Here is a 71,774-nt window from a genome sequence, read left to right on the forward strand (position 1 = left end):
CTCTTGCCGGTCCAGAGATAAAGATCCTTTATTGCGGAGACAGGAGTGCAGCGACGGCGACGGCGGTGGAGGCAGGGGGTGACCTGAGCCAGACCCCGAGAGCCCAGCGCAGGCGAGACGACGAGAAGACCCTGGACGGCGACACAATAGCCACGGCAGTGACAGCAGGCGGTGACGCCCCACCCACACAGGGCTGCAGGGGTGCAGGGGTAAGCAGAGGCCACACCCCTGGCCATGCCCAGGCAGGGGCAAGAAGGATGGGCATGGGCATGGGCAGCAGCATTGTGCAGTGAATACAGCACGGACCTGGGTTCTAATCCCGCCTCCACCACTTGTCCGCCGTGTGACCTTGGACAAGTCGCTTTACTTCTCTAGGCCTCAGTTACCTCATCTGGAAAATGGGGAGTGAGGCTGTGAGCCCCACGTGGGACAGGGACTTTGGCCAACCCGATTTGCTTGTATCCACGCCAGTGCTTAGTGCAGTGCCCGGCACATAGTAAGTGCTTAACAAGTACCCTAATTATTATTATTATTATGGGCGGAGTGAGCAGAGGCCATGCCTCCACTCCATGCCTCTTTCTACTCCCCCCCAGGGGCTGGAGAATGGGCCTCCAGGCTCAACTGACCTCTGACCCTCCCAGAGAATGACCCTAGTGGTGGGCGGGAGGCTGAGGTTTGGAGAACAGGGAGGAAGGGGGGTGGGGGGCCGGGAATGCTCAGTGGACCCTGATGTGGATAGACCATTGTCAAGTGATGGCTGTGACCCCGTGGTGGGAGCCAGGACAGGATGGTGGTCAAAGCTTTACAGATTGGGGGGTGCAGAGTGGGTGTGGGGAGGGGAACACAGGTGTCTGAGGGGAGGGGTCGTGGGAGGAGGAGGGATGGAGCTAGCCGGGAATGGCTCAAGCCAACATCTGGGGGCAAAGGTCAAAGGGGACAACCCCCAGCCTGCTCAGGGCCTGGGCTGATTGTCCAGCTGGGCTGGCTAATGGGGCCGAGGGCAGAGGGCAAGAGAGGGTGAACACTGGGGAGCTCACAGCTCCATTTCTGCCTGTGTTGGGAGTTTCTGTGCCCACTGGACAGTGCCCACATAGGAATAGGCTTGGGGAGGGGCAAGGCTGCACCTAGGCAGGACAGAGCCCTAGCTCACAGGGGCAAGGGGAGGGAGGGGTCTCAGCCACAAATGGCCCTGGGCATGGCGGTCTGAAGATGGAGCCTTTCATTCATGGCAGATCAGTGACTGCTTCACGGTGGTTACCTCCTCTCTTAGGACCAGGGCCTGTAAGGGTCAACTCGCTGGCCCTGTGGGAGGAGGAGGGCAGGGGGCAAGAGGGAAGAGGAGGAGACAGGGAAAGGGGGAGGAGGAAGCAGGGCGGGGGGAAGGAAGAGAAGAAGGGGGGAAAGAGGAGGAAGTGGAGAGGGAAGAGATGACGAAAGAGGAGGACGATGACGAGGAGGAGCAGTAGGAGGAAGAGGAGGAGAAGAAAGAAGAAGTGGGGGAAGATGAGGAGGAAGTGGAGAAGGAGAAAGAGGATGAGGAGGTGGAGAAGGAGGAAGTAGAGGAGAAGGGAACAGGCAGAAGGGGAGGTGGAGGAGGAAGAAGAGGAAGTGGAGGAGGAAAAAGAGGAGGTGGAGGAGAAGAAGAGCAGGAGGAAGAGGTTGATGAAGAGGAGGTGGAAGAAGAGGAGGATGAGGGGCAGGGGCAGGGTGGGCTGCCCTTTTAGGATCGGGAACCACCCCACATGAGCCATTAGAGAAGCAGCGTGGCTCAGTGGAAAGAGCACGGGCTGTGGAGTCAGAGGTCATGGGTTCAAATCCCGGCTCCGCCCATTGTCAGCTGAGTGACTTTGGGCACTTCACTTCTCTGTGCCTCAGTTACCTCATCTGTAAAATGGGGATGAAGACTGTGAGCCCCCTGGGGGACAACCTGTTCACCTTGTAACCTCCCCAGTGCTTAGAACAGTGCTTTGCACATAGCAAGTGCTTAATAAATGCCATCATCATCATCATCATCATTCCCTCTTGGTCCCCTGGGTTGCCAGAATCTGCCCTCTAGACTGTAAGCTCATTGTGGGCAGAGAATGTATCTGTTTTATTGTCGCCCACATCTTGCCTCTGGCCTGGAATGCCCTTCTTCCTCAGATCCAACTGACAATGACTCTCCCCCGCTTCAAAGCCTTATTGAAGGCTCATCTCCTCCAAGAGGCCTTCCCAGACTAAGCCCCCCTTTCTTCTTCTTCCACTCCCTTCTGCGTCACTCTGCATTTCATTCATTCATTCAATCGTATTTATTGAGTGCTTATTGTGTGCACAACACTGTACTAAGCGCTTGGGAAGTACAAGTTGGCAACATACTGTGCCATACTGTACAGTTGGCAACTGTACAGTTGCACAACTGTACATACTGCACAGTTGCCAAGCAACTGTGTGCTTACTGCACACAGTAAGCACTCAATAAATATGATTGAAAGAATGAATGAATATAGAAGAAGGAGGAAATGGAGGAGGAGAACAAGGGGGAAGAAGCAGATGGGGATGAGGAGGGGCAGGAGGGGAAGAAAGGAGGAGGAGATAGATGAGGAGGAAGAGGAGGCCAGTGAAGAGGAGGATGAGGAGGTGGAGGAGGAGAATGAGGTGGAAGAAGTGGAGGGGGATTAGCAGATGAAGGAGGAGGAGGAAGAGGAGGCCAATGAAGAGGAGGATGAGGAGGTGGAGGAGGAGAATGAGGTGGAAGAAGTGGAGGGGAATTAGCAGATGAAGAAGGAGGAGGAAGAGGGGAAGGGGGAGGAGGAGGTGGAGAAGAAAGGAGGAGGAGACAGATGAAGAGGAAGAGGAGGCGGGTGATGAGGAGGATGAGGAGGTGGAGGAGGAGAATGAGGTGGAAGAAGTGGAAGGGGATTAGCAGATGAAGAAGAAGGAGGTAAAGGGGAAGGGGGAAGAGGAGGTGGCGGAGGATGCAGGGGGCGGCGGAGGCGGGGTAGGAGTGGAGCCAGCCGGTCGCGTGGGCTCTAGCTGAAGGCGTTGAGGGCCTGGGCCAGGCTGTGCAGCTCCTCTCGGAGGCCATCCAGGAAGCGGCGAATCTTCTGCGGGCTGTCAAGCACTTCCACGGCCTGTGTGTGGGGGTCATATTTCACGGAGAATGGCCGTCGGATCCCGGATGCGTAGTTCCTGTGCCAGAGGGAGAGAGGAGCCGCCCGCCCGGATAATAATAATTATGGAATTTGTTCAGAGTGCTTAGTATGTGTCAAGCACTGCACGAAGCGCTGGGGTGGATACAAGCAAATCGGGTTGGACGCAGTCCCTGACCTACGTGGGGCTTACAGTCTCAACCACCATTTTGCAGATGAGGGAACTAAAGCACGGAGAAGTGAAGTGACTTGCCCAAGGTCACACAGCAGAATTGTGGAGGAGCCGGCATTAGAACCCAGGTCCTTTGATTCCCGGGTCTTGGCTCTATCCACTACGCCATGCTGCTTCCCTATTGATATTCACCCCACCTTCTGCCCCTCATCACTTATTTAAATTGAATTGTTAAGTATTTATCATGTACTAGGCACTGTACTAAACACTGGGGTAGATAATAATAATAATGCTTAGAACAGTGTTTTGCACCCAGTAAGCGCTTAATAAACGCCATCATCATTATTATTACTATTATTAGAGGAGGAAACAGGCATTAATTATAAATAAATAAAAGACAGCTATGGACATAAATGGTGTGGGGCTGAGGTGGGGGATGAATAAAGGGATCAAGCCAGGGCGATGCAGATGGAAGTAGGAAAAGAGTAAAGGTGGGATTGGTCAGGGAAGGCCTCTTGGAGGAGATGGCCTTCAATAAGGCTTTGGAGAGAGGGAGAGTCATTTTCTGTCAGATTTGAGGAGACAGGGTGTTCCAGGCCAGAGGCAACCAATCAATCAATCAATCGTATTTATTGAGCGCTTACTGTGTGCAGAGCACTGTACTAAGCGCTTGGGAAGTCCAAGTTGGCAACATATAGAGACAGTCCCTACCCAACAGTGGGCTCACAGTGTGAAAGGGGGAGACGGAGAACAAAACCAAACATACTAACAAAATAAAATAAATAGAATAGATATGTACAAGTAAAATAAATAAATAGAGTAATAAATAAGAGGCAGGACGTGGGCGAGGGGTCTGCGGAGAGATAGACGAGATGGAGGTAGGCTGGCCTGTCAGTGAGACAGGCAGGGTGGGCTGCTTTTGTGAGGATCGGAAACCACCCAACACGGGCCATCCCCTCTTGGTCCCCTGGGTGGCCAGAATCTGCCCTCTAGACTGTAAGCTCATTGTGGGCAGGGACTATGTTCATTCATTCATTCATTCAATCATATTTATTGAGCGCTTACTGTGTGCAGAGCACTGTACTAAGCGCTTGGGAAGTACAAGTTGGCAACATATAGAGACGGTCCCTACCCAACAGTGGGCTCACAGTCTAGAAGAAAGTCACACAGGTGATAAGCAGCAGAGCCAGGATTAGAACCCATGACCTGTGATTCCCAAGTCCGTGCTCTTGCCACTGAGCCACGCTGCTATCATATAATTTATAGCTATGTACAAAGAGCTGTGATTGCAAAACAGAACGATTCAATCATATTTCTGCCATTTTCCAATCACCACCACAAAAAATAGATAAGTTTGCATTGGTGTTTGTCATAAAACTGTATGGGTTCTATTAAGATGATTATGTTGGGGTACATGATTGTCAAAGAATTGTCAGAGACAAAGCTGCAAGCAGGCACTCTTCTTCTATGTCTGTTTTATTGTCGCCCACATCCTGCAGGGAACACCCTCCTTCCTCAAATCCGACACATAGTGACTCTCCCCGGCTTCAAAGCCTTATTGAAGGCTCATCTCCTCCAAGAGGCCTTCCCAGATTAAGCCCCCCCCCTTCTTCTTCTTCCACTCCCGTCACCCTGTCTTGTTCCCTTTGCTCTTCCCCACTTCCAGTCTCAGAGCCACTTATGTCCCTATCTGTCATTCATTTATTTCTATGCATATCTGTCTCACCCCTTCTAATACTAATAATGATAATGGTACTTGTTAAGCACTTACTATGTGCCAAGCACTGTTCTAAGCACTGGGGGAATACAAGGTGATCAGGTTGTCCCACGGGGGGCTCACAACCTTGCTCCCCATTTTACAGATGAGGTAACTGAGGCACAGAGAAGTGAAGTGACTTAATGATAATAATAATAATAATGGCATTTATTAAGTGCTTACTATGTGCAAAGCACTGTTCTAAGCGCCGGGGAGGTTACAAGGTGATCAGGTTGTCCCACAGGGGGCTCACAGTCTTCATCCCCATTTTACAGATGAGGTCACTGAGGCACAGAGAAGTGAAGTGACTTATAATAATAATAATAATAATAATAATAATGGCATTTATTAAGCACTTACTATGTACAAAGCACTGTTCTAAGTGCTGGGGAGGTTACAAGGTGATCAGGTTGTCCCACGGGGGGCTCACAGTCTTCACCCCCATTTTACAGATGAGGTAACTGAGGCCCAGGGAAGTGATGTAACTTAATAATAATAATAATAATGGCATTTATTAAGTGCTTACTATGTGCAAAGCACTGTTCTAAGCACTGGGGAGGTTACAAGGTGATCAGCTTGTTCCACAGGGGGCTCACACTCTTCATCCCCATTTTACAGATGAGGGAACTGAGGCCCAGAGAAGTGAAGTGACTTGCCCAAAGTCACACAGCTAACAATTGACAGAGCCGGGATTTGAACCCATGACCTCTGACTCCAAAGCCTGTGCTCTTTCCATGGAGCCACACTGCTCCTAGACTGTAAACTCATTGTGGGGAGGGAAAGTACAGTGCTCTGCAAACAGTAAGCACTCAATAAATAAAATCGAATGAACGAATGAATGGCTCTGGCAAGGAGGGCTGTGACGGATCCAGGGGGAAGGGGCAGGGAGTCATCCAGTCCATCCCGCTGTCTCCAGGAAGACTCAAGCCCGCATTTCCAAGAGGCTCAAATCCCCACTTCCATCTCCAGGAAGCCTTCCCTGACTGAGTCCTCCTCTCCTCCCATTTCCTTCTGCGCCACTCGTACCTGCTCCTTCATCCAATCTCCTTCCCTTTCCCACAGCACATATGTATATATCCATAATTTATTTATTTATTTAGTTATCTATTTATTTATATTAATGTCTGTCTCCCCCTCTAGATTGTGAGCTTCTTGTGGGTAGGGATTGTGTCTGATGTTATATTGTATTCTCCCAAGTGCTTAGTACAGTGCTTTGCACACAGTGAGTGTTCAATAAATACAACTGATAATAATAATAATAATAATAACAATAATAATAATAGTAATAATAATAAATCCCATTGGCCTGATGGGAAGCAGCGTGGCTCAGTGGGAAGAGCACGGGCTTTGGAGTCAGAGGTCATGGGTTCGAATCCCAGCTCCGCCACTTGTCAGCTGTGGGACCTTGGGCAAGCCACTTAACTTCTCTATGCCTCAGTTACCTCATCTGTAAAATGGGATTAAGACTGTGAGCCCCACGTGGGACAACCTGATCACCTTGTATCCCCCCAGCACTTAGAACAGTGCTTTGCACATAGTAAGTGCTTAATAAATGCCATTATTATTATTATTATTATTATCGGCCTCCCCCAACGCCCCCAGGACATCCCCAGGGTCACAGTGGGGCATGAGAAGTGATAAGCAGCGTGGCTCAATGGAAAGAGCACGGGCTTGGGAGTCAAAGGTCATGGGTTCAAATCCCGGCTCTGCCACTAGTCAGCTGTGTGACTTTGGGCAAGTCACTTCACTGCTCTGTGCCTCACTTCCCTCATCTGGAAAATGGGGATTAAGACTGTGAGCCCCACATGGGACAACCTCACCTCATCACCTTGCATCCTTCCCAGCGCTTAGAACAGTGCTTTGCACATAGTAAGCGCTTAACAAATGCCATCATCATCATCATTATTATTATTATAAGCACTGAGAAGCTGCAAGAAGTGAGAAGAGAGCAGCACTCTCTCCACTCAGTAGTTGCCCAGTATAGTGTTCTGCATGCCGGTAGACGCCCGCAGTGCTCTGCACACAATAGGCACCCAATACAGTGCACCTCACACAGCAAGTGTCCATTACAGTGGTCCTCACATAGAAGGATCCCAGTAAAGGGCCCTGAAAACAGCAGCGTTCAGTAAATGAAGGGCAGGGTGAAGATGATGGCGATGAGGATGAGAATGAAAATGGTGAAGAGGAGGAGGAGGAAGAGGAAGAGGAGAATGAGGGGTAGGAGGAGGAGGAGGAGAAGGAGGGATAGGAAGAAGGGGAGGAGGAGGAGGGGTAAGATGAGAAGCAGCATGGCTCAGTGGAAAGAGCCCGGGCTTTGGAGACAGAGGTCATGGGTTCAAGTCCCAGCTCTGCCAATTGTCAGCTGTGTGACTTTGGGCAAGTCACTACACTTCTCTGGGCCTCAGTTCCCTCATCTGTAAAATGGGGATTAAGACTGTGAGCCCCTCCGTGGGACAACCTGATCACCCTGTAACCTCCCCAGCGCTTAGAACAGTACTTTGCATATACTAAGCGCTTAATAAATGCCATCATTATTATTATTATCATTCCGAGGAGGGAGGAGGAGACGGAAGGGTAGGAAGAGGAGGAGGAAGGGGAGGAAAAGAAAGAAAAGGAGGAGGAGAAAGAGAGGTAGGAAGAGGAGGATGGGGAGGAGGAGAGGAGAAGAAGGGGTAGAAGGAGGAGGGAGGAGGAGAAGGAAGGGTAGAAAGAGGAGGAGGAAGGGGAGGAAAAGGAAGAAAAGGAGGAGGAAGAGGAGAAGAAGAAGGGGCAGTGGGAGGAGAGAGGAGGAAAAAGGGGAAGGAAAGGAAGAAGAGGAGGAGGAGGAGAGGAGGAGGAGAAAAACAGTAATAATAATGGCATTTATTAAGCGCTTGCTATGTGCCAAGCACTGCTCTAAGCACTGGGGAGGTTACAAGGTGATCAGGTTGTCGTATGGGAGGCTCACATTAATCCCCATTTTACAGATGAAGGAACTGAGGCCCAGAGAAGTTAAGTGACTTGCCCAAAGTCACAAAGCTGACAATTGGCAGAGCCAGGATTTGAACCCATGACCTTTGACTCCAAAGTCCGTGCTCTTTCCACTGAGCCACGCTGCTTCTCTGAGTGTGGAGAAGAGAAGAGGGAGGATGAGGAGGAGAAGGAGAGGGAGGGGGAGGAGGAAGAGGGTGGTGATGACAATGAAGATGATTGGGTCAACCAGCCATGCCCCACCACCTAGCCCTAGTGGGGGGAGCCATGACTCCCACCGGGCGAGGGCCAGGCTGAACGGAGGAAGGCCGGGCAGGAGGCGGGCCGGTACTTAGCTGCAAGGCCGAATTATTGCGGGGAGGAGGCCCCAGGGCGAGTACCTGAGCTTGTCTTTGGCGTCGCTGAAGCTCTCAGACACGAAGTACACGGGCTGGTACGTCTGGTCCTGGTATGGCTGGACGGACACGGTCTCGGGGTCGAATTCCCTGATCTCCGGCTCGTCGGACAGAGCATGCTGGGCCACCGGCCCAGTGGGGAGAGAGTCAGTGTCCCCAGGGGCAGGGACGGGACAGCTGGGGAGTGGGATGGGGGGGAGGGGAACCTTGGGGAGCAGTTGTTTGCCCCTCACTGGCCCCAAGCCCACTTCGGGCTACAAGCCAGGAGGGTCCGTCCACCAGAGCTGCTGGACCCCACCTCCCCGCCTGCCACCTGTTCTCATCGGCTTTGTCTTTCGTACATTCATTCATTTGATCGCATTTATTGAGCGCTTACTGTGTGCAAAGCACTGTACTAAGCACTTGGGAGAGTACGACAGAACAACAAGCAGACACCTTCCCTGCCCACAGCAAGCTTAGAGTCTCTGGCATTGTTCCTCTGCCACTCGGGGGTACAGGTCTTGGGACAGGGTTCCCTCCGTCCTCTGTCCCACCCCAGTAGAGTGAGTGAGTGAGTGTGTGTGTGTGTGAGTGTGTGTGTGTGTGTTCTGTCTCCCCCTATCAGACTGGCAGCCCATGGAGGGCAAGGATCTTATCCCCTCCTGCCTCCATCCTTCTCCAGTTCACCAGTCTGCCTACAGTGGGGCTCAGCTAACAGTGTTTGATCAATAGGTGGATGGATGGCGGGAGGAATTGGAGGGACAGAGAGATGGTGGGAAGGATGGTGAGATGGTTGGTGCAACGGTGGGACAGATGTAGGGAGGGAGGGTCGAACGGATGGATGGATGGTGGGAAGGATGGAAAGATGGATGGCGAGAAGGATGGAGGGATGGATGGACAGATGGATGGTGGGAAGGATGAACTGGACTGTAAGCTTGTTGCAGGTAGGGAATGCATCTGTTATATTGTGTGCTGTACTTTCCCAAGTGCTTTGTACAGCGGTCTGAACACAGTGAGGACTCAATGAATTTGATTGATTGATGGAGGAATGGATGGACAGATGGAGGGAGGGCTAGTTGGAGGGCCGGATGGAGGGATGGGTGGACAGATGGATGGCGGGAAGGATGGAGGCTTGGATGGATGGATGGAGGGTTGACCGGAGGGTCGGGTGGATGGATGGATGGATGTTGGGAAGGATGCAGCGATAGATGAGTTGATGGATGGTGGGAAGGATGCAGCGATAGATGAGTTGATGGATGGTGGGAAGGAATCCTCAAAAATCTCCAGTGGCTGCCTGTTAACCTATGAATCAAGCAAAAATCCTCACTCTCAGCTTCAAGGCTCTTCATCACCTCACCCCCTCCTCCCTCACCTCCCTTCTCTCCTTCTACAGCCCGGCCCACACCCTCCGCTCCTCTGCCACTAACCTCCTCACTGTACCTCGTTCCCGCCCATCCCGCCGTCGACCCCCAGCCCACATACTTCCCCTGGCCTGGAATGCCCTCCCTCCACACATCCGCCAAGCTAGCTCTCTTCCTCCCTTCAAAGCCCTACTGAGAGCTCATCTCCTCCAGGAGGCCTTCCCAGATGGAGCCCCCTTTTTCCTCTCCCCCGACCCCCCGCGCTACCTCCTTCCCCTCCCAACAGCACTTGTATATATATATTTGTACAGATTTATTACTCTATTTATTTTACTTGTACATATTTACTATTCTATTTATTTTGTTAATTATCTGCATATAGCTTTAATTCTATTTGTTCTGACGATTTTGACACCTGTCTACATGTTTTGTTTTGTTGTGTGTCTCCCCGCTCTAGACTGTGAGTCCGTTGTTGGGCAGGGACCGTCTCTATATGTTGCCGACTTGGACTTCCCAAGCGCTTAGTACAGTGCTCTGCACACAGTAAGTGCTCAATAAATACGATTGAATGAATGAATGAATGAAGAAAGGATGGATGAATGTTGGGATGAATGGAGGGCCAGATGGACGGGTGGATGGAGTGTGTACAGTGCCTGGCATTCATTCATTCATTTATTCAATTATATTTATTGAGCTCTTACTGTGTGCAGAGCACTGTACTAAGCACTTAGGAGAGTGAAAATACAACAATAAACAGATACATTCCCTGCCCACAATGAGCTTACAGTCTAGAGGGGGAGACAGACATTAATATAAATAAATAAATTGCAGATAAGTACATAAGTGCTATGGGCCTGGCACATAATAAGTGCTTAACCGTGGCTCAAATGAAAGAGCCCAGCTTGGGAGTCAGAGGTCATGGGTTCAAATCTCGGCTCTGCCAATTGTCAGCTGTGTGACCTTGGGCAAGTCACTTCACTTCTCTGGGCCTCAGTTACTTCATCTCTAAAATGGGGATTAAGACTGTGAGCCCCATGTGGGACAACCTGATCACCTTGTATCTTCCCCAGCGCTTAGAACAGTGCTTTGAACATAGTAAGTGCTTAACAAATGCCATCATTATTTATTATTATTAACAAATACCATGGAGAAAATGGAGGACTGGTTGGTAGGCCAGTTGGACAGATGGATGATGAGAAGGTGAGAGGGCCGGATGAAATGCCCTCCCTCCTCAAATCCAACAGACAATTCCTCTCCCCACTCCAAGGCCTTATTGAAGACACGTCTCCTCCAAGAGGCCTTCCCAGACTAAGCCCCCCTTTCCTCTTCTCCCATTCCCTTCTGCATTGCCCTGACTTGCTCCCTTTATTCATCCCGGCTCCCAGCCCCATAGCACTTACGTCTAAATCTGACATTTATTTATTTGTATTGATCTCTGTCACCCCCCATCCCTAGACTGTACATTCGTTGTGGGCAGGGGATGCTTCTGTTTATTGTAGTATTGTACTCTGTCAAGTGCTTAGTACAGTGCTCTGCACAACATAAGCGCTCAATAAATATGATTGAATGACTGCAGATAGATGGTGGGAAGGATGGAGGGCTGAATCGAAGGAGAGATGGTGGGAAGGATGGAGGGCTGGGTGGACAGATGGATTGCTGTTGGGAAGGAGGGAGAGCTGATTGAAGGAATACTGGGAGAGATGGAGGGCTGGTTGGAGGTTGGTGGTTGGACGGATTGAGGAGGCAGCCCTGGGCCCAATCAGGTTCTCACTCACCAGAAGCTCTCCGTAGGATGACAGAAGCCCAGCCCCGTAGGCCTTGATGACGCCATTCTGTTTGCAGAGCCCAAATTCCACCGTGAACCAATAGAGCTGCAGAAAGGAGCCGAGGGAAGAGGGGTGCAGAAAGGAAGGGGACAGGGAAGAGGGTGGATGGAGCCGGAGGAAGAAGAATGGGAGGGGGGGGGCAAGAGAAGAGAGGTGGAGGGGCAGAGGGGAGGGATGATTAGATGGATCTCCATAATAATCATCATAAATTGTTCAGCTCTTACTATATGCCAGCACTGTACTAAGCACTGTCCCTTCTCTCCTTCTCCAGCCCAGCCCGCACCCTCCGCTCCTCTGCCGCTAATCTCCTCACCGTTAGGCCTCGTTCTCGCCTGTCCCACCGTCGACCTCCGGCCCATGTCATCCCCCGGGCCTGGAATGCCCTCCCTCCCCACATCCGCCAAGCTAGCTCTCTTCCTCCCTTCAAGGCCCTACTGAGAGCTCACTTCCTCCAGGAGGCCTTCCCAGACTGAGCCCCCTCCTTCCTCCCCCCGCTCCACCCCCCCGCCTTACCTCCTTCCCTTCCCCACAGCACCTGTATATATGTATATATGTTTGTACGTATTTATTACTCTATTTATTTATTTTACTTGTACATATCTAGTCATTTTATTTTGTTAATATGTTTTGTTTTGTTCTCTGTCTCCCCTTTCTAGACTGTGAGCCCACTGTTGGGTAGGGACCGTCTCTATATGTTGCCAGCTTGTACTTCCCAAGCTCTTAGTACAGTGCTCTGCACACAGTAAGCGCTCAATAAATACTATTGATTGATTGATCGATTGATTGATAAAAGCAGATCAGGTTGGACACGGTCCCTGTCCCACTGAGGGGGGCTCAACAGACTCAATCGCCATTTTTCTGATGAGGAAAGCGAGGCCCAGAGAATAATAATAATTGTGGTATTTGTTAAGTGCTTACTATGTGCCAAGCATTGTTCTAAGCCCTGGGGGGCGGGATACAAGGTAAACCAGGTTGTCCCCCGTGGGGCTCACAGTCTTAATCCCCATTTTACAGATGAGGGAACTGAGGCACAGAGAAGTGAAGTGAATTGTCCTAGGTCACACAGCAGACACGTGGCAGTGCCGGGATTAGAACCCATGACCTTTGTCCACTATGCCATGCTGCTTCTCCATCATCTGCCACTGTCACTTGCCTCCCTTCTCTCACCCCCTCATCCCTCTCTGTTCTGCACGGCCTTGGCCACGGTGTCCCCCAGCCAGGACCCTCTATCTCAGGCCAGCTCCTCCATGCTGGTCCAGCCCTGCCACCTCAGCCCAGTACAGATCTGGCAGATGGAGGGATTTATAGTCCTTGGGCCTCCCCCAGGACTCCTGGCCCCCTGCCTTCCTGATTTTCCCAGGAGCACGGCTGAGATCCCACCTTCCCGATTTGCCCAGGAGCACAGCTAACAGACATGTGAGTCCTGGGGAGGCCCCAGGGTGTAGTGAGGGGTGGGAAGCATCATAGCCTAGTCGATAAGAGCACAGGCCTGCCTGGGAGTCAGAGGTCTTGAGTTCTAATCCCAGCTCTGCCAATTGCTTGTTGTGTGGCCTTGGGCAAATCACTTAACTTCTCTGCCCCTCAGTTCCTCATCTGTAAAATGGGATTAAATACCTGTTCTCCCTCCTACTCAGACTCTGAGCCCCATGTAGGATAGGAACTGTTGCCAAACTAAATAACTTGTACCTACAATTGCAGCTGGAGAGTGGGGCATTCTGGAAGTGATGTGTCCATGGAATTGCTATGGGTTGGAAATGACTCTACAGCTTAAGCCAAGCCCAAAACCCCAGAGTTTAGAACAGTGTTTGACACATAGTAAGTGATTAACAAATTCCACTGAAAAATCCAGAGATTTGGCCAAATGAGGGTGTCCATATACTTTCTTCTCATCCTCCCTCCTCCCAGGATTAAACCCTTATTCTCTGAGGAAGCAGGAGAATCAATTAATCAATCAGTCAATCCTATTTATTGAGCACTTACTATGTGCAGACTACGGTACTAAGAGCTTGGGAGAGTACAGTACAATGGAATTGGTAGACATGCCCATGAGGGGCTCAGTCTGGCAGGGGTGAGGGGTGAGACATTAATATAAAAATAAATAAATTAGGGATATGAACATAAGTGCTGTGGGGCTGGGAGAGGAGGTTAGCCTGCAAAAAATGAGAGTGAAGGTAAGGCAGGGTGAACAAACCACCAATCAGGGACAAGGATGGGGAGGAGTGGGGGTGGAGAAATAACAATAAGGGTCAGGATGAAGAGGAGGAGAAGGATGAAGGAGAAAGAGGAGAATCAAGAGGAGGAAAGGAAGAGGATGAGGAAGAGGAGAGGAGAAGGAGGATGAAGGAGAAAGAGGAGGAGAACCAAGAGGAGAAAAGGAGGAGAAAGAGGAGGAGGAAGAAGAGAAGAAGGAAGAGGAGAAGAAGGATGAAGGAGAAAGAGGAGGAGAACAAAGAAGAGGAAAGGTGAAGAGGAGGAGGACAATGAAGAGGAGAGGAGGAGAAAGAAGAGAAGCCACTTAAATTCTCTGTACCTCAGTTCCCTCATCCGTAAAATGGAGATTGAGTCTGTGAGCCCCACGTGGGAAAACCTGATAACCTTGTATCTACCCCAGCGCTTAGAACAGTGCTTGGCACATAGTAAGTGCTTAACAAATACTGTCGTTTTTATTACTTATTAAGTGGAGGAAGAGGAGAAGGATGAAGGAGAAAGAGGAGGAAAGGAGGAGGACAGTGAAGAGGAGAGGAGGAGGGAGAAGAGAGGAAGAAGAGGAGGAGAAGCATGAAGAGGAGGAGAGGAGGAGGAGGAAAGGAGAAGAAGAGAACAAAAGTGCAGGAAGAAGAGGAGAAAGAAGAGAAAGGAGGAACAGGAGAAGGAGGAAGAGGAGAAGGAGGACGATGAAGAAGATGACAAAGAGAAGGAAGAAAATGAAAGGGAGGAGGAAAGGAGAAGGAGTGGGGGAGAGCTCAGACATGAGGATGAGGTTACGCTTCTTACCGTGGACAATTTCTCTATCTCTTCATCCGTGGCCCCAAGGGAAGCGAGTCCAATGTCCTGCCAAGAAGGGTGGGAAGGGGCTAAGAGGAGACCCCTGAGGTGTCTTGCAGTTCAGCTTAAGGGGGGTTGGGTCTCCCAGCCCCCGAGGAGTGGGATGGCCCAGCCCTGCTTGGCTCTTCCCGGGCTGCCCTCCCTCCTCCCTGGGAATCACCCCCAATTCCTCCCTCCCCCCAAGACCTCCCCCCAATTCCCAGCTCCCACCAGGCAGATCTCGAGCCCCACCACTCCCTCTTCTTCATAACCCCCAACCCACTGCCCCCTAAGCCCCCCACACACCCTATAAACAGCAATTCCCCTGTTCCTTGAGCCCTCTCTGTGCCAAGCCCTGTTCTGAACGCTGGGGAGATACAGAAGAATCAGGTTGGGCTCTTCCCCCGATTCCCAGCCCCACTGCACTTAGGAATATATCTGTAATTTTATCTATTTGTATTGATGTCTGTCTCCCCCTCCCTAGACTGTCAACTCATTTTAGGCAGGCAGTGTTACTTTCTATTGTTGTACTGTCCTTTCCCAAGCACTTAGTCCAGTACTCTGCACACAGCAAGTGCTTGATAGTAATAAAAATAATAATGATAATGGTATTCGTTAAGCAGTTAGTAGGTGCCGAGCACTGTTCTAAGCACTGGGATAAATACAAGGTAATCAGGTTGTCCCACAGTTTTAATCCCCATTCTACATATGAGGTAACTCAGGCCCAGAGAAATGAAGAGACTTGCCCAAGGTCACACAGTAGACAATTGGCGGAGCCGGAATTAGAACCTATGTCCTCTGACTCCCAAGCCCCTGCTCTTACAATTGAATTAATGAATAACGGTCCGAGAGGGAAAGAGAGCTGGGCCCTCTTCCCCATTATTCAGATATACAGATTCCCCATTATCTCTTCCTCCCTTCAAAGCCCTACTGAGAGCTCACCTCCTCCAGGAGGCCTTCCCAGACTGAGCCCCCTCCTTCTTTTCCCCCTCCTCCCCTTCCCCATCCCCCCCACCTCCTTCCCCTCCCCACAGCATCTGTATATATGTATATATGTTTGTGCATATTTATTACTCTATTTATTTTATTTGTACATATTTATTCTATTTATTTTATTTTGTTAATATGTTTTGTCTTGTTGTCTGTCTCCCACTTCTAGATTGTGAGCCCACTGTTGGGTAGGGACCGTCTCTATATGTTGCCAACTTGTATAATAATAATAATAATGGCCTTTATTAAGTGCTTACTATGTGCAAAGCACTGTTCTAAGTTCTGGGGAGGGTACAAGGTGATCAGGTTGTCCCATGGGGGACTCACAGTCTTAATCCCCATTTTACAGATGAGGGAACTGAGGCCCAGAGACGTGAAGTGCCTTGCCCAAAGTCACACAGCTGACAATTGGCGGAGCCAGTATTTGAACCAATGACCTCTGACTCCAAAGCCCGGGATCTTTCCACTGAGCCACGCTGCTTCCGCAAGTGCTTAGTACAGTGCTCTGCACACAGTAAGCGCTCAATAAATATGATTGAATGAATGAATGAATGAATGAAAGATGGATACACGGAGGCTCAGAGAGGTTGAGCGATTGGCCCGAGATCACACAGCAGAGGGCCAAGGGCAGAGCCAGGACCAGAACTCAGGTCTCCCAGCTCCCAGCCCCCATGTTCCGTCCCCCCAGCCTCGCTGCTCTTGCGGGGACTCCGGGGGTCTTCCCCCACAGGCCCAACCCTCTCACCTGGGAGAACTGAGCGAATGTCCTGTCGGCCAGCATAGGTACATGACCCAGAAGTTCGTGGCAGCAATCTCTGGGGAAGGATGGGTGGCGGGGGGGACACAAGAGAAGGGGGTGGTTAATGGAGAGCAGGGCCCTGGAAGTCCCCCCTTAGACCCAGCACTTAGTACAGTGCTTGGCACATAGTAAGCACTTAACAAATACCATTATTATTATTATTAAACTTGCATGCACCCAAAAGAGAACAATAATAATAATAATAATTATGGTATTTGTTAAGCACTTACTATGTGCCAAGCACTGTTCTAAGCACTGGGGTAAATATAAGGTAATTTGAGTGTTCCGGCGGGGTTGGGGGGGCGGGGGCTCAGAGTTTTAATCCCCATTTTAAAGCTGAGGTAGCTGAGGCACAGAGAAGTGAAGTGACTCGCCCAAGGTCACACCACAGACAAGTGGCGGAGGCGGGATTAGAACCCACGACCTCTGACTCCCAAGCTACAGCTCCAACACTCATCCTTCCCCAACTCAGGCCTAAGGTGGTTCTTCACCCCCTCTCCCAGCCCCCCAGACCCTCCCTCTGCCCCCTCTAGCCCCGCTCCTCTCTTTTTCCCCAGCCCTGCCCCCTCTCCCTTGATGGGGGCTTGCATGTCCACGGCCTATACTACTACTACTAATTATAATAATAATTGTGGTATTTGTTGAACACTTACTATGTGACAGGCACTGTACTAAGCACTGGGGTGGATACAAGCAAACTGGATTGGACACAGTCTCTGTCCCATGTGGGGCTCACAGTTGCATTCCCCATTTTATAGATGAGGTAACTGAAGCCCAGAGAAGTGAAGTGACTTGCCCGAGATCACACAGCAGACAAGTGGTAGAACCGGGATAAGAACCCATAACCTGATTCCTAGGCCCGGGCTTTATCCGCTACGCCAATAATAATAATTATGGCACTTGGTAAGCGCTTACTATGTGCAAAGCACTGTTCTAAGTGCTGGGGTAAATACAAGCTAATCAGGTTGGACAGAGTCCCTGTCCCACAGGGGGCTCACACTCTTCATCCCCATTTTACAGAGAAGGTAACTGAGGCCCAGAAAAGTGAAGTAACTTGCCCAGGGTCTCACAGCAGACATGCAGCGGAGCTGGGATTAGAACCCAGGCCCTTCTGAGTCCCAGGCTCATGCTCTATCCACTAAGCCATGTTGTTTGTTCACAGTAAGTTGGTCACTAGACTGGAAACTCGTGGTGGACAGGGAACGTGTCTACCAACATTGTCATATTGGCTTCTCCCAAGTGCTTAGTACAGTGCTCTGCACACAGGAAGCGCCTAATAAATACCATTGATTGATTGGTCGGATTGGGAGAAGGGTCGGTTGTGGGGGTGGAGGGCGGGGGTCCCGGGGGTAGGGGCTGGGGGTCACTCACGGTTCCGGGGAGTGCATGGGCGAGGAGGAATGGCGAATGTATTGAGTGCATTGGAAAACTCTGAAGGCCAGGCTGGACAGGAAGTCCCGTGCGGACAGCAGGCCGGCCACTGGCCGCAGCTGGAACCCAGTTCTGTCTGTAAGGACACATTCATTCATTCATTCAATCCTATTTATTGAGCGCTTATTGTGTGCAGTGCACTGTGCTAAGCGCTTGACACTTAGTCCGGAGCCCCGAGACCCCCACAAACAGAGGAGGCGGTGGGATAGGGGGAGGAGGAGGAGGGAGGAGGAAGAGGGAGGAGGGAGGAGGCAGAAGGGGAGAAGGAGGAGAGAGAAGGGGAGAGGGAGGAGGAAGGTGGAGGGAAAAAGGAGGAGGGAGGAAGGAGGAGGGCAAAGAGAGGAGGTAAAGGGAGGAGGGAGAAGGGGAGAAGGAGGAGGAAGGTGGAGGGAAAAAGGAGGAGGGAGGAAGGAGGAGGGCAAAGAGAGGAGGTAGAGGGAGGAGGGAGAAGGGGAGAAGCAGGAGGAAGGTGGAGAGAGAAGGGAAAAGGAGAAAGGGAGAAGGGAGGAGGGGAGAGGAAGGAGAGGGAGGAGAGAGGAAGGAGGGAAGAAGGAGTGAGAAGGGAGAAGGAGGAGGAAGACAAAGGGAGGAAGAAGGGAGGAGAGGAAAGGGAAGGGGAAGGAGAGGATTGAGGGAGAAGGGGAGAAGAAAGAGGAGGGAGGAGGGGAGAGGGAGAAAGGAGGAGAGGAGAGGGAGAAGGGAGGAGGGCAGATAGAAGAGGGAGGAGGAAGAGAGAAGGAGAAAGGAGGAGGGGAGGGGAAAAAGGGAGAGAGGAGGGAAGAGGGAGGAGGAGGGTGTAGGAGGGAGGAGGAGAGAGGGAGGAGGGAGGAGGGGAGAGGGAGGAGGAGGATGGAGGAGGGAGGAGGAGAGAGGAGAGAGGGAGGAGGAGAGAGGGAGGAGGGAGGAGGGGAGGGAGGAGGAAAGAGGAGAGAGGAAGGAGGGAGGATAGAGGAGGGGAGCAGGGAGGAGAGGAGAGGGAAAAGAGAGGAGGTTTGAGGGAGGAGGGAGAAGAGCCATAGCCCCTGACTGGACGACCAGGGGGGAAAGGGCCATCTCCGCTTCCCAAAGCCCCCAGCCCCCTGCCGTCGGGCCTATGGTCAACAGACCAGATATTGACACCTGTCTGGTATGGACACCTGTCTACTTGTTTTGTTTTGTTGTCTGTCTCCCCCTTCTAGACTGTGAGCCCGTTGTTAGGTAGGGACCGTCTCTATATGTTGCCAACTTGTACTTCCCAAGCGCTTAGTACAGTGCTCTGCACACAGTAAGTGCTCAATAAATACGTTTGAATTGATGAATGATGACAGAGCCAACAGCGCAGGAGCAATGCGCTTGAAGCTCTCCCTCTGTCTCTATCTCTGAATCTTTGTTGCTTTCTCTCCCTCTGCCTCTGAATCCCTCCTACTGTCTCTCCTTCATTCATTCGTGTTAATTGAGTGCTTACTGTGTGCAGAGCACTATACTAAGCGCTTGAGAAAGTACAATAAAGCAATAAAGAGGGACAGTCCCTGCCCACAACCAACTCAGTCTCCCCCTAACCCCCCATCCCCCCGTCTGACCTCCTTCCCTTCCCCACAGCATCTGTATATATGTATATATGTTTGTACATACTTATTACTCTATTTATTTATTTATTTTACTTGTACATATCTATTCTATTTATTTTATTTTGTTAATATGTTTGTTTTTGTTCTCTGTCTCCCCCTTCTAGACTGTGAGCCCACTGTTGGGTAGGGACTGTCTCTATATGTTGCCAACTTGTACTTCCCAAGCGCTTAGTACAGTGCTCTGCACACAGTAAGTGCTCAATAAATACGATTGATTGATTGCTGTCTCTCCCTCTGTCTCTGAATCCCTGCTGCTACCTCTCCTTCTATCTCTGTTTCTCTGCTCCCCCTCCCTTCCGTGTCACCTCAACTCACTCCCTTTGATCTCTCCCCACCCTCCACCCTGCAGCACTTTTGTATATAACAATAATAATAATGGTATGTGTTAAGTGCTTACTATGTGCCAAGCACAGTTCTACGCACTGGGGTAGATACAAGGTTGTCCCACATGGGGCTCACAGTCTCAATCTCCATTTTACAGATGAGGGAACTTGAGGCACTGAGAAGTGAAGTGACCTGTCCAAGGTCACACACCAGACAAGTGGCAGACACTCAATCTTGGGCCTTTCCTTCTCTGACTGCCTCATGCCTCTGTGCCTCTCTCTGTGTGTATCTCTGCCTCTCCCCTCTCGTTCATTCATTCATTCAATCATATTTATTGAGTACTTACTGTGTACTAAGCGCTTGGAGAGTACAGTACACCAATTAAGAGACAATACTTGCCCGTGATGGGTTCACAGTCTCCTTCCTCGAATTCCCCCTTGCAGTTTACCCCTCTTGACTGTAAGCTCGTTGTGGGCAGGGACTGTGTCTGTTTATTGTTGTATTGGACTCTTCCAAACGCTTAGTATAGTGCTCTGCACACAGGAAGTGTATGACTGAATGAATAAATGAATGAATCACTACACTCACCCTTCCCTCCAAGCCCCCCTTGAGTTCCCCAGCCCTGCCTTGGGGTCAGGGCTGTGACCCCAAAGCAGGTCCCTTCATCTCCTTGACCCCCCCAAGAGGTCAACCTCCTCTCCCACCCTTCGACCCCCCAATCCCATCTCCCCGACCCTGAGAGGCGGCCTGACCTTTGAGGAAGCGGGACACGTCTTCGAGCTGCGGGATGTTGTTCTCGCTGTAGCCGCTGAACTTCTCCAGCAGATCCAAGGCCTCCAGGTGCTCCGAGCAGGCGTGGGTGGGATACAAGCTCTTCAGCGTCCTGTACACCTCCCTCCTGCCACCAAAGCCCGATACTTTCATTCATTCATTCACTTATTCAATAATAATAATGCTGGTATTTGTTAAGCGCTTACTATGTGCCAGGCACTGTACTAAACACTAAGGCGGACTCAAGCAAATCGGGTTGGACACAGCCCATGTCCCACATGGGGCTCACAGTCTTCACCCCCATCTTACCTCCTTCCCTTCCCCACAGCACCTGTATATATGTATATATGTTTGTACAGATTTATTACTCTATTTATTTATGTATTTATTTTACTTGTACATATCTATTCTATTTATTTAATTTTGTTAGTATGTTTGGTTATGTTCTCCGTCTCCCCCTTTTAGACTGTGAGCCCACTGTTGGGTAGGGACTGTCTCTTTATGTTGCCAACTTGTACTTCCCAAGCGCTTAGTACAGTGCTCTGCACACAGTAAGCGCTCAATAAATACGATTGATGATGATGATGATGATGATGATTTTGCAGAAGAGGGTAACTGAGGCACAGGGAAGTGAAGTGACTTGCCCAAGGCCACACAGCAAACAAGTGGCGGGGCTGGGATTAGAACTCATGACCTTCTGACTCCCATACCCAACTTCTATCCACTATGTCATTTATTGAGGGCTTACTGTGTGCAGAGCATTTTTTTTCATTTCACTGAATAGTATTTATTGAGCGCTTACTGTGTGATGAGCATTTTATTCATTCCTTTTAATCGTATTTATTGAGCGCTTACTGTGTGCAGAGCATTTGCTTTTCATTTCATTTGATCATATTAATTATGATTAAATTAATCATATCAATAAATTAATTATTATAATGATTAATCAAATTAATCATATTACTCATCTTGTAACCTCCCCAGCGCTTCGAACAGTGCTTTGCACACAGTAAGCACTTAATAAATGCCATTATTATTATTAATTGAGAGCTTACTGTTTGCAGGGCATTTTTTTCATTTCGTTTAATCGTATTTATTGAGCTCTTACTGTGTGCAGAGCATTAACTTTTCATTTCATGTAATCATATTAATTGAGAGCTTACTGTTTGCAGGGCATTTTTTTTCATTTCGTTTAATAGTATTTATTGAGTGCTTACTGTGTGCAGAGCATTTGCTTTTCATTTCATTTAATCATATTAATTGAAAGCTTACTGTTTGCAGGGCAATTTTTTCATTTCGTTTAATCGTATTTATTGAGCGCTTACTGTGTGCAGAGCATTAGCTTTTCATTTCATTTAATCATATTACTTGAGACACTGTTTGCAGGGCATTTTTTTCATTTCGTTTAATCGTATTTATTGAGCGCTTACTGTGTGCAGAGCATTAGCTTTTCATTTCATTTAATCATATTACTTGAGACCTTACTGTTTGCAGGGCATTTTTTTCATTTCGTTTAATCGTATTTATTGAGCGCTTACTGTGTGCAGAGCATTTGCTTTTCATTTTATTTAATCATATTAATTGAGAGCTTTCATTTCATTTAATTGAATTTATTGAGCGCTTAATACGTGGACAGCACTTTACTAAGTATTTAGGAGAGCACAATACTACAATAAATAGACTAATTCCCGGCCCACCATGAGCTTAGAGACGAGATTTAGCAGGGCAGTGAGGACTGAAATGATTCTCACCTCCTTCAAGAGGCCTTCCCTGACTAAGCCCCCACTTTTCCTCATCTCCCACTCCCTTCTGCATCCCCCTGACATGCTACCTTTGTTCTTCCCCTCTCCTATCCCCACAGCACTTATGTCCATATCTGTCATTCATTTATTTATATTAATGTCTGTCTTCCCCCCAGAATGTCTGTCAGATCCTTGTGGGCAGGGACTGTGTCTGTTTATTGTTGTATTGTCCTCACCCAAGCACTTAGTACAGTGCTCTGTACACAGTAAGCCTTCAATAAATATGATTTAATAAATGAATGAATGAGTGAATTAATCTGTACTCCTCCAATGAAGAGCCCTAGTCTGTCCCTAGCATCTACCCCTGCGCTTAGTATGGGTTTTTAAATAATTTTTGTTAAGCATTTACTATATGCCAGACTCTGTACTAAGTGCTGCAGTAGATACTAGTTAGGTTGGGCACAGCCCCTGTGTCATATAATAGCGATGGCATTTATTAAGCGCTTACTATGTGCCAAGCGCTGTTCTAAACGCTGGCTTCCCAGTCAATCCCGAGAAGCAGCGTGGCTCAGTGGAAAGAGCCCGGGCTTTGGAGTCAGAGGTCATGGGTTCAAATCCCAACTCCGCCACTTGTCAGCTGTGTGACTTTGAGCAAGTCACTTCACTTCTCTGGGCCTCAGTTCCCTCATCTGGAAAATGGGGATGAAGACTATGAGCCCCCCGTGGGACAACCCGATCACCTTGTAACCTCCCTGGCACTTATAACAGTGCTTTGCACATAGGAAGTGCTTAATAAATGCCATTATTATTATTATTTTTATTTTTCAGATGAGGTAACTGAGGCACAGAGAAGTGAAGTAACCTGCCCAAGGACACACAGCAGGCAAGTGGCAGAGCTGCCATTAGAACCCAGGTCCTTTTGACGTATAATAATAATAATAATAATAATGGTATTTGTTAAGCGTTTACTATGTGCAAAGCACTGTTCTAAGCATTGGGGAGGTTACCAGGAGATCAGGTTGTCCCACGGGGGGCTCACAGTTTTAATCCCTATTTTATAGAGGAGGTAACTGAGGCACAGAGAAGTTAAGTGACTTGCCCAAAGTCACACAGCTGACAATTGGTGGAGCTGGGATTTGAACCCATGACCTCTGACTCCAAAGCCTGGGCTCTTTCCACTGAGCCATGCTGCTTTTCTAGTAAAATGCATGGCACTGTAGTAAGCATGTAACGAGTACCATTATTATTATCATTATTAGTATTATCAATACCCCTCATTTCCTCTTCTCCCACCCCCTTCTGCGTTGCACCCTGTATTAACCCCTCCCTCTACCCACAACACTAATGTCCATAGAACAGTGTGGCCTAATGGGGGTGCCTGTATATATGTATATATGTTTGAACATATTTATTACTCTATTTATTTTACTTGTACATATCTATTCTATTTTATTTTGTAGTATGTTTGGTTTTGTCTCCCTCTTTTAGACTGTGAGCCCACTGTTGGGTAGGGACTGTCTCTATATGTTGCCAATTTGTACTTCCCAAGCGCTTAGTACAGTGCTCTGCACACAGTAAGTGCTCAATAAATATGATGGATGATGCCCAGGCCTGGGACTCAGAAGACCTTGGTTCTAATCCTGATTCTGCCACTTGTCTGCTGTGTGACCTTGGGCAAGACACTTCACTTCCCTGGGCTTCAGTTCCCTTATCTGTAAAAATCCTGGCTCCTCCAATTAGCTGTGTGACTTTGGGCAAGGCTCTTGACTTCTCTGTGCCTCAGTTACCTCATTTGTACAATGGGGATTAAGACTGTGAGCCCCCAGTGGGGCAACCTGATCACCTTGTAACCTCCCCAGCGATTAGAACAGTGCTTTGCACATAGTAAGTGCTTAACAAATACCGTTATTATTATTATTATTATTATTATTAAAAATGGGGATGAAGACTGTGAGCCCCATGTAGGACAGGGTCTCTGTCCAACCTGATGACTAATGATGTGTATATAGCTATAATTCTATTTATTCTGATGGTATCGACACCTGTCTACTTGTTTTGTTTTGTTGTCTGTCTCCCTGTGAGCCCGTTGTTGGGTAGGGACCGTCTCTATATGTTGCCGATTTGTGCTTCCCAAGCGCTTAGTCCAGTGCTCTGCAGACCGTAATCGCTCAATAAATACAATTGAATGAATGAATGAATGAATACCTACCCCATTGCTTAGAACAGCGCTTGGCCCGTAATAAGCGCTTAACAAATACCATAATTATTATACCCATAATTTACTTATTAATATCATTCCTTCGCCTGGACTGTGAGCTCATCATGGGCAGGGAACGTGTCTACCAACTCTGTTGTACTGAACTCCCCCAAGCGCTTAGCACAGTGCTGTGCACACAGGAAGCGCTCAATAGATAGGACTGATGGATGGATGGATGGATGGATGGATGGATGGATGGATGGGCTGGATTTCGGGCAGCGACGGGAGCCCTCCTTCCAAGCTGGGAAAGGCTCGGTGCCCCCCCGGCCCGGCTCACCACGTGGCGATCTCCTCGGCCGTGTAGTCCACTCGCGGGATGGGGTCGCCGCTGGAAGACAGTCCACCCCGCGGGGGGTCAGTGGGCCCGGACAACGGATTATCCCCCCTGAGGCCGCCCGGGGACCCAACCTTCCGCGAAGGCGCTGAGAACTTCTTCCCCTCCTTTTCCTCTCCTCCCTCCCTTCTTTCCCTTCCCTTTCTCCTCTCCTCCTTCTCCCTTCCTTCCCTTCCTCCCTTTCCCTCTCTCTTCTCTCCTCCCTCCCTCCCCTCCATCTTCTCCTCTCCCTCCCTTACCTTCCCCTTCCTCCCTTACCTTCCCTTTCCCTTCCATTTCTCTTCTTCTCCTCCTTCTTCCTTCCTTCCTTCCCTCCTTTTCCCTCTCTCCTCTCCTCCCTCCCCTCTCCTCTATCTTCTTCTCTCCCTCCCTTACCTTCCCCTTCCTCCTTTCCCCTTCCTCCCTTCTCCTCCTCCTTCTCCCTTCCTTCCCTCCCTTTCCCTCTCTCCTCTCCTCCTTCCCCTCCCCTCCATCTTCTCCTCTCCCTCCCTTACCTTCCCCTTCCTCCCTTCCCCTCCCCTTCCTCCTCTCCCCCTTCTCCTCCTCCTTCTCCCTTTTCCCCTCCCTTTCCCTTTCTGTCCTCTCCACCTCTCTCCTCTCCCTCTTCTCCCCTCCCTTACCTTCCCCTACCTCAGCTTAGAACAGCAGCTTAGAACAGTGCTTTGCACATAGTAAGCGCTTAATAAATGCCATCATTATTATTACCTCCCTTTCCCTCCCCTTCCTCCCCTTCCATTCCTCCTCTCCCCTCCCTCCCTTCTCCTACTTCTTCTCCTCTCCCTCCCTCCCTTTCCCTCTCTCTTCTACCTTCTCTCCCTCCCCTCAATCTTCTCCTCTCTCTCCCTTCCTTCCCCTCCCTTTCCCTCTCTTCTCTCCTCCCTCCCTTCCCCTCTCTCTTCTCTCCTTCCTCCCTTCCCCTCTCCTCCTCTCCCTCCCTTACCTTCCCCTTCCTCCCTTCCCCTCCCTCCCTCCTCTCCCCTTTCTGCTTTTTCCTCCTCCTTCTCCCTTCCTTCCCTCCCTTTCCATCTCTCCTCTCCTCCCTCCCCTCCAACTTCTCCTCTCCTTCCCTTCCTCCCTTCCCCTCCCCTCCCTCCTCTCCCCTCCCTCCCTTCTCCTCCTTCTCCCTTTTTTCCCTCCCTTTCCCTTTCTGTCCTCCCCTACATCTCTCCTCTCCCTCTTCTCCCCTCCTCTTCTCCCCTCTGAGGCACAGAGAAGTGAAGTAATTTGCCCAAGGATACACGGAAGGCAGGTGGCAGAGCTGTGATTAGAACCCAGGTCCTTTTGACTTCCAAGCCCCTGCTCTATCCCTACCTATCTCCTCTCCCTCTCCCTTCCCTTCCTCGTGCTCCCTTTCCCTCCCCTCTCTCCCCTCCCGTTCCTCCTCTCCCCTCCCTCCCTTCTCCTGCTTCTTCTCCTCTCCCTCCCTCCCTTTTCCTCTATTTTCTACCTTCTCTCCCTCCCCTTAATCTTCTCCCCTCCTTCCCTTTCCCTCCCTCTTCTCTTCTCCTTATCTGTCCATCTTCTCTCTCTCTTACCTTCCTCTTCCTCCCTTTCCCTCCCCTCCCCTCCCGTTCCTCCTCTCCCCTCCCTCCTTCTTCTTCTCCCTTTTTTCCCTCCCTTTCTCTCTCTTCTCTCCTACCTGTCTCCTGTTCCCTTCTTCCCTCCCTTACCTTCCCCTTTCCCCCTTCCCTCCCTCCTTTTCCTTCTCCTCCTTCTCCCTTCCTTCCCTCCCTTCCCCTCTCTTCTCTCCTCCCTCTCTCCTCTCCCTCTTCTCCCCTCCCTTACCTTCCCCTCTCCCTTTCCCTCTCTTTCCTCCCCTCCCTCCCTCCCCTTTCTGTCCTCCCTCTCTCCTCTCCCTCTTCTCCCCTCCCTTACCTTCCTCTTCCTCCCTCTCCCTCCCTCCCTCTCCATCCCTTCTCCTCCTTATTTCCCCCTTCCTCCCTTCCTCTCCTCCCCCTCCATCTCTTCTCCTCCTTCTTTCCCCCTTCCTCCCTTCCCCTCCTCCCCTCCCATCCCAGGGAAGGAGGAGGGGTAGGGGACCAAAGATGGGCCGAACTCCTTCTCAGAGTCCCATGAGCATCTTCCTTCCGACTTGCTCCCCGGGAAGAGGGAGGGTCTCCCCGACACCCCCCTCCGCCCCCCCGCCGGAGGCGTCCGAACGGCTTTTACTGTTTGTACTGGAAGGCGATCTCGGCTACCATCTTCCTCCGCTGCCGGTAGGCCTGGTCCGAAAAGCCCTGGACCACCAAAGAAGAGCCCGTCTGAACCCCTCGCCCTTCTCCCACCTCCCCTTCTCTCCTTCCCACCCCACCCCCCTCCTTCACCTTCTCCATCCCTCCCCATTCTGTCCCTCCTTGCTCCTCCACCCCGCAATTCCCGTCTCTCCTTCCTCTTAAAATAATAATTGTAATATTATATAATATAATTGGTATTTATTAAGTACCTACTGTGTACTGAGCACTGTTCTAAGCACTTGGGTAGATACGAGGTAATCAGTTTGGGCACAGTCCCTGTCCCACATAGGGCTCTCGGTCTTAATCCCTTTTACAGATGAGGGAACAGAGGCCCGGAGAAGTGAAGTGACTTGCCCAAGGTCACCCAGCAGACAAGCGGAGGAGGCAGGATTAGAACCCATGACCTTCTGACTCCCAGGCTGCTGCTTTATCCCTAGGTCCAGCTGCTTCTCTTCCTCCCCACACCCTGTCTCCTCCTTCCCTTACCCCCTTTCCCTTACCCCCTTTCCTCCTTCCCTTTCAATCTGTCCCTGTCACTCTGATCCTCTCTGGGCCTCTGTGTCTCTCCCTTTTGGTCTCTCTAACTTGCTCATCTCTCTGTCTCTGTCTAACCCCGTCTCTGACCCCTTTTCAGTGCCTCTCGATGTCTCTAACCCAATCTCTTTCTGTCTCTCTGCCTGATCCTGTCTCCTTATCTCTGTCTCTCTTTGTATCCCTCTCTATCTCTCTGACTGCCCCTGTCTCTCTATCTCTGTCACTCTTTCTAGCTCTCTCCATCTCTGCTTGCCTCTCCCTTGGCCCTGCTTTGGTGAGGGTGGAAGGCTGGGGCCTCGATAAAGGGCCACTAATAGGGAAGCCCCTTTACTACGACAGATACCAGGGGGTGGTCCTAATAATAATAATAATTTATTTTATTTTGTTAGGATGTTTGGTTTTGTTCTCTGTCTCCCCCTTTTAGACTGTGAGCCCACTGTTGGGTAGGGACTGTCTCTATATGTTGCCAATTTGTGCTTCCCAAGCGCTTAATACAGTGCTCTGCACATAGTAAGCACTCAATAAATACGATTGATTGATTGATTGATTGGTATTTGTTAAGTGCTTACTGTGGGCTGTACTAAGCGCTGGAGTGGATACAAGCAAAATCAGGTTGGACAGAGTCCCTGTCCCACATGGGGCTCACAGTCTCAGTCCTTATTTCACAGACGAGGGGACTGAGGCCCGGAGAATTTAAATGACTTGCCCAAGATCACACAGCAGACAAATGGCAGAGCCAGGATTAGAACCCACAACCTTCTGATTTCCAGACCCGTGCTCTAGCCACTACACCAAGCCCCTTCAAACTCCACCCTGCCCCCGTTTAGAGACCACCCCCCTCAGGCCCCTTCCTCCAGGAAGCAGAACTGAAGCTCCACGGCTTATCTGCTTGTTGTGTTTTGGGTCCAGCCTGGAAGTTCACCAGACTCAGGAGCCCCAGAGAAGCAGTGTGGCCTAGTGGAAAGAGCCAGGGCCCTGGGCTCGGGAGCCAGAGAACCTGGGTTCTAATCCCAGCTCTGCCACGTGTCTGCTCTGTAGCTTTGAACAAGAGATGCTGATGGCATTTGTTAAGCACTCACTATATGCCAAGCACTGTTCTAAGCCTGGGGTAGATACAAGGTCATCAGGTTGGACACAGTCCCTGTCCCACTTGGGCCTCACGTCCCTTTACTTCTCTGTGCCTCAGTTGCCTCATCTGTAAAATGGGGATGAAGACTGTGAGCCCGACGTGGGACAACCTGATGACCTTGTATCTACCCCAGTGCTTAGAACAGTGCTTGGCACATAGTAAGTGCTTAACAAATACCATCATTATTATTTATCTCCATTTTACAGAGGAGGTAACTGGGGTATAGAAAAGTTAAGTGACTTGCCCAGGGTCACACAGCAAGCAAGTGGCAGAGCCAGGATTATAACCAAGGTCCTTCTGACTCCCAGCCCACTCTGTGGCTCCGTTCCCTCATCTGTAGACTGTGTAGACTTTTAGACTGTGAGCCCACTGTTGGGTAGGGACTGTCTCTATATGTTCCCAACTTGTACTTCCCAAGCGCTTAGTACAGTGCTATACACACAGTAAGCGCTCAATAAATACGATTGATGATGATGATCCGTAAAATGGGGATTCAATACTGTTCTCCTTCCTACTTAGATTGTGACCCCATGTAGAACCTTATTATCTTGTATCTTGAGCTTGGTGCATAGTAAGCGCTCAACAAATACCACAATTATTAGAAGCCCCCATGGTTCTCAGATGGCACACCTGGAAAGTCCCTTCTGAAAGATTTTTCCCTCTTAAATATGCTCCTTCTCAACATCCCAAACTAGGCCTCCCCTTTACCTCTGCTCCTCCTCCCTTCCCCATTGCCCCAGTTCCCTCCCTCTGCTCTACCCCCTTCTCCATCCCACAGCACTTGTGTATATATGTACGTATTTATTATGCTATTTATTTTATTCATCATCATCAATCGTATTTATTGAGCACTTACTATGTGCAGAGCACTGTACTAAGCGCTTGGGAAGTACAAATTGGCAACATTCATGATGTGTATAGATCTATAATTCTATATGAGAGGCAGCGTGGCTCAGTGGAAAGAGCACGGACTTTGGAGTCAGAGATCATGGGTTCAAATCACGGATCCACCACTAGTCAGCTGTGTGACTTTGGGCAAATCACTTCACTTCTCTGTGCTTCAGTTCCCTCATCTGTAAAATGAGGATGAAGACTGTGAGCCCCAACTTGATCACCTTGTAACCTCCAGCACTTAGAACAGTGCTATGCACATAGTAAGCACTTAATAAATGCCATTATTATTATTATTTATATCTATTGACACCATTTTTCTTGTACCTGTTTCTTGTTTGGCTTTGCGGTCTGTCTCCCGGCTTCTAGACTGTGAGCCCATTGTTGGGTAGGGATTGTCTCTGTTGCCAAATTGTACTTTCCAAGCGCTTAGTCCAGTGCTCTGCACACAGTAAGCGCTCAATAAATACTGTTGAATGAATGAATGGCCTTCCTCTCTGTAGTGCTCTGGAGCAGCTCTCCCTGCCTGGGGAGAGCACTTTTCCCCCAACGGCAGAGCAACGTCATGTCCTGAGCCCCCGTGGCGGCGGGGGGGAGATGGGTTCTGCTCACCGGGTGGTCCAAATCCAGGTCAGGATCAAACTTGGTGACGAGGTGGTGGCACCGGTCCAGTTCGGAGATCTTTCTTGGAAACCAGTGGACTGACCAAAGAAGGAGGGAAAAATAGGACATTGTGACACGCCCGTGTTGCCCAGTTTAGGCTGGGTACCCGGTTCTACATCCCACTCCATCACCTTGCCGGCTCCTATCTCACCTCACTACTCTTCTATTCCAGCCCAGCCCGCCCACTTCGCTCCTCTGATGCCACCCTTCTCACTGGGCCTCGATCTCAGCTATCTCGCTGCCGACCTCTCACCCAAGTCTTGTCTCTGGCCTGGAACGCCCTCCCTCCTCATAGCCAACAGACGATCCCTCTCCCCACCTTCAAATCCTTACTGAAGGCCCGTCTCCTCCAAGAGGCCTTCCCTGACTAAGCCCTCATTGCCTCTTCCCCCACACCCTTCTGCATCGCCCTGATTTCCTCCCTTTACTCAGCCCTCCCTCAGGACTCATAATAATAATTATTGTATTTGTTAAGCACCCCAGAGCACGGGCTTTGGAGTCAGACGTCATCATCATCATCATCAATCGTATTTATTGAGTGCTTACTGTGTGCAGAGCACTGTACTAAGCGCTTGGGAAGTACAAATTGGCAACATATAGAGACAGTCCCTACCCAACAGTGGGCTCACAGTCTAAAAGGGGGAGACAGAGAACAAAACCAAACATACTAACAAAATAAAATTAATAGAATAGATATGTACAGGTCATGAGTTCAAATCCCAGCTCTGGCAATTGTCAGCTGTGTGACTTTGGGCAAGTCACTTAACCTCTCTGTGCCTCAGTTACCTCATCTGGAAAATGGGGATTAAAATCGTGAGTCCCCCGTGGGACAACCTGATCACCTTGTAACCCCCCAGCGCTTAGAACAGTGCTTTGCACATAGTAAGTGCTTAATAAATGCCATTATTATTATTAAGCACTTACTACTTGCTGAGCACTGTTCTAAGCGCTGGGGTAATAATAATAACAATAACGATGGCATTTGTTAAGCGCTTACTATGTGCGAAGCACTGTCCTAAGTGCTGGGTGGGGGGATACAAGGTGATCAGGTTGTCCCACGTGGGGCTCACGATCTCAATCCCCATTTTACAGATGAGGTAACTGAGGCTCAGAGAAGTTAAGTGACTTGCCCAAAGTCACACAGCAGACATGGGGCGGAGTCAGGATTAGAACACATGTCCTCTGACTCCCACGCCCGTACGCTTTCCACTAAGCCACGATATCTGTAATGGATTTATTTATATTAATGTCTGTCTCCCCCACTAGACTGTTAGATCGTTGTGGGCAGGGGATATGTCTGTTATATTTTCGTTTTGTGCTCTCCCGAGCACTTAGTACACTACTCTGCACATGATAAATGCTAAATAAATATGATTGAATGAGTAAATGAATGAATGAAAGGAGCTTACACTCTACTGAGCGCTCGGGAGAGTACAATACAACAATAAACAGACACATTCTCTGCCCACAATGAGCTTAAAGTCTAGAAGGGGAGGCAGACATTATTAGAGTCATTTCTACTAACTCTGTTGTCCTCTCCCAAGTGCTCACTACAGTACTCTGCACTCAGTAGACTGGAAGCTCCTTGAGGGCAGGAATTGTGTCTACAAACTCAATTGTACTCTGCCCAACAAAACACAGTGATCTGCACACAGTGGACTGTAACTTCCTTGAGAGCAAAAGTCATGTCTGCTAACTTTATTAATAATAATAGTAATGATGATGGTATTTGTTAAGTGCTTACTATGTGCAAAGCACTGTTCTAAGCGCTGAGCACTGTTCTAAGCGCTGGCACTGTTCTAAGCGCTGAACTTTGAACTTTGGTGCCGAATTGTAATAATAATGTTAGTATTTGTTGAGCGCTTACTATGTGCTTAGCACTGTTCTAAGCACTGGGGGGGGGGATACAAGGTAATCAAGATTGTCCCATGTGGGGCTCATGGTCTTAATCCCCATTTTACAGATGAGGGAACTGAGGCACAAAGAAGTTAAGTGACTTGCCCAAAGTCACACTTGTACTTTCCAAGCACTTAGTAAAGTTCTCCACACACTAAGCGCTCAATAAATACAATTGAATGAATGAATGAACTTTCCCAACTGCTTAGCACAGTCCTCTGCGCCCAGTGGGAGCCATGGTCAATTTCTAATTTTCTTTCTAATTTCTAATTTTCTTTCAGGTATTTTTTCCCCAGCGCTTACTACAGGACTTTACACATAGCAGACTCTTAATAGATTATCCTACTATTAGAGAAGCAGTGTGGCTCAGTGGGAAGAGCATGGCCTTTGGAGTCAGAGGTCACGGGTTCAAATCCCGGCTCCGCCAACTGTCAGCTGTGTGACTTTGGGCAAGTCACTTCACTTATCTGGGCCTCAGTGACCTCATCTGTAAAATGGGGATTAAAACCGTGAGCCCCCTCTGGGACAACCTGATCACCTTGTAACCTCCCCAGCGGTTAGAACAGTGCTTTGCACATAGTAAGCGCTTAACAAATACCATCATTAATTAATTATTATTATTCCTGTAGGCCTTCGATCAATCCTATTGATTGATTGGCTGGCTGGATTCTACACTCCTAAACTTGTTGTGGGCAGGAAATACCTCTATCAATTCTGTTGAACTGTACTCTCCAAGCGCTTAGTCCAGTGCTCTGCACGCAGTGAAGTGCTCAATAAATACCACTGATTTACTGAAGAATGTAAGCTCATTGTGGGCAGGGAATGTGTGTGTTTATTGTTATATTGTACTCTCCTAAGCACTTAGAACAGTGCTCTGCACACAGTAAGCGCTCAATAAATACCACTGATTGACTGAGGACTGTACGCTCACTGTGGGCAGGGAGTATGTCTACCAAGAAGCAACATGGCTTAGTGGATAGAGCACGGGTCTGGGTTCTAATCCCAACTCCACCACATGTCTGCTTTGGGACCACAGGCTAGTCACTAAACTTCTCTGGGCCTCAGTTATCTCATCTGTAAAATGGGGATGAAGACTGTGAGCCCCCTGTGGGACAGGGACTGTGTCCAACCTGGTTAACTTGTTTCTACGCCAGAACTTAGAACAGTCCTTCGTACATTGTAAGTGCTTAACAAGTACCGTTATTATTATTATTATTTTTCATTCATTCAGTAGTATTTATTGAGCGCTTACAGTGTGCAGAGCACTGTATTAAGCACTGGGGAGAGTACAACAATAAGCACATTCTCTGCCCAACTTGAGCTTGTAGTCTAGAGGGGACTGTAATATTAGTACTATCCTCTCCCAAGCGCTTAGTCTAGTGCTCTGCAAGCAGTAAGTGCTCAATAAATACAATTGATTGATTGATGGATTGGCTGCCCTCATTGGAGGGCTACAATAATAATAAATAACAAAAGGTATTTGTTAAGCACTTACAATGTGCCAGGCAATCTAGAGGGGACTGTATTATTACTACTGTCCTCTCCCAAGGGCTTAGTCTAGTGCTCTGCAAGCAGTAAGCGCTCAATAAATACAACTGATTGATTGATGGATTGGCTGCCCTCATTGGAGGGCTACAATAATAATAAATAACAAAAGGTATTTGTTAAGCGCTTACAATGTGCCAGGCAATCTAGAGGGGACTGCATTATTATTACTGTCCTCTCCCAAGTGCTTAGTCTAGTGCTCTGCAATTGATTGATTGACTCATTCAATTGTATGTATTGAGTACGTACTGTGTGCAGAGCACTGTACTAAGCGCTTGGGAAGTACAAGTTGGCAACATACAGAGACGGTCTCTACCCAACAGTGGGCTCACAGTCTAGAATGGATTGGCTGCCCTCATTGGAGGGCTACAATAATAATAATCAATCAATCAATCAATCGTATTTATTGAGCGTTTACTGTGTGCAGAGCACTGTACTAAGCGCTTGGGAAGTACAAGCTGGCAACATATAGAGACAGTCCCTACCCAACAGTGGGCTCACAGTCTAGAAGGGGGACACAGAGAACAAAACCAAACATACTAACAAAATAAAATAAATAGAATAGATAGGTGCAAGTAAAATAAATAAATAAATGAATAGAGTAATAAATATGTAAAAATAACAAAAGCTATTTGTTAAGTGCTTACAGTGTGCCAGGCAATGTACTAAGCGCTGGGGTGGAAACAAGCCAATCGGGTTGGACATTCATTCATTCATTCAATCGCATTTATTGAGCGCTTACTGTGTGCAGAGCACTGTACTAAGCGCTTGGGAAGTACAAGTTGGCAACATATAGAGACGGACACAGTCCCTGTCCCACGTGGGGCTCAAAGTCTCAATCCCCATTTTCCAGATGAGGCAACTGAGGCCCAGAGAAGGGAAATGACTTGCCCAGGGTCACACAACAGACGATTGGCAGAGCCGGGATTAGAACCTATGACCTTCTGACCCCCAGGCCCGGACTCTAGCCACTAGATAGGATAGATATGGGATACGGGATACGGGATACTAGATATTAGATAGGGGACAACCGTATCCGCGGGGGTCCCGCCGCCCTGGGGGTCTCACACTTGTCTTCTTTCGGGCTCCTGACGTCGTCCGTGACCCTCCGGATGGAACTGACCAGTGTGCTGAGGTCAGCGCTGTGGACTTCACAGCGGATGAAGAACTCCAGGCCCGAAGGCCCATCCCGAGCCTTTCTGTTGGCCCTCGTCTCCAAGTGATGGATTTTGGCTTCGAACGTCTTAAAAAAGAAGAAGAAGAAGAGAAGGATGAGGAGGATGAGAAGCTGCGTGGCTCAGTGGAAAGAGCCCGGGTTTAGGAGTCAGAGGTCATGGGTTCTAATCCCGGCTCCCCAACACATCTGCTGTGTGACCTTGGGTCACTTCACTTCTCTGAGCCTCTGTTCCCTCATCTGTAAAATGGGGATGAAGACTGTGAGCCCCACATGGGACAACCTGATTGCCTTGTATCCCCCCAGCGCTTAGAACAGTGCTTTGCACATAGTATGCGCTTAACAAATGTCATTATTATTATGATGATGATAATAAAAATAATAATAATAATGGTATTTGTTAAGCGCTTACTATGTGCAAAGCACTGTTCTAAGCGCTGGGGAGGTTACAAGGTGATCAGGTTGTCCCCCGGGGGGCTCACAGTTTTAATCCCCATTTTACAGGTGAGGGAACTGAGGCCCTGAAAAGTGAAGTGACTTGCCCAAAGTCACACAGCTGGCAATTGGCGGAGCCGGGATTTGAACCCACGACCTCTGACTCCAAAGCCCGGGCTCTTTCCACTGAGCCACGCTGATGTTTTTATTAATCAATCAATCAATCGTATTTATTGAGTGCTTACTGTGTGCAGAGCACTGTACTAAGCGCTTGGGAAGTACAAGTTGGCAACATATAGAGACAGTCCCTACCCAACAGTGGGCTCACAGTCTAGAAAGAGTGGGCTCACAGTCTAGAAAGCGCTTAGTATACGCCAAGTGCCGAGAGAAGCAGAGTGGTGGAGTCAGAATAATAATGATGGTATTTGTGAAGCGCTTACTATGTGCCAAGCACTGTTCTAAGTGCTGGGGTAAATACAAGGTAATCAGGTTATCCTTCGTGGGGCTCACAGTCTTCATCCCCATTTTACAGATGAGGTAACTGAGGCAAAGAGAAGTTTAGTGACTTGCCCAAGGTCACACCGCAGGCAAGTGGCAGAGTCGGAATTAGAACCCAGGTCCCCTGACTCCCAAGCCTGTGCTTTTCCACTAAGCCACGCTGCTTCTCTGTGCTCCACCACTAGTCTGCTGTGTGACCGTGGGCAAGTCCCTTCACTTCTTTGAAGCCTCAGTTCGCTCATCTGTAAAATGGGGATTGAGATCGTGAGCCCCACGTGGGACAGGGACTGTGTCCAACCCCATTTGCTTGTATCCACCCCAGCGCTTAGTACAGTGCCCAGTACTTAGTAAGTGCTTAACAGATACCACAATTATCATTATTATTGTTATTATTAGAAGCAGAATGATATAGTGGTTAGAGCACAGGCCTGGGAGTTAGAAGACGGTGGGTTAATCTTGGCTCCGCCACTTGTCTGCTGTGTGACCGTGGACAAGTCACTTCACTTCTTTGAAGCCTCAGTTCTCTCATCTGTAAAATGGGGATTGAGACCGTGAGCCCCACATGTCTGGGGGTGGGGGGGGGGGGGGACTGGACAGGGACTGTGTCCAACCCCATTTGCTTGTATCCACCCCAGTGCATAGTACAATGTCTGGAAATAGTAAGCGCTTATTCATTCATTCGATCGTATTTATTGAGCGCTTACTGTGTGCAGAGCACTGTACTAAGCGCTTGGGAAGTACAAGATGCTTCGGAGAAGCAGCATGGCTCAGTGGAAAGAGCCCGGGCTTTGGAGTCAGAGGTCATGGGTTCAAATTCCGGCTCCACCACTTGTCAGCTGTGTGACTTTGGGTAAGGCACTTCTCTGTGCCTCAGTTACCTCATCTGTAAAATGGGGATGAAGACTGTGAGCCCCCGTGGGACAACCCGATCACACTGTAACCTCCCCAGTGCTTAGAACAGTGCTTGGCACATAGTAAGCACTTAATAAATGCCATTATTATTATTATTATTACAAGTTGGAGACATATAGAGACGGTCCCTACCCAGCCACGGGCTCACAGTCTAGAAGGGGGAGGCAGACAACAAAACAAAACATGTGGACAGGTGTCAAGTCGTCAGAATAAATGGAATTAAAGCTAAATGTAATAATTAGCAAAATCAATAGAATAGTAAATATGTACAAGCAAAATAAATAGAGTAATAAATCTGTACAAACATATATACAGGTGCTGTTGGGAGGGGAAGGAGGCAGGGCGGGGGGGATTAGGAGGAGGAGAGGAAAAATGGGGCTCAGTCTGGCTTATCATCATCATCATCATCATCAATCGTATTTATTGAGTGCTTACTATGTGCAGAGCACTGTACTAAGCGCTTGGGAAGTACAAATTGGCGCTTATCAAATGCCACAGTTATTATTATTATTTTTTCTCCTCCTTTTCCTGTCTCCTCCTACTTGTTTCTCCTCCTTCTCCTCTTCTTCCCTCTCCCTTTCATCCTCCCCTTCCTCTTCCTCCCTTTCCTCTTCCTTCTCCTCCTCTTATTTTCTTCTCCTTCTCTTATTCCTCTCTTCTTCCTCCTCCTTTCCCTCTTTCTCCTCCTCCTCCTGAGAAAGCACCCAGAACTGTCTCTTGGTGCGGTCCTGAAACGCGCTCATCGTTGATGACCCCGGGAGGTTTCGGGGTTAAAGAGTCCACGCAGCCCGCGAGAATGATAATAATAATAATGTTGGTATTTATTAGGCGCTTACTATGTGCCAAGCACTGTTCTAAGCGCTGGGGTAGATACAAGGTCATCAGGTTGTCCCACGTGGGGCTCACAATCTTCATCCCCATTTTACAGATGAGGTAACTGAAGCTCAGAGTAGTTAAGTGACTTGCCCATGGTCACACAGTTGACAAGCGGCGGAGGTGGGATTAGAACCCATGACCTCTGACTCCCAAGCCCGGGCTCTTTCCAGTAAGCCACGCTGCTTCTCAATGATGATGATGATGATGATTGTGGTATTGTTGAGCGCTTACTTTGTGCCAAGCACTGGGGTAGATGCACAGTCCCTGTCCCACATGGGGCTCACATTCTTAGCCCCATTTTATAGATGAGGTCACAGGGGCACAGAGAATAATAATAATAATAATAATGGCATTTGTTAAGCGCTTACTATGTGCCAAGCACTGTTCTAAGAGCTGGGGGAGATACAAGGTAATCAGGTTGTCCCATGTGGGGCTCACAGTCTTCATCCCCATTTTACAGATGAGGTAACTGAGGCATAGAGAAGTTAAGTGACTTGCCCAAAGTCACACAGCTGATAAGTGGCAGAGTCAGGATTAAAACCCACGACCTCTTACTCCCAAGCCAGGTCTCTTTCCACTCAGCTATCAGGCTGTCCCACGGGGGGCTCACAGTCCTCACCCCCATTTTCAGATGAGGGAACTGAGGTACAGAGAAGTGAAGTGGCTTGCCCAGGGTCACACAGCAGACAAGTGGAGGAGTCAGGATTAGAACCCATGGCCTCTGACTCCCAAGCCCACGCTCCTTCCACTAAGCCACGCTGCTTCTCCAAGAAAACCCTATTGGCAGTGGAGGGATTCGAACCCAAGCCCAGGAAGAGACTGGCGCCTTAAACTAGAGCCTTAGAATACTCGACTCCCGCCACCCCCTTCCTCAAAACAGAAGACTTGAATCAATCCTGAATCACTTCAAGGATGAAGTGACCTTGGGACAGTCACTTCACTGCTCTATGCCTCAGTTTCCTCAACTGTAAAATGAGGACATCTGCTCTCCCTCCTATTATTTTAAATGGCATTTATTAAGTGCTTACTATGTGCAAAGCACTGTTCTAAGCACTGTAGAGGTTACAAGGTGATCAGGTTGTCCCATGGGGGCTCACAGTCTAAATAATAATAATAATAATAATAATAATAATAATAATAATGGAATTTGTTAAGCGCTTACTATGTGCAAAGCACTGTTCTAAGTGCTGGGGAGGATACAAGGTGATCAGGTTGTCCCACGTGGGGCTCACACTCTTCATCCCCATTTTACAGATGAGATAACTGAGGCCCAGAGAAGAGAAGTGACTTGCCCAAAGTCACACAGCTGACAATTGGCAGGGCCTGGATTTGAACCCATGACCCCTGACTCCCAAGCCCAGGCTCTTTCCACTGAGCCACGCTTCTTCATCCCCATTTTACAGATGAGGGAACTGAGGCCCAGAGAAGAGAAGTGACTAGCCCAAAGTCACACAGCTGACAATTGGCAGAGTCTGGATTTGAACCCATGACCCCTGACTCCAAAGCCCGGGCTCTTCCCACTGAGCCACACTGCTTCTCTAATTAGAGGGCGAGCCCCCACGTGGGACAGGGACTGAATGCGACCTGTTTATCAATCAATCAATCACATTTATTGAGCGCTTACTGTGTGCAGAGCACTGTACTAAGCGCTTGGGAAGTACAAGTTGGCAACATATAGAGACAGTCCCTACCCAACAGTAGGCTCACAGTCTACAAGGGGGAGAAACTAAGTTTATGACCCTACCCCAGTGCTTACAGCAGCGTTGGACATTTAGTAAGCGCTTCCCAAATATTATTAAAATTTAAAAGTGTTGGAAGAGAAGGTGGCAACTCGGGGCAGCCAAACAGAGGTCAGTCGGGCCCGCCCACTGATAATGATGATGATGGTATTTATTAAGCGCTTACTATGTGCCAAGCACTGTTCTAAGAGCTGGGGATCAGGTTTTCCCACGGTGGGGGGCTCACAGGCTTCATCCTCATTTCACAGATGAGGTAACTGAGGCCCAGAGAAGGCCCGTCTCTAGATATTGCCGACTTGGGCTTCCCAAGCGCTTAGTCCAGTGCTCTGCACCCAGTAAGCGCTCAATAAATACGATTGAATGAATGAATAATAATAATAATAATGGCATTTGTTAAGAGCTTACTATGTGCAAAGCACTGTTCTAAGCGCTGGGGAGGATACAAGGTGATTAAGTTGTCCCACGTGGGGCTCACAGTCAATCCCCATTATACAGATGAGGGAACTGAGGCTCAGAGAAGTGAAGTGACTTGCTCAGAGTCACACAGCCAACAAGTGGCGGGGCCGGGATTGGAACCCATGACCTCTGACTCCAAAGCCGGGGCTCTTTCCACTGAGCCACGCTGCTACTCATTACCCTTCCCAGGCAGGAGGGAAGGGAGGGGGGTCTGCTCTGCCTTCTCATCCTGTCCACATCAGACGGTTATTAAAACAGAGAGTGTGCAATCTCTGGAAGTTTCTGTTCGCTAATTGAAGTCTGGCCTCATTTATCTCCAGTTCCCCTCGGGCAGGCTCTGCATCTGCTGCTTCTGGTTGTTCATTCATTCAGTCGTATTTATTGAGCGCTTACTGTACGCAGAGCACTGTACTAAGCGCTTGGGAAGTACCAGTTGGCAACATACAGAGACGGTCCCTAACCAACAGCAGCTCAGTCTAGAAGGGGGAGACAGACAACAAAACAAAGTATATTACTTACCAAGCGCTTAGTACAGTGCTCTGCACACAGTAAGCACTCAATCAATCAATCAATCAATCGTATTTATTGAGCGCTTACTGTGTGCTGAGCACTGTACTAAGCGCTTGGGAAGTACAAGTCGACAACATATAGAGACAGTCCCTACCCAACAGTGGGCTCACAGTCTAAAAGATACGATTGATTGATTGATATCAACAAAATAAAATAAATAGAATCGTAAATATGTACAAGTAAAATAAATGGAGTAATAAATCCGTACAAACATATATACAGGGGCTGTGGGGAGGGGAAGGAGGTAAGGCGGGGGGACGGGAAAGGGGCAGGGAACGTTTCTTCTAATTCTGTTGTACTGGACTCACCCAAGTGCTCAGAATAGTGCTCTGCACATAGTAAGTGTTCAGTAAATACCATTGATTGATTGAAGGGAAGGACAACTAGGAACGGTGATGAAACTGGGAAAATGAGGGCTTAGTTGGGGAGTGATGTGAGCTCGTTGTGGGCACGGAATAATAATAAATCAATCGATCGATCGTATTTATTGAGCGCCTACTGTGTGCAGAGCACTGTACTAAGCGCTTGGGAAGTACAAGCTGGCAACATATAGAGACGGTCCCTACCCAACAGCGGGCTCACAGTCTAGAAGAGGGAGACAGAGAACAAAATTGTAGTATTTTTAATAATAATATTAAATATTAATAATAATTATTATTATGGTACTTCTTAAGCACTTACTATGTGCCAAGCACTGTTCCAAGCACTGGGGTAGATACAAGGTTATCAGGCTATCCCACTTGGGGCTCACAGTCCTCCCTACAGCGCTCTGCAATAATAATAATGGCATTTGTTAAGCGCTTACTATGTGCAAAGCACTGTTCTAAGCGCTGGGGGGATACAAGGTGATCAGGCTGTCCCGCGTGGGGCTCACAGTCATCATCCCCATTTTACAGATGAGGTAACTGAGGCTCCGAGAAGTTAAGTGATGACCAGCCCAAGGTCACACAGCAGACATGTGACAGAGCCGGGATTCGAACCCATGACCTCTGACTCCAAAGCCCGGGCTCTTTCCACTGAGCCACGCTGCTTCTGCACACAGGTGAGAAGCAGTGTGGCTCAGTGGAAAGAGCCCGGGCTCCCCCCGCCCTACCTCCTTCCCCTCCCCACAGCCCCTGTATATATGTTTGTACAGATTTATTACTCTATTTATTTTACTTGCACATATTGACTATTCTATTTATTTTGTTAATGATGCGCATCTAGCTTTAATTCTATTTGTTCTGACGACTTGACACCTGTCCACGTGTTTTGTTGTGTTGTCTGTCTCCCCCTTCTAGACTGAGAGCCCGTTATCCCGTCTCTGCCGCGATCACAGACCCTAAGGGACACACTTAAGCTCCCTGGGAACGCACACACATACACAAACACTGATGTATACACACATTCACAGGCACATATGCACACACACGAATACACATAAGCTTCCACCTGTCCACAATTCCTTAGTCACATATACTCACACTCACTAGTCCCCCCGCCCCCCGACCGATGTATACACACATTCACACTGCTGCACACAATCGTACACAAACACACACAGATTCACTCATTCATTCATTTATCCATTCAATCGTATTTATTGAGCGCATACTGTGTGCAGAGCACTGGACTAAGCGCTTGGAAAGTACAATTCGGCAATAAAGAGAGATAATCCCTGCCCGCAATGGGTTTACAGTCTTGAAGGGGGGAGGCAGACATCAAAACAAGAAAAAGGACATCAGTTGTGTACCCATGATCGCCCATCCATCCACAATCCCTTGGGCACACCCACCCAGGCAGATGGGTGATCGAGCCCGGGCCTGGGAATCAGAAGGTCATGGGTTCATTCATTCATTCAATCATATTTATTGAGCGCTTACTGTGTGCAGAGCACTGTACTAAACGCTTGGGAAGTACGTCAGCAACGTATAGAGACGGTCCCTACCCAACAACGGGCTCGCAGTCTAGAAGGGGGAGACAGACAACAAAACAAATCCCCTCTCCACCACTTGTCTGCTGTGTGACCTTGAGCAAGTCACTTCACTCCTCCGGGCCTCAGTTCCCTCATCTGTCAAATGGGGATTGGGTCTGTGAGCCCCACACGGGACAGGGACTGTGTCCAACCCGATTTGCTTGGTGCCACCCCATCGCTGAGTACAGTGCCTTGCACATGGTAAGTCCTTTAGAGAAGCAGTGTGGCTCAGTGGAAAGAGCCCGGGCTTGGGAGTCAGAGGTCATGGGTTCTAATCCCGCCTCCCCCGTTTGTCAGCTGTGTGACTTTGGGCAAGTCACTTCACTTCTCTGTGCCTCAGTGACTTCATCTGTAAAATGGGGATGAAGACTGTGAGCCCCACGTGGGACAACCTGATCACCTTGTATCCGCCCCAGCGCTTAGAACAGTGCTCAACACACAATAAGCGCTTAATAAATGCCATCAGTATTATTATTAACAAACAAAACAAAACAAACAAAAGAAGCAGCATGGCCCAGTGGCTACAGCCCGGGCCTAGGAGTCACAAACTCGTGGCTTCTAATCCCAGCCCTGCCACTTGTCTGCTGTGTGACCTTGGGCAAGTCACTTAACTTCTCTGTGCCTCAGTGACCTCATCTGGAAAATGGGGATGAGGACTGTGCACCCCACATGGGACCACCTGATTACCTTGTATCTGTCACCATCATCAATCGTATTTATTGAGCGCTTACTATGTGCAGAGCACTGTACTAAGTGCTTGGGAAGTACAAATTGGCAACATATAGAGACAGTCCCTGCCCAACAGTGGGCTCACAGTCTAAAAGTGTGTCTATCTATCCCAGTGCTTAGAACAGTGCTTGGCATGTAGTAAGCGCTTAATAAATACCATTATTATTATTATTATTGTCAATGCCATTATTCTTGTTATTATATGCACACACACGAATACCCATGAGCAGCCATCCGTCCACAGACCCTTGGGCACACACAACCACACTCCCCGGGAACACACAAACACACACAAACACACACACACAGTGCTGAATGAGCCCTCACCTCAAATACTTTCATGACACGAGACAAAGATGCCGTCTTGGTCCCCTTGAGCGCAAAGAAGAGGTTGGCCACAGCCTTGCCATCCCTCTCCTCGAAGACGATGGTCTCTGCCCCATCTCCGGCCTCCGAAGCCGCCGCAGCTTCTGCCGCCTCTCGCTCCTTCCTCGCATCTTCGATCAGGCTTCGGCGACGTCCGATGAACCGTGGAGACTGTTAATAACAATAATAATAATAATAATAATAATTGTGGCATCTGTTAAGTGCTTATTGTGTGTCTGGCACTGTTCTAAGCACAGGGGTAGATCCGAGCTCATCAGGGTGGACACAGTCCCTGTCCCACATGGGGCTCACAGACTCCATCCCCTTTTTACAGAGGAGGGAACTGAGGCCCAATGAAGTGAAATGACTCACCCAAGATCACACAGCAGACATAATAATAATAATAATAACAATAATAATAATAATAACAATGGTATTTGTTAAGCGCTCACTATGGGCAAAGCAAAGCACTGTTCTAAGAGCTGGGGGGGATACAAGGTGATCAACTTGTCCCATGTGGGGCTCACAGTCTTAATCCCCATTTTACAGATGAGGTAACTGAAGCTCAGAGAAGTTAAGTGACTTGCCCAAGGTCACACAGCAGACATGTGGCGGGGCTGGGATTAGAACCCATGACCTACTTATTAAGTGCTTTCTATGTGCCATGCACTTTTTTAAGCTCTGGTGTAGATACAGATACAATCGGCTCTGCCAATTGTCAGCTATGTGACTGTGGGCAAGTCACTTAACTTCTCTGTGCCTCAGTTACCTCATCTGGAAAATGGGGATTAAGATTGTGAGCCCCCCGTGGGACAGCCTGATTACCTGGCAACCTCCCCAGTAAGTAATAGCACATAGTAAGTGCTTAATAATTGCCATTATTATTATTATTTTATACAAGTTCATCAGAGCAGACACAGTCCCTGTTCAACATGGGGCTCTCAGTCTTAATCCTCATATTACAGAAGAAGGAACTGAGGCACAGAGAAGTGAAGTGACTTGCCCAAGGTCACACAGCTCGCAAGTGGAGGAGCCAGGATTAGAACCCAGGTCCTTTTGACTCCCAGACCCATGCTCTCTCCAGTAAGCCAATTTGATTGATTAGGGATTTGATTGATTAGGGAATCAATTAGGGATTGATCAGCTCAGTGGAAAGAGCGCGGGCTTGGGAGTCAGAGGTCATGGGTTCGAATCCTGGCTCCACCTCTTGTCAGCTGCCTGACCTTGGGCAAGTCACTTCACTTCTCTGGGCCTCAGTTCCCTCATCTGTAAAATGGGGATGAAGACTGTGAGCCCCCCGTGGGACAACCTGATCACCTTGTATCCCCCCAGCGCTTAGAACAGTGCCTCGCACATAGTAAGCGCTTAATAAATGCCATTATTATTATTATTATTATTGATTGATTGATTGCTCTCTGGGGATGAGGGTGGCAGTTCTGGGGAAACCCCAGAATACCCAGAAGCAGCGTGGCTCAATGGAAAGAGCACGGGCTTTGGAGTCACTGGTCATGGGTTCAAATCCTGACTCCGCCAATTGCCAGCTGTGTGACCTTGGGCAAGTCACTTAACTTCTCTGTGCCTCAGTTACCTCATCTGTAAAATGGGGATTGACTGTGAGCCCCCCGTGGGGGAACCTAATCACCTTGTATCCCCCCAGCGCTTAGAACAGTGCTTTGCACATAGTAAGCGCTTAATAAAATGCCATTATTATGATTACTAATAATAATAATACCCTCCCCCCGCCAGCAGCTTGGAATCCTAGGGGGTCCTGGGGGACCCCCAACCCTCCCTAGCATTGAGCACTCAGAGAATCCTAGAGAAACAGTGGGACTCGTGGAAAGAACCCAGGCTGGGCTGTGAAGTCGAAAAATGGGGTCCCGCCCCCCACCTCCCACCGCCCCAGCCAGCGGAAACCGTGAGGACATTCATCCATTCATTCAATCGTATTTATTGAGCGCTTACTGTGTGCAGAGCACTATACTAAGCGCTTGGGAAGTCCAAGTCGGCAAAATATAGAGACGGTCCCTACCCAACAACGGGCTCACGGTCTGGAAGGGGGAGAGAGACAACAAAACAAAACAGGTGGACAGGTGTCAAGTCGTCAGAACAAATAGAATTAAAGCTAAATGCACATCATTAACAAAATAAATCGAATAGTAAATATGTACAAGGACATAGAAGAGGCTTCTGGAGCGGGGGGTGGGGAGAGAGAAAGTAATCCGCGCGTGGGAGGGAAGGTGGGAACGGGGGCGAGGGGGACTGGGAGGCAAGAAAGAGGAAGTTGAAGACCTGCAGAAAACACACAATTCCCCCCACCCCCTTCTCTCCCACCTCCCCACTTCTCTGTCCTTCACCATGACACCTGTCCACATGTTTTGTTTTGTTGCCTGTCTCCCCCTTCTAGACTGTGAGCCCGTTGCTGGGTAGGGACCGTCCCTATATGTTGCCGATTTGTACTTCCCAAGCGCTTAGTACAGTGCTCTGCACACAGTAAGTTATCAATAAATACGATTGAATGAACGAACGAATGAATCTCCCCTCCCCTTCTCTCTCCTTCATCTTCAAAACCCCTCCTTCTCTTCCCTTTCCACCTCTCCCCTTCTCTCCCTTTCTCCCCTCCCCTTCTCTCCCCTTCTTCCCTCCTCTTCTTCACCCCACCACCTTTCTCTCCCCCTCCTCTTCTTTATCCTTCCTCCCTTCTCTCCCCTTCTCTTCTCTCTTCTTCTCACCTCTCTTCTTCAGCCCTCCACCCTTCTCTCCCTTTCTTCTCCAACCGCCGCCCTTCTATTCCCTTTCCCTCCCCTGCTTCTTCACCCCGCCACCCTTTTCTCCCCCTTTCCCCTCCTCTTCTTTCCCTTCCTTCACCCATTACACTTTTCTCCCTTCTCCCCCTTCTTACCTCTTCTTCACCCTCCACCCTTTTCTTTCCTTCTCCCCTCTTCTCTCCCCTTCTTCACCTCGACCTTCTCTCCCCCACCTTCTCTCTCCCTTTTTCTTCACCCCTCACCCCTTTCCCTCTCCCCTTCTCTCTCCTTCTTCCTCACTTCTCCATCTTTCTGTCCCCTTCACCCCTTCACCCTTCTTTCTCCCCTTCTTCTTCACCCCTCACTCTTCACTCCCCTCTTCTTCTCCTATTCTTTTTCACTCTTCTCTCCCCTCTTCCTCTCTCCCATTCTCATCTCCCTCCCTTTTATCTTCCTTTCTTATTTCCACCCTTCTCCCCCATCTCCTTCTCTCCCCCATCTCTCTCCTCTCCCTCTCTCCCCTTTCTTCTTCAACCCTCCCCCTTTTCTCCCCCCTCCCATTTTCTCTCCCTTTTCCCTTCCCTTCTTTTTTCCTCCCTTCTCCCCCGTCTCCCTCTCTCCCTCTTGTTTTTCATCCCTCACCCTTCTCTCCCCTCTCCCTCTCCCTCTTCCTCTTCAACCCTCACCCTTTTCTCCCCTCTCCCTCTCTCCCTCTTCTTCTTCAGCCCTCACCCTTTCTCCCCTCTCCCCTCTCCCTCTCCCCTTCTTTTTCACCCTCAACCTTCTCTCCCCTCTACCCCTCCCCTTTTCTTTTCCCTTTTCTCTTCCCTTATTTTTTCCGCCCTTCTCTCCCCTCTTCTTCTTCAACCCTCACCCTTTTCACCCCCTCCCCTCTCACTCTCTCCCCTTTCTTTTTCACTCCTCAACCTTATCTCCCCTTTCCCTCTCTCCCCTTTTTGTCTTCCTTTTCTCTTCCCGTCTTTTTTCGCCCTTCTCCCCCGTCTCCCTCTCTCCCCCTTCTTCTTCACCTCTCACCCTTTTCTCCCCCTCCCTCTCCTTCTTCAACCCTCACCCTTTTCTCCCCTCTCCCGCTCTTCCCTTTATCGTCTTCCTTTTCTCTTCCCTTCTATTTTCCGCCCTTCTCCCCCGTCTCCCTCTCTCCCCCTTCTTCCTCACCTCCTAACCTTCTCTCCCCCCCCTTCTTCAACCCTCACCCTTTTCTCCCCCTCCCTCTCTCCCCTTTTGTCCCCCTTTTCTCCTCCCTTCTATTTTCCGCCCTTCTACCCCGTCTCCCTCTCTCCCCCTTCTTCTTCACTTCTCACCCTTCTCTCCCCTCTCCCTCTCCTTCTTCAACCCTCACCATTTTCTCCCCTCTCCCTCTCTCCCCATTTCGTCTCCCTTTTCTCTGTTCTCTGTCTCCCCCTTCTAGACTGTGAGCCCGCTGTTGGGTAGGGACCGTCTCTCTCTGTTGCCAACTTGTACTTCCCAAGCGCTTAGTACAGTGCTCTGCACACAGTAAGCGCTCAATAAATACGATTGATTGATTGATTGATTCCCTTCTTTTTTCCACCCTTCTCCCCCGTCTCCCTCTCTCCCCCTTCTTCCTCACCTCTTAACCTTCTCTCCCCCCCCCTCCTTCTTCAACCCTCACCCTTTTCTCCCCTCTCCCTCTCTCCCCTTTTCGTCTCCCTTTTCCCTTCCCTTCTTTTTTCCGCCCTTCTCTCCCCTCTCCCTCTCTCCCCCTTCTTCTTCAACCTTCACCCTTTTCTCCCCTCTCCCCTTTTCGTCTCTCTTTTCTCTTCCCTTCTTTTTTCCGCCCTTCTCCCCGTCTCCCTCTCTCCCCCTTCTTCTTCACCTCTTACCCTTCTCTCCCCCCCTCCTTCTTCAACCCTCACCCTTTTCTCCCCTCTCCCTCTCTCCCCTTTTCGTCTCTCTTTTCTCTTCCCTTCTTTTTTCCACCCTTCTCCCCCGTCCCCCTCTCTCCCCCTTCTTCCTCACCTCTTAACCTTCTCTCCCCCCTCTCCTTCTCCAACCCTCACCCTTTTCTCCCTTCTCCCTCTCTCCCCTTTTCGTCTCCCTTTTCTCCCCCGTCTCCCTGTCTTCTTCTTCACCCCCTCCCCTCCTCTCCCCTTTTGATCTCCCTCCCTTATCTCTATCTTTCTTATTTCCTCCCTCCTCCTCCCTGCCCATTCCCCAGCCGCCTCGCCCGTTTATGCCCCAGAGGAGTTGGGCAGGAGCGAAGTAGCGGACAAACGAGCAGAATTAGGAGAAACGGTGCCCTCCGGGAGGAAAGAGATCTAATAAAGCGACTATCTCTGCTGCACCGAAACACAGAGTCTTTGCTGTCCGTCTCCTAGCCCCGCGGCTTTCAGACTAACGATCCCCCAGCCGGGAAGAGGCAGGACAGGGAGGGGAGGGGGCGCTCAGAAAGTGATCCGTCTCCCCCAGCACCTCCCTCTCCTCCTCCCAGCCCTCCGAAAACAACCTCAGGTCTTCGGCTAGAGCCTGCATTCATTCAATCGTATTTATTGAGCGCTTACTGTGTGCAGAGCACTGTACTAAGCGGGCAGAGGGTGGGGACATGGGGTGAACACCCCCATGAGACGCAGCATAGCCTAATGGCTAGAGCTTGGTCCAGGGAGTCAGAAGGTCACGGGTTCTAATCCAGGCTCGCCCACTTAGTGATAATAATAATAATGATGGTATTTGTTAAGAGCTTACTACGCGCGAAGCACTGTTCTAAGCGCTGGGGGAGATACAAGGTGATCAGATTGTCCCACGTGAGGCTCACAGTCTTCATCCTCATTTTACAGATGAGGTAACTGAGGCACGGAGAAGTTAAGTGACTTGCCCAAAGTCACACAACTGACAAGTGGCGGAGCCAGGATTAGAACCCATGACCTCTGACTCCCAAGCCCGGGCTCTTTCCACTGAGCCACGCTGTGACCTTGGACAAGTCACGTCACTTCTTTGGGCCTCAGTTACCTCATCTGTAAAATGGGGATCGAAGCTGTAGACTTTATGATAATGATGGTATTGGTTAAGCGCTTACTATGTGCCAAGCGCTGTCGTTCTAAGTGCTGGGGTGGTTATAAATGTAATGACCTGGGTTTCACAGTCTGTAGACTGTGAGCTCGTTGCGGGCCGGGCTTGTCTCTCTTTATTGCTGTATTGTACTTTCCCAAGCGCTTAGTACAGTGCTCTGCACACAGTAAACGCTCAGTAAATCGTGGCTCAGTGGAAAAAGCCCGGGCTTTGGAGTCAGAGGTCAGGGGTTCAAATCCCGGCCCCGCCAATTGTCAGCTGGGTGACTTTGGGCAAGTCACTTCACTTCCCTGTGCCTCAGTGACCTCATCTGTAAAATGGGGATTAAGACTGTGAGCCCCCTGTGGGACAACCTGATCATTTTGTAACCTCCCCAGCGCTTAGAACAGTGCTTTGCACATAGTAAGTGCTTAATAAATGCCATCATTATTATTATTAATAAATACGATTGAATGAATGAATGACTGTGAGCTCCATGTGGGACAGGGACTGTGTCCAACCCGATTTGCTTGTATCTACCCCAGCACTTAGTACAGTGCCTGGAACATAGTAAGCCCTTAACAAATACCATTAGTATTATTGTTATTATTATTCAGCGTGGCTCAGTGGAAAGAGCCCGGGCTTTGGAGCCAGAGGTCGTGGGTCAGCTGTGTGACTTTGGGCAAGTCACTTCACTTCTCTATAAATACGATTTGATTGATTGATTGATTCTCTGGGCCTCATTGACCTCATCTGGAAAATGGGGATGAAGACTGTGAACCCCCCGTGTGACAACCTGATCACCTTGTAACCTCCTTAGAGCTTAGAACAGTGTTTTGCCCATAGTAAGTGCTTAATAAATACCGTCATTATTATTATTATTATTATTATTATTATTATTATTATTATTATATTCCAGAAAGCTCAATTCGGGGAGATAGGAGACTCTAGTGGGTGCAGAGCATTATACTGGGCATTCACTACGGGCAGGGCATTGTGATGGACACCCACTGGGTGCGGGGGGCTGTGATGGGCACCCCCTGTGTGCAGGGAGCTGTGATGGGTGCCCCCTCTGTGCCAAGTGCTGTGCTGGGAGCCCGCTGTGTGCAGCCTGCTATGCTGGACACCCCTGTGTGCAGGGTGCTCCCTCCTACTGTGTGCAAGGCGCTGTGCTGGGCACCCTCTGTGTGCAAGGCGCTGTGCTGGGCACCTCCACTTTTCCCTCAGGGAGCTAGAGAAGCAGCGTGGCTCAAAGGAAAGAACCCGGGCTTGGAAGTCAGAGGTCATGGGTTCTAATCCCAGCTCTGCCACTTGTCAGCCGTGTGACTTTGGGCAAGTCACTTCACTTCTCTGGGCCTCAGTTATCTCACCTGTAAAATGGGGATGAAGACTGTGAGCCCCACAGGGGACAACCTGATAATCTTGGATCTATGCCAGCGCTTACTACAGTGCCTGGCACATAGTAAGCGCTTAACAAATACCACAGTTATTACTATTATTGTCATTACTATTCATCCTCAGTTACCTCATCTGTAAAATGGGGATGAAGACTGTGAGCCCCACATGGGACAACCTCATTACCTTGTTATCTCCCCCAGCGCTTAGAACACTGCTTGGCACATAGTAAGCACTTAACAAATACCAACATTATTATTAGAGAAGCAGCATGGCTTAGAGGAAAGAGCCCGGGCTTGGGAGTCAGAGGTCATGGGTTCTAATCCCTGCTCTGCCACTTGTCAGCCGTGTGACTTTGGGCAAGTCACTTCGCTTCTCTGGGCCTCAGTTATCTCAACCGTAAAATGGGGATGAAGACTATGAGCCCCACGTGGGACAACCTGATCACCTTGGATCTCCCCCAGCGCTTAGAACAGTGCTTGGTACATAGTGAGCGCTTTGGGCCTCAGTTATCTCAACCGTGAAATGGGGATGAAGACTGTGAGCCCCACGTGGGACAACCTGATCACCTTGGATCTCCCCCAGAGCTTAGAACAGTGCTTGGTACATAGTGAGCGCTTAACAAATACCATTTTTTTAAAAAAAAGAGGACCTTGGGGACAGACAGAGATGGGGTGATGGGGTCTGCCCAGTCCTCGGAGCCCCCCACCCCCCGGCCTCCGGACTTCAGGAGCTTTTCAGGTCCCAGGCCCCCTGCCCCTCCTGATCCTGGGACCCCCAGGGACCCCCGGGGGTGGGGAGGGAGAGAGGAAGCAGGGGAGGGGGCCTCAGCCTGCCGGCCTGGGCTGAATGGGCTGAGGGACCAGTAGTGGTTTCCCTCGTCCCTCGCCCCTCGCCCACTCCCCTGGAGCTGGCGGAGCCCCCCTTGTCGGTGGGTGAGTGAGTGGGTGATTGAGAGCCCGTCTTGGGAGTCAGAGGTCATGGGTTCTAATCCCCGCTCCGCCACATGTCTGCTGTGTGACCTTGGGCAAGTCACTTAACTTCCCTGAGCCTCAGTTCCCTCATCTGGTAAATGGGGATGAAGACTGTGGGCCCCACGTGGGACCACCTGATGAACTTGTATCCTCCCCACCAGCGGTTAGAACAGTGCTTGGCACATAGTAAGCGCTTAACAAATGCCATCGTTATTATTATTATTATTATTGGGTGGGTGGAGGAGTGGGTGGGGGCTGCTGAAGGTGTTTGTGGCCGTGACCCAACCCTGCTCCACTCTGGGCCCTACCCGGCCCAGACCCCCTCCCCTCCACACAAACACACAATCACAAACACACACATATGCACAAACATACAATCACACACCCTCACCACACCCCAAAGTGCGCACACACCCTCACCCAGAAAACCCCCACACCCTGACCAGCCCCACCCAGGCATCCTGCCGCACCCTGACACACTTGCACACACACACACGCACACACACACACACACACACAGTGAGACACAGCACAGCACACACACATTCAGACGCCCATCTGCAAACCAACCCGGGTTCGGTCCTTCAATGGGTCACAACCGAGCGAGAAACCGCACGCACACACACACACACACACACACACACACACACACACACACAAACACACACACAGACCTGCCCCAGCTCCCAAGCATTCAATACAGCACCCAACCATCCGGTACAGTTCCCCCCGCCCCCGAGCACTGCACACATTCAGACACGCCCAACACACTCACAACACACCAAGGGCTCCATCCCGGCAAAACCGCACACACACACACACACACACACACACACACACACACACACACACACACACACACTCACACACTCACACACACGTACACACACACCCCGGATTCATCCAGCGCGTAGAACAGTGCTTGGCACATAGTAAGCGCTTAACAAATACCGTTATTATTATTCATTCATTCAATCAGTCGTCTTTACCGCGTGGCTCAGTGGAAAGAGCCCGGGCTTGGGAGTCAGAGGTCATGGGTTCTAATCCCGGCTCCCCCACAAGTCTGCTGTGTGACCTTGGGCAAGTCACCTAACTTCTCTGCGCCTCAGTGACCTCATCTGTCAAATGGGGATTAAGACTGTGAGCCCCACGTGGGACAACGTGATCTCCTTGTATCCCCCCAGCGCTTGGAAAAGTGCTTTGCACATAGTAAGCGCTTAACAAATGCCATTATTATTAGTAGTAATAGTATTACTAATCAATCAATCAATCGCATTTATTGAGCGCTTACTGTGTGCAGAGCACTGTACTAAGCGCTTACTGCGTGCAGAGCGCTGTGCTGAGCTCTTGGAAAATCCCCCCCAGCAAGGCAGGGGCTCAGGTTTGACACCCAGGCCTCTGGGGAGAGGGTCCCAAGGTGGTGGGTTGGGGGCAGTGGATTAGGACTGACGACCACCCCCCTCGGCCCTGCCCCATCCCGGCTCTCGGGGGGCTCAGAGAGGGGTGGGGGGCGACCCTGGGGCGCCCAGCCTTTGAGTTTGGAAGTTGGGGTTGGGGGTCTCAGGGTGTGGGGGGGGTTCCCCCCTTACCATGACGGCCTCGGCTTGCTTGGAGTCGAGTTCGGACACGGCCCGGCGGAATCCTTTGGAGGATGAGGAGGGGGTCTTCGAAGTGGGCATCATGTAGACGGTCTCAGCTCTGTCCTCCTCCTCCTCCTCTTCCTCCTCCTCTCTGGTCGGGATCCTCTTATAGGCCCGGGGTGACGTCAAAGCCGCCCCCACCCCCAGATCCCCCTCCCCCCAGGGCCTGGGGCGGGGGTGGAGGGGGGGAAGCGGGGGTAGGGGGGTGAAAGTGCTCCTGTCCTATTAAATCTAATTGCTTGTCGAGATTACAGACAACCTGGCCTGGAGAAAACCGGTCGGAGACCGGTTATTGTCCGGGCCTCTCCTCTCTGCCTTGCCAGCCCGCCCCAGGGTGACAAATCTCCCCCTTCTAGACTGTGAGCCCACTGTTGGGTAGGGACCATCTCTAGATGTTGCCAACTTGGACCTCCCAAGCGCTTAGTACAGTGCTCTGCACACAGCAAGCGCTCGATAAATACGATTGAATGAATGGATGAACAAGGAGGCTGAGACAGGGCGTGTGTGAACGTGGGTTTGTGTTGGAGGGGGCCTGGGGGTGTGAAGAGGGGTCTCGGTGATCCCTGGGCACGAGGGGATGCATGATTTGGGGGATGAGTGTGAACATGTGTTGGTGGAGGGAGAGAGCTTGAGTTTGTGTGTGTCTGAGTAATAATCTCCTCCTCGTCCCCCTCTCCATCCCCCCTATCTTACCTCCTTCCCTTCCCCACAGCACCTGTATATGTGTATATATGTTTGTACATATATATTACTCTATTTATTTATTTATTTATTTATCTTACTTGTACATATCTATTCTATTTATTTTATTTTGTTAGTATGTTTGGTTTTGTTCTCTGTCTCCCCCTTTTAGACTGTGAGCCCACTGTTGGGTAGGGACTGTCTCTATACGTTGCCAACTTGTACTTCCCAAGCGTTTAGTGCAGTGCTCTGCACACAGTAAGTGCTCAATAAATACGATTGATTGATTGATTGATTGATTAATAATAATAATAATGGGATTTGTTAAGGGCTTACTATGTGCAAAGCACAGAGAAGCAGCGTGGCGTAGTGGAAAGAACCCGGGCTTCGGAGCCAGAGGTCGTGAGTTCTAATCCCAACTCTGCCGCTTGTCAGCTGTGGGATTCTTGGCGAGTCACTTAACTGACCTCATCTGGAAAATGGGGATCTATTCATTCAATCGTATTGATTGAGCGCTTACTGTGTGCAGAGCACTGTACTAAGGGCTTGGGAAGTCCAAGTCGGCAACATGTAGAGACGGTCCCTACCCAACAACGGGCTCCCAGGCTAGAAGGGGGAGGCAGACGACAAAACAAAACATGTAGACAGGTGTCAAAATCGTCAGAACAAATAAAACAGATAGACTGTGAGCCCCACGTGGGACAACCTGATAACCTTGTATCTATCCCAGCACTCAGAACAGTGCTTGGCACATAGTAAGCGCTTAACAAATGCCATCATTAGTATTATTATTATTAAGAGCTGGAGTGGATACAAGGTAATCAGAGTTTCCCACGTAGGGCTCACAGACTTCACCCCTATTTTACAGATGAGGGAACTGAGGCCCGGAGAAGTTAAGTGACTTGCTCAAAGTCACACAGCTGACAAGTGGCAGAAGCAGGATTAGAACCCACGATCTCTAGCTCCCAAGTCTGGGCTCTTTCCGCTAAGCCATGCTGCTTGGGTGTGGGGGTGGGGGGCTGTGTGTATAATAACCATAATAATGATGATGGTATTTGTTAAGTTCTTATTAGATGCCAAGCACTGTTCTAAGTGCTGAGGCAGATCTTCTAGACTGTGAGCCCGTTGTTGGGTAGGGATTGCCACTGTTTGTTGCTGAATTGTACTCTCCAAGCGCTTAGTACACTGCTCTGCACACAGTAAGTGCTCAATAAATACAATTGAATGAATGAATACAAAGTAATCAGGTTGTCCCACGTGGGGCTCACAGTCTTCATCCCCATTTTGCAGATGAGGTTACTGATAATAATAATGATAATAATGGCATTTATCAAGCGCTTACTATGTGCAAAGCACTGTTCTAAACGCTGGAGAGATTACAGGGTGATCGGGTTGTCCCATGGGGGGCTCACAGTCTTAATCCCTATTTTCCAGATGAGGTAACTGAGGCACAGAGAAGTCAAGTGACCTGCCCAAAGTCACACAGCTGATAAGTGGCGGAGCCGGGATTAGAACCCACATCCTCAAACTCCTAAGCCCGTGCTCTTTCCACTAAGAGCATGCGTATATATGTACATATTTATTATTCTATTTATTTTATCAACGATGTGTCTATATCTATCATTCTGTTTTTTTACACTGACTTTAGACTGTGAGCCCACTGTTGGGTAGGGACTATCTCTATATGTTGCAAACTTGTACTTCCCAAGCACTTAGTACAGTGCTCTGCACACAGTAAGCGCTCAATAAATACGATTGATTGATTGATGCTATTGATGCCCATTTACTCGTTTTGATGTCTGTCTCCCCCACTTCTAGACTGTGAGCCCGCTGTTGGGTAGGGACCGTCTCTATTTGTTGCAAACTTGTACTTCCCAAGTGCTTAGTACAGTGCTCTGCACACAGTAAGCGCTCAATAAATACGATTGAATGAATGGGGGTTTTGGGAGGGGGTGTCTCAACCAATCAGTCGTTGGTATTTATTGAGCCCTTACTCTGTGTAGAATACTATACGGCGCTTGGGAGAGGACAATACAAATAATAATAATAATAATTGTGGTGTTTGTAAGCACTTACTGGTGCCAGGCACTGTACTAAGCGCTGGGGTCGATACAAGCAAATCGAATTGGACACAGCCCGTCCCACATGGGGCCCACAGTCTCGATCCCCATTTTAAAAGATGGGGCCCGGAGAAGTGAAGTGACTTGCCCAGGGACACAGAGCAGACAAGTTGCAGAGCCGGGGTTATAATAATAATTACTATATTTGTTAAGTGCTTACTATGTGCCAGGCACTATACTAAGCGCTAGGCTGGATACAAGCAAATAGGGTTGGACATAGTCCCTGTCTCACATGGGGCTCACAGTCCCAATCTTCATTTAAGATGAGGCCCAGAGAAGTGAAGTGTCACACAGCATTCATTCAATCGTATTTATTGAGCGCTTACTATGTGCAGAGCAGTGTACTAAGCACTTCGGGATTAGAACCCATGACTTTCTAAGCCCGGGTTCTAGCCACTACCGTAGAGTTAGTAGACAGGATCCCTGCCCTCAAGAGGCTTCCAGTATACAGTATGCATAGCACTGTACTGAGCGCTTGGGAGCTAGTAGACACACTCTCTGCTCTCCAAGACAGTCTACTGGGTGCAGAGCACCGTACTGAGCACTTGGGAGAGGACAACAGAGTTAGTAGTCACGACCCCTCCAGGAGCTGACAGTCTACTGAGTGCAAAGCTGAGCGCTGGGGAGAGGACAGTAGAGGAAGAAAACATAATCAGCGTGTCTCAGTGGAAAGAGTACTGGCTTTGGAGTCAGAGGTCATGGGTTCAAATCTCGGCTCTGCCAATTGTCAGCTGTGTGACTTTGGGCAAGTCACTTAACTTCTCTGGGCCTCAGTGACCTCATCTGTCAAATGGGGATTAAGACTGTGAGCCCCATGTGGGACAACCTGATCACCCTGTAACCTCCCCAGTGCCTAGAATAGTGCTTGGCACATAGGAAGTGCTTAATAAATGCTATTATTATTATAATCCCTGCCCTCAAAAATCCTAGAGAGACAATCTCGGTGACTTAAGTTCATTGTGGGCAAGGAATGTGTCTGTTATATTGTCGTGTCATCCTCTCCCAAGTGTTCTGCACATAGTAGGGGTCCAGCGCAGCGCTCTGCATCATCATCATCACCATCAATCGTATTTATTGAGCGCTTACTATGTGCAGAGCACTGTACTAAGCGCTTGGGAAGTACAAATTGGCAACATATAGAGACAGTCCCTACCCAACAGTGGGCTCACAGTCTGAAAGGGGAAGACAGAGAACAAAACCAAACATACTAACAAAATAAAATAAATAGAATAGATAGAATAGATAAGCATAGCAGGTGCTTAGTAATAATAATAACAATAATAATGATGGCATTTGTTAAGCGCTTACTATGTGCAAAGCACTGTTCTAAGTTCAGGGTACAGTGATCTTCCTGGGGCTAGGCCCATCAAACCCTTAAGGGGCAGGGAGTGGGAAGGGTTGGAGGTTTCGGGGGGCTGCCCTGGGGCCTGGAAAGCGAGGGGGGTCGGACCGGGGGTGGTGGGAGATGGTTCCTTCAGCCCCGGCCGCCTCTGCTTCCGATGACGTCTCCTAAATAGCAGCTCGGGAAGCCGAGCGCCTTGGCTCCGCTGGGGGCCGTTTAACCTTTGCCAAAGGCCTTCCACGCTTCCATGGGCACAAATATTTTCCCTGGCTTCATTTCCCTCCGTGAGACGGATACTGCGGGGCGCCCACGGGCTGGGCTGCTTTGGCGAGGGGTGGGCCAGGGAGAAGTCCCTGGGACCCAGAGGGCCGGGGAGGGGGCGGGAGAGGGGGGACGGGGATGCCCGGATCATCTTTGTGTAGAAACGCTCTGGGCATGTTATTCCCCTCCTCAAAAATCTCCAGTGGCTGCCTGTCAACCTAGGCATCAAGCAAAAACTCATCACTCTCGGCTTCAAGGCTGTCCATCATCTCGCCCCCTCCTACCTCACCTCCCTTCTCTCCTTCTCCAGCCCATCTCACACCCTCCATTCCTCTGCCACCACTCACCTCCTCACTGGACCTCGTTCTCACCTGTCCCGGCCCACGTCCTCTCCCTGGCCTGGAATGCCCTCCCTCCACACATCCACCAAACTAGCTCTCTTCCTTCCTTCAAGCCCTACTGCGAGCTCACCTCCTCCAAGAGGCCTTCCCAGACTGAGCCCCCTTTGTCCTCTCCTCCTCCCCATCCCCCACGCCCTACCTCCTTCCCCTCCCCACAGCACCTGCCTATATGTTTGTACAGATTCATTACGCTACTTATTTTATTTGTACATACTTACTATTCTATTTATTTTGTTAATGATGTGCATTTAGCTTTAATTCTATTTGTTCTGACGACTTGACACCTGTCCACATGTTTTGTTTTGTTGTCTGTCTCCCCCTTCTAGACTGTGAGCCCGTTTTTGGGTAGGGACCGTCTCTCTATGTTGCCAACTTGTACTTCCCAAGCGCTTAGTCCAGTAAGCGCTCAATAAATACGATTGAATGAATGAATGAATGAATGAAAGGGGGGAATCATCCCCATCACCACCATCATTCTCACTCTCATCAGCCTCACCCAACATCCTCTTCACCATCATCACTCTCGCCACCACAATCTTCATCCTAATCGCCCTCACTCTCATCCCCCCACCATCATCATTCTCACCAACATCCTCTTCACCATCATCACCTTCACCACCATTCATTCATTCATTCATTCAATCGTATTTATTAATAATGATAATAATAATGATGGCATTTGTTGAGCGCTTACTATGTGCACAGCACGGTTCTAAGCAGTGGGGAGGATACAAGGTGATCAGGTTGTCCCACGGGGGGCTCACAGTCTCCATCTCCATTTTACAGATGAGGTCACTGAGGCACAGAGAAGTTAAGTGACTTGCCCAAAGTCACACAGCTGACAATTGGCAGAGCTGGGATTGAGTGCTTACTCTGTGCAGAACACTGTACTAAGCCCTTGGGAAGTCCAAGTAGGCAACATATAGAGACGGTCCCTACCCAACAACAGGCTCACAGTCTAGAAGGGGGAGACAGACAACAAAACAAAACATGTAGACACCACACTTATCACTAATATAATTATGATATTTGTTAAGCACATAGTAAATGCTTAATAAATTCTATTATTATTATTATTATTACGTGCCAGACACTGTTCTAAGCCCTGGATTACCATCTTCACCCTCACCATCATTCCCCTCACCAACATCATCATCATAATAATGGCATTTGTTAAGCACTTACTACGTGCAAAGCACTGTACTAAGCGCTGGGGGGGATACAAGGTGATCAGGTTGTTCCACCTGGGGCTCCCAGTCTTAATCCCCATTTTACAGATGAGGGAACTGAGGCTCAGAGAAGTTAAGTGACTTGCCCAAGGTCACACAGCAGACATGTGGGGGAGCCGGGATTAGAACCCACGATCTCTGAATCCCAAGCAAGCAGCGTGGCTCAGTTGAAAGAGCATGGGCTTTGGAGTCAGAGGTCATAGGTTCAAATCTCACTCTGCCAATTGTCAGCTGGGTGACTTAGGGCAAGTCACTTAACTTCTCTGTGCCTCAGTTCCCTTATCTGTAAAATGGGGATGAAGACTGTGAGCCCCACGTGGGACAACCTGATCATCTTGTATCCCCCCAGTGCTTTGCACATAGTAAGTGCTTAACAAATACCATCATTATTATTATTATTATTTTCCACTGAGCCACACTGCTTCTCATTATCATCCCCACAGTCATCATCCTCACCACCATCATCCTCACCATCGGCATCCTCACCCACATCACCCTCACCACCAAGCGCTTAGTACAGTGCTCTGCACACAGTGAGCACTCAATAAATATGATTGAATGAATGAATCAATCATTCAATCAATGGCATTTACTGAGCACTCTTCATGTGCACAGCACTGTGCAAAGCGCTTGGAAAGATACCATCCAGTAGAGTAGGTAGTCCTCACACCTGGAGAGTTTCCAGTCCTCTATTAGTCTCGGCTCCGGGAAGAAGAGTCAGGCAGAGTCCTACCCATTCCATTCCTAGCCTGGCCATGTCAAAACTCCCTTGTGCTGGGCAGCAGCGGCACAGAAGAAAGTCGAGGGCAGAGACTCGCATTTACCGCACAGAAAGCAGTATTTTTACTAAGTATTCTGTATTTTTACCAATGAAACTCAATGGATCCACCAAAGCAGTGTGGCTCAGTGGAAAGAGCCCGGGCTTTGGAGTCAGAGGTCATGCGTTCAAATCTCGGCTCCACCACTTGTCAGCTGTGTGACTTTGGGCAAGTCGCTTCACTTCTCTGGGCCTCAGTTCCCTCATCTGGAAAATGGGGATTAAGACTGTGAGCCCCCCGTGGGACAACCTGATCCCCTTGTAACCTCCCTAGCGCTTGGAACAGTGCTTTGCACATAGTAAGCGCTTAATAAATGCCATCCTCATCATCATCATCAGAACGATTGCAGACAGAGAGGGGGGTGTTCTGGAAGAGATGCGTCCGTGGTGTTGCTATGGGTCGGAAACGACTCGAGGGCATAAAATGAGATAAGAAAAGGGCTGGTGGACAAGATCCCTGCCCTCAAGGAGTTTAATGAGATAGCCGAGATCAAGGAACAGTGAGTAGGTTGGCATTAGACGAGACAAATGTGTGGGCTGGCCTTGAGTAGAAGAGCAGTGAGGTGAAGTAACAATAATAATAATAATAATGGCATTTGTGAAGTGCTTACTATGTGCTAAGCACTGTTCTAAGCACTGGGGTAAATACAGGTTGACCCACGTGGGGCTCACAGTCTCAATCCCCATTGTACAGATGAGGTAACAGGCACAGAGAAGTGAAGTGACTTGCCCAAGGTCACACAGCTGACAAGTGGTGGAGGCGGGATTAGAACCCACGACCTCTGACTCCCAAGCCCGGGCACTTTCCATTAAGTTACACTGCTTCTCCAAGGTAGGAGGGGGCAAAGTGATTGAGGGCCTTAAAACTGGCGGGGAGGGGGTTTCTGTTGGATGCGAAAGTGGATGGGCAATCCCTGGAAGTTCTCGGGGAGTGGGAAAGGGTGAAGAAAAATGATCCGGACAGGAGATAGAAGTACGGTCTGGAGTGGGAGAGATTGGAGGCTGGGAGGTCAGCGAGGAGGCTGATGCAGTCATCCAGGAGGGATAGGATAAGTGATTGGATCCAAGTAGTAGTACTTTGGATGGGAAGGAAAGGGTGGATTCCTCACCCCCGTCATCCTCACCGATGTCATCCTCATCCTCATCTTCACCCCCAGTATCATCCCCAAGCAGCGTGGCTCAGTGGCAAGAGCCTGGGCTCCGGAGTCAGAAGTCATGGGTTCAAATCCCAGCTCCGCCACTTGTCAGCTGTGTGACTTTGGGCAAGCCACTTTACTTCTCTGAGCCTCAGTAACCTCATCTGTAAAATGGGGATTAATAATAAGAATGATGGCATTTCTTAAGTGCTTACTATGTGCAAAGCACTGTTCTAAGCGCTGGGGAGGTTACAAGGTGATCAGGTTGTCCCACATGGGGCTCACAGTCTTAATCCCCATTTTACAGATGAGGAAACTGAGGGACAGAGAAGTTAAGTGACTTGCCCAAGTCACACAGCTGACAATTGGCAGAACTAGAATTTGAACCCATGACCTCAGACTCCAAAGCCCGGGCTCTTTCCACTGAGCCACGCTGCTAGACTGTGAGCCCCATGTGGGACAACCTGATCACCTTGTAACCTCCCCAGTGCTTAGAACAGTGCTTTGCACATAGTAAGCACTTAATAAATGCCATCATCATTATTATTATTAATCCCCATTTTACAGATGAGGTCACTGAGGCTCAGAGAAGTAAAGTGACTTGCCCAAGTCACACAGCTGACAATTGGCAGAGCCAGGATTTGAACCCATGACCTCTGACTCCAAAGCCCGGGCTCTTTCCACTGAGACACGCTGCTAGACTGTGAGTCCCATGTGGGACAACCTGATCACCTTATAACCTCCCCAGTGTGTTTTGCACATAGTAAGCATGCAATAAATGCCATCATTATTATCCCTACCATCATCAGTATATTCCCGAAGCCTACCATGTCTCTTCTTTCTGTGTGTATTCCTCTGGCTCATCCTGTGGGCCTGTCTCTTCGTGCATCTCCTCATGTCTTTTTCAGTCTCTCTGTCTCCTCTCCCTTCCCCGGCCCCCCGCCTCCCGTCCCCTTCCTCAATCCGGAATAATTATCACTGCCAAGTCGCAGCAATTAGAGGCGCGTTTGAGCCGACTCTCTCCGGAGTGTTCTTTCCTCTCTTCCTGGACCTTTTCGGCATCGCTCAGAGCCACAAAAGAACTTAATAACCCATAATAAGCGCCGCCACCCTGCTCCGCATCAACCCCCATCACCGCAGGGCGGCAACAGGAAAATAGCATTAAAATCCGCCTCTCCACGCTGTCTCCCGGGAATCCTGGTGGTTTTTCTCCCAGGCCTCCCTTCCCCAGCCGACACCTCACACTTTCCCCTTGGACCCCAGACCTGCCCCAGGCCCCATCTCGTTGTGGGAGGGGAATGTGTCTCCAATTCTGTTCGTTCGCTCATTCATTCAGTCCTTCGATCAGATTTATTGGGCGCTTACTGTGTGCGGAGCACTGTACTAAGTGCTTGGGAGAGTACGCTGTAACAATAAACAGACGCATTCCTTGCCCACAGTGAGCTTACTTTCCCATGCACTTACTACAGTGCTTAGGGAGGCAGCATGGTGTAGTGGCTAGAGCCCAGGCCTGGGAATCAAGGGTCATGGGTTCTAATCCCGGCTCTGCCACTTGTCTGCTGTGTGGCCTTGGGCAAGTCACGTAGGCCTCAGTTATCTCATCTGGAAAGTGGAGATTGAGACTGTGAGGCCTCCGTGGGGCAGGGACTGTATCCAACTTCATTTGCTGAGAAGCAGCGTGGCTCAGTGCAAAAGAGCATGGGCTTTGGGGTCAGAGGTCATGGGTTCAAATGTCGGCTCTGCCAATTGTCAGCTGTGTGACTTTGGGCAGGTCACTTCACTTCTCTGTGCCTCAGTTATCTCATCTGTAAAATGGGGATTAAGACTGTGAGCCCCCCGTGGGACAACCTGATCACCTTGTAACCTCATCATCATCATCATCAATCGTATTTATTGAGCGCTTACTGTGTGCAGAGCACTGTACTAAGCGCTTGGGAAGTACAAGTTGGCAACATATAGAGAAAGTCCCTACCCAACAGTGGGCTCACAGTCTAAAAGGGGGAGACAGAGAACAAAGCCAAACATACTAACAAAATAAAATAAATAGAATAGATATGTACAAGCAAAATAAATAGAGTAACACATATGTACAAACATATATACATATATACAGCTGCAGTGGGGAAGGGAAGGAGGTAAGATGGGGGGATGGAGAGGGGGACGAGAGGGAGAGGAAGGAAGGGGCTCAGTCTGGGAAGGCCTCTTGGAGGAGGTGAGCTCTCAGTAGGGCCTTGAAGGGAGGAAGAGAGCGAGCTTGGCGGATGGGCAGAGGGAGGGCATTCCAGGCCCAGGGGATGACGTGGGCCTGGGGTCGATGGCGGGACAGGCGAGAACGAGGTACGGTGAGGAGACTAGCGGCAAAGGAGCGGAACCTCCCCAGCGCTTAGAACAGTGCTTTGCACATAGTAAGCGCTTAATAAATGCCATTATTATTATTATTTGCTTGTATCATTATCGTTATTATTATTATTATTAGGGGCTCTTTACACCACTACTCGTGGCCTCTGTCTCTGTCCCTCTCTTTCTCCACTCCAACCCTTTCAACAAGACTCTTTCCTCACCCAGGATAATCTGCCCTACCCCTTTGACCAAAAATACCACTCAGAAGATGCTTCTTCCAGACAGCCTTCCGTGATTGACAAAGGACTCCACCACGTCCCCACCACTGTGTTCCCAGGACATCGAATCTGGGAATTTCCACATTTCTCCCACACTTAGGGGAACTATTCCCTCCTCCTGATAGAGTAGCAGCTCATTGAAGGTGTGGTCCAGGGCTAAAGATCAGCTGGCTATCAGTCCCTTGAGCTGAATAATAATAATAATAATAACAACAAAAATAACAATAATTGCGGTATTTGTTAAATGCTTACTGTGTGCCAGGCACTGTACTAGCTCTGGAGTGGATACATGCAACTCGGATTGGACACAGTCCCTGTCTCACACCGAGCTCACAGTCTCCATCCCCATTTTACAGATAAGGCAACTGAGGCCCAGAGAATAATACTAATTCATTCAATCATATTTATTGAGCGCTTACTGTGTGCTCTGCACTGTTGAAGTGAAACGACTGGCCCAAGGTCACATAACAGACAAGTGGCAGAGCCAGGATTCGAATGCATGACCTTCTGACTCCAAGGTCTGTGCTGTGTCCTCTAGGCAACGCTGCTTCTTGTTCAATAAATAAGATGAATAACAATAATAATAATGGCATTTATTAAGCACTTACTATGTGCAAAGCACTGTTCTAAGCGCTGGGGAGGTTACAAGGTGATCAGGTTGTCCCACGTGGGGCTCACAGTCTTTATCCCCATTTTACAGATGAGGTAACTGAGGCCCAGAGAAGTGAAGTGACTTGCCCGAAGTCACACAGCTGACAAGTGCTGGAGCCGGGATTTGAACCCATGACCTCTGACTCCAAAGCCCATGCTCTTTCCACTGAGCCATGGTGATTCTCTAAGAGGAGGAGGAGGAGGAGGAGGAGGAGGAGGAGGAGGAGGAGGAGGAGGAGGAGGAGGAGGAGGAGGAGGAGGAGGAGGAGGAGGAGGAGGAGGAGGAGGAGGAGGAGGAGGAGGAGGAGGAGGAGGAGGAGGAGGAGGAGGAGGAGGAGGAGGAGGAGGAGGAGGAGGAGGAGGAGGAGGAGGAGGAGGAGGAAGGCAGCCTTGTCACTGATATAGCAAAGATGGGTTAATGGGGATTATGACAGTGCTGGTGATGACAATGTTGATAACAGTGATGACCATGATGGCGGTGAAGATGGCAATGGTGCCCATGAGAGCAAAGGTGAATGTGATAATAATAATAATAATAATAATAATAATGGCATTTATTAAGCGCTTACTATGTGCAAAGCACTGTTCTAAGCACTGGGGAGGTTACAAGGAGTTCAGGTTGTCCCACGGGGGGCTCACAGTCTTCATCCCCATTTTGCAGATGAGCTAACTGAGGCCCAGAGAAGTGAAGTGACTTGCCCAAAGTCACACAGCTGACAATTGGCGGAGCAGGGATTTGAACCCATGACCTCTGACTCCAAAGCCCGGGCTCTTTCCATTGAGCCACACTCCTTCTCATTATGGTGATGGTGACAGTGATAACAGTGACGATATTAGCATTGCCCATGATGCCTCTCCGTCATTCATTCATTTCATTCATTCGATCGTATTTATTGAGCGCTTACTGTGTGCAGAGCACTGTACTAAGCACTTGGGAAGTACAAGTTGGCAACATATAGAGATGGTCCCTACCCAACAGCGGGCTCACAGTCTAGAAGGGGGAGACAGACAACAGAACAAAACATATTAATAAAATAAATAGAATAAATCTGTACAAATAAAATAGAGTAATAAATCTGTACAAACATATATACAGGTGCTGTGGGGAGGGGGAGGAGGTAAGATGGGGGGATGGGGAAGGGGAGGAGGGGGGGAGGAAGGAGGGGGCTCAGTCTGGGAAGGCCTCCTGGAGGAGGTGAGCTCTGTCTTTCCCTTCATCCCAATCCTGGAACCATCACTGTTCCCCAAGGCCCCCCGCCTCTCTGCTCTCCCACCACTGTCCCCCAAAGTCCTCCACCTCCCTGCTCTCCCTTCTCTGCTCTTCCATCACTTTTCCCCAAAGTCCTTCACCTCTCTGCTCTTCCATCTTATCTTGCCTTAAACTGTCGAGTCATTCATTCACTCCTTCATTCAATCGTATTTATTGAGCCCTTACTGTGTGCAGAGCACTGTACTAAGCGCTTGGGAAGTACAAATCGGCAACATCTAGAGACGGTCCCTATCCAACAACGGGCTCACAGTCTAGAAGGGGGGAGACAGACAACAAAACAAAACATGTAGACAGGTGTCAAAATCGTCAGAACAAATGGAACAACAGTCAGAACAACAGTGCTTGGCACATAGTAAGCGTTTAACAAAGCTATATGAACATAATTAACAAAATAAATAGAATAGTAAATATGTACAAGTAAAATAGAGTAATAAATCTGTACAAATATATATACAAGTGCTGTGGGGAGGGGAAGGAGGGAGGGCAGGGGGATGGGGAGGAGGAGAGGAAAAGGGGGCTCAGTCTGTAACAAATCAAATACAGGGGTGTGGGGGGTGAATAAAGGGAGAAAAACAAGATGAAGCACAGATTGCGGGAGAAAAGGAAATGAGGGCTTAGTTAGGGAAGTCCTCCTGTTGGAAGAGGTGTGCCTTCAATGAGGCTTTGAAGTTGGGGAGAGAGATTATCGGGTATGGAGACGGAGAGTGTTCCAGGGCAGAACATGGCAGAACATGGACGAAGAGGTCAGCGGAGGACAGATGAGATCGAGGTACAGTGAGAAAGTTGTCATTTGAGGAGCAAAGTGTGTGGGCTCAGTGGAAAGAGCACGGGCTTGGGAGTCAGAGGTCATGAGTTCCAACCCCGGCTCTGCCACTTATCAGCTGTGCGACCTTGGGCTATGAGTCGTCTCTGACCCATAGCGACTCCATCACCGTCCCCCAAAGTCCTCCACCTCTCTGCTCTCCCTCCTCTCCTCTCCCATCACTGTCACCCAAGGTCCTCCCCTTCTCTGCTCTCTCACCACTGTCCCCCAAAGTCCCCCACCTCTCTGCCCTCCTTCCTCTGCTCTCCCATCACCATCCCCCCAACTTCTCCCCTTCTCTGCTCTCCCATCACCAATCCCCCAAGGTCCTCTCCTCTCCCATCCATCCCCAACAGCCTCTCACGCGCGAGACCCCCCGTCCCCCTCCCACTCATCCACCTGTCCCATATCCGGCCTCCCTTTGTTTGCCGTGTGACCTTGGGTAAGTCAGTTCACTTCTCTGGGCCTCAGTTCCCTCATCTGTAAAATGGGGATTGAGATTGTGAGCCCCATGGGAGACAGGGACTGTGTCCAACCCAATTTGCCTGTATCCACCCCAGTGCTTAGTTCAGTGCCTCACACATGGTAAATGCTTAATAATAATAATAATTATGATATTCGTTAAGGGCCTGGGACAGCTAGCATGGGGGCTAGTCTCGGGGTCACGTGGAGGGAAGGGGCCTGGGGGTCTCGGGCCGGAGAATGGAGGAAGGAAGAAATGAACCAGTCTGAGTGGGCCCAATCCAATCTGCGCCCCTCTCCCCCTCCAGATATGACCTCCCTTTCCTACCTCCTCAGTGAACACTAACGAGGGGTTTAGCATGGCAGGCGTGAAGAAGCCGAGATGGCGTAGAACGAATATTGATGCGGGGGCGGTCGACGTGGAATCCACATGCTGGCCTCGTTGGCGATCGATGGGGAAGTACTTAAATGTAATTTGGTCCTTGGAGACCCAGACGGCAGAGCCCGCAGACATCGGGGAGCGGGGGGCCCTCCATCTCCAGGGTCACAAGGCCCTGGTCATCATCATCATCATCATCATCAATCATATTTATTGAGCGTTTACTGTGTGCAGAGCACCGTACTAAGTGCTTGGGAAGTACAAGTTGGCAACATATAGAGACAGTCCCTACCCAACAGTGGGCTCACAGTCTAAAAGGGGAGTCTAAAAGGGTGGGGGGGTGTCTAAAAGGGGAGTCTGCAGCCCACCCTGCCCTGGCTTCCAAAGAGCCATTCTTCCATCCAGGTAGCCACAGCCCAGACTTGGGGTGGAGGGAGGGCATCTTTCTGGGAGAAGCAGCGTGGCTCAGTGGAAAGAGCCCGGGCTTTGGAGTCAGAGGTCATCGGTTCAAATCCCGGCTCTGCCAACTGTCAGTTGTGTGACTTTGGGCAAGTCACTTCACTTCTCTGTGCCTCAGTGACCTCATCTGTAAAATGGGAATGAAGACTGTGAGCCCCATGTGGGACAACCTGATCACCTTTGTAACCTCCCCAGTGCTTAGAACAGTGCTTTACACATAGTAAGCACTTAATAAATACCATTATTATTAGAGAAGCAGAGTGGCTCAGTGGAAACAGTACGGGCTTTGGAGTCAGAGGTCATGGGTTCAAATCCCAACTCTGCCACATGTCTGCTGTGTGACCTTGGGCAAGTCACTTCACTTCTCTGGGCCTCAGTTCCCTCATCTGGAAAATGAGGATTAAAACTGTGAGCCCCCTGTGGGACAACCTGATCACCTTGTAACCTCCCCAGCGCTTAGAACAGTGCTTTGCACATAGTAAGCGCTTAATAAATACTATCATTAATTAATTAATTGATCTTTCTGTTCTCCCCAAAACAGGGTCAGCTGCATCACCCCAGCATGGTCTAGTAGCAAGAGTACTGGCCTTTGGGAGTCAAAGGATGTAGATTCACTAATTCATTCAATCCTATTAATAAACAGTGCTTTGCAATCAATCAATCAATCAATCAATCGTATTTATTGAGCGCTTACTATGTGCAGAGCACTGTACTAAGCGCTTGGGAAGTACAAATTGGCATCACATAGAAACAGTCCCTACCCAACAGTGGGCTCACAGTCTAAAAGTCTAAAAGCACATAGGAAGCGCTTAATAAATGCCATTATTATTATTATTATTGAGTATTATTTATTTATTATTATTATTAGAGAAGCAGCGTGGCTCAGTGGAAAGAACACAGGCTTGGGAGTCAGAGGTCATGGGTTCTAATCCTGACTCCCCCACGTGTCTGCTGTGTGACCTTGGGCAAGTCACTTAACTTCTCTGAGCCTCAGTTACCTCATCTGTAAAATGGGGATTAAGACTGTGAGCCCCACGTGGGACATCGTGATCACCTTGTATCCCCCCCCCCGTGCTTAGAACAGTGCTTTGCACATAGTAAGTGCTTAATCAATCAATCGTATTTATTGAGCGCTTACTGTGTGCAGAGCACTGTACTAAGCACTTGGGAAGTACAAGTTGGCAATATATAGAGACAGTCCCTACCCAACAGTGGGCTCACAGTCTGGAAGAAATTTTACATCAGCCTTCCAAGTTGATTTATTCTAAGCCCTTTCGTGAATTTACAATTTATTTCAATTATCATACCAGAGAGGAGATTTGAACCCAGGCCTCCAGCCTTTCAAGGCCGTTACTTTACCTCTAAGCCACAGCAGTTCTCACTGCTGCTGGCTTAACAAATGCCATTATTATTATTATTATTATTATTATCATTATTATTATTATTATTATTATTATTATTATCATTATTATTATTATTTGCTTACTGTGTGCAAAGCACTGTACTAAGAGCTTGGGAGAGAAGCAGCATGGCCCAGTGGAAAGAGCACCGGCTTGGGAGTCAGGGGTTGTGGGTTCTAATCCCACCGCTGCCACTTGTCAGCTGTATGACCGTTTAACTCACCATTTAACTGAGCATTTAACTCAGAGCATTTTAGAGCATTTAACTGTGTGAAGTCATTTAACTTCTCTGGGCCTCAGTTCCCTCACCTGCAAAATGGGGATTAAGGCTGTGAGCCCCATGTGGGACAACCTGATTACCTTGTATCTACCCCAGCACTCAGAACAGTGCTTGGCACAAAGTAAGCGCTTAACAAATGCTATTATTATTATAATACGACAACAGACACATCCCCTGGTCACAGTGAGTTCTAATCCCGGCTCTGCTCCCTGTCTGCTGTGTGACCTTGGGTAAGTCACTTCACTTCTCTGGGCCTTAGCTACCTCATCTGTAAAATAAGCATTGAGATTGTGAGCCCCATGTGGGACAGGGACTGTGTCCAACTCAATTTGCTTGTAATAATAATAATAATTATGATAGTTAAGTGCTTACTATGTGCAAAGCACTGTTCTAAGCGCCGGGGAGGTTACAAGGTGATCAGGTTGTCCCACGGGGGGCTCACAGTTTTCATCCCCATTTTACAAATGAGGTCACTGAGGCCTGGAGAAGTGAAGTGACTTGCCCAAAGTCACACAGCTGACAGTTGACAGAGTCGGAATTTAAACCCATGACCTCTGACTCCAAAGCCTGGGCTCTTTCCACTGAGCCACGCTGCTTCTCATATTCACCCCAGCGCCTAATATAGTGCCTCACAAATAGTAAGCACATAATAATAATAATGGTATTTGTTAAGGACTTACTATGTGCCAGGCACTGTTCTAAGTGCTGGGGTAGATACAAGATAATTGGGTTGAACGCCGTCTCTGTCATTCATTCATTCATTCATTCAGTTGAATATATATATATATATATATACATATATATATGTATATATATATGTATATATATATATGTGTTTGTACATATTTATTACTCTATTTATTTATTTATTTTACTTGTACATATCTATTCTATTTATTTTATTTTGTTAATATGTTTGGTTTTGTTCTCTGTCTCCCCCTTCTAGACTGTGAGCCCACTGTTGGGTAGGGACTGTCTCTATATGTTGCCAACTTGGACTTCCCAAGCGCTTAGGACAGTGCTCTGCACACAGTAAGCGCTCAATAAATATGATTGATTGATTGATGGATTGATTCAGTTGCATTTATTGAGTGCTTACTGTGTGCAGAGCACTGTCCTAAGCACTTGGGAAATACAAATTGGCAACATATAGAGATGGTCCTTACCCAACAATGGGTCCCATACGGGGTTCACAGTCTTAATCCCCATTTTACAGGTGAGGGAACTGAGGCACAGAGAAGCGAAGGGACTGGCCCAAGATCACACAGCAGACAAGTGGCGGAGCCGGGATTAGAACCCACGACCTTCTGACCATAATTATTATTATTACTCTGTGCATAGCATTGGACAGAACACCTACTATATGCAGAACCCTGGACTGAGCGTCTACTTTGTGCAGAACATTGCACCAGGCACTCAGAATCATATAACTTAGTACAGTGCTCTTCACACAGTAAGCGCTCAATAAATACGATTGAATTGAATGAATAACCCAGTAAAAGATGAGGTCCCTGTACTCAAGTATACATTCTAACGAGAAAATCAAGCAGGCACAAATTATCAAAGGTTCAAAGTGTGGCTCAGTGGAAAGAGCCCGGGCTTGGGAGTCAGAGGTCATGAGTTCAAATCCCGGCTCCGCCAACTGTCAGCTGGGTGACTTTGGGCAAGTCACTTCACTGCTCTGTGCCTCAGTTACCTCATCTGGAAAATGGGGATTAAAACTGTGAGCCCCCCATGGGACAACCTGATCACCTTGTAACCTCCCCAGCGCTTAGAACAGTGCTTTGCACATGGTAAGCACTTAACACATACCATCATCATTATTATTTTAAAAAACCACACCCAAACAGATATAAATGATATGAACCAAAGCAGGCGATAAACAATTTGCTGGGTTCATAAGCAGACCAAGATATTGGCGATAAAGGGACCTGAGAGGATGACCAGACCCTAAAGTTATGAATCAATCTGGAAAGCCTTCCTGGAAGAGGTGGGGATTTCCTCAGGTTGAAGATGGGAAGAGCCGCGGTTGGAGTTGGGAGGGCATTCCAGGCTGGGGGAACAGTGTGAGGGAAGAGCCATTAAAGATGGATCATCATCATCATCATCATCAATCATATTTATTGAGCACTTACTATGTGCAGAGCACAGAGCGCTTGGGAAGTACAAATTGGCAACATCTAGAGACAGTCCCTACCCAACAGTGGGCTTACAGTCTAAAA

General features: G+C 49.1%; 1 protein-coding gene across 1 annotated transcript; it reads right to left on the bottom strand.

Annotated features, from left to right (window-relative positions):
- Positions 1–3,008: 3,008 nt before the first annotated feature.
- TH (tyrosine hydroxylase) lies at positions 3,009–53,283 on the bottom strand. The gene is made up of 13 exons (XM_038764881.1): positions 53,194–53,283; positions 43,429–43,638; positions 34,827–35,001; positions 30,267–30,355; positions 27,036–27,103; positions 24,810–24,860; positions 20,515–20,660; positions 17,772–17,907; positions 16,347–16,416; positions 14,582–14,638; positions 11,537–11,632; positions 8,407–8,540; positions 3,009–3,168 (listed from the first exon to the last, which is right to left on the bottom strand). The coding sequence occupies exons 1-13, from the start codon at positions 53,281–53,283 to the stop codon at positions 3,009–3,011; spliced, it is 1,482 nt and encodes a 493-aa protein (XP_038620809.1).
- Positions 53,284–71,774: the final 18,491 nt, after the last annotated feature.

This window comes from Tachyglossus aculeatus, chromosome 22 (genome assembly GCF_015852505.1).
Source record: "Tachyglossus aculeatus isolate mTacAcu1 chromosome 22, mTacAcu1.pri, whole genome shotgun sequence".
In the NCBI taxonomy this organism is placed as follows: Eukaryota; Metazoa; Chordata; class Mammalia; order Monotremata; family Tachyglossidae; genus Tachyglossus; species Tachyglossus aculeatus.

What these genes read in the sequence shown, in the direction of transcription:
- TH (XM_038764881.1), bottom strand. Translation starts at nt 53,283, where the DNA reads ATGCCCACTTCGAAGACCCCCTCCTCATCCTCCAAAGGATTCCGCCGG. An exon ending in GTGTCATGAAAGTATTTGAG is followed by an intron (nt 35,002 to 43,428) that starts GTGAGGGCTCAT and finishes TTCTTTTTTAAG; the next exon opens with ACGTTCGAAGCCAAAATCCA. An exon ending in ACCTGGATTTGGACCACCCG is followed by an intron (nt 27,104 to 30,266) that starts GTGAGCAGAACC and finishes TTGGTGGTCCAG; the next exon opens with GGCTTTTCGGACCAGGCCTA.